This window comes from Nannobrachium achirus (assembly GCF_963921795.1).
Source record: "Nannobrachium achirus genome assembly, chromosome: 3".
Lineage (NCBI taxonomy): Eukaryota > Metazoa > Chordata > Actinopteri > Myctophiformes > Myctophidae > Nannobrachium > Nannobrachium achirus.
In genome coordinates this window covers 24395417-24466943 of record NC_137812.1, presented here as the reverse complement: position 1 = coordinate 24466943, position 71527 = coordinate 24395417, and the positions used below count along the sequence as shown (strand labels likewise).

The 71527-nt window shown below is 42.3% G+C and overlaps 6 protein-coding genes across 6 annotated transcripts in view; 1 reads left to right on the top strand and 5 right to left on the bottom strand.

Annotated features, from left to right (window-relative positions):
* LOC308281033 (uncharacterized protein) overlaps positions 1 to 4394 on the bottom strand; it is a 20386-nt gene extending 15992 nt beyond the window's left edge. Inside the window, exons 1-3 of the mRNA XM_080721090.1 lie at positions 4199 to 4394; positions 1998 to 2465; positions 1 to 425 (exon numbers count right to left, since the gene is read on the bottom strand). The exon at positions 1 to 425 is cut by the window's left edge and continues 1776 nt beyond it. Coding sequence (XP_080577216.1) covers positions 1 to 425; positions 1998 to 2465; positions 4199 to 4253 — 948 coding nt within the window. The 5' untranslated portion in view covers positions 4254 to 4394. The remainder of the gene's footprint in view (positions 426 to 1997; positions 2466 to 4198) is intronic.
* A 23020-nt stretch (positions 4395 to 27414) lies between these two features.
* Positions 27415 to 33168, bottom strand: LOC308282118 (perforin-1-like; the record flags this gene model as incomplete). Its single annotated transcript, XM_080722462.1, has 9 exons — positions 27415 to 27630; positions 28715 to 28808; positions 29706 to 30205; positions 30306 to 30386; positions 30534 to 30672; positions 31965 to 32095; positions 32223 to 32268; positions 32499 to 32578; positions 32839 to 33168. 9 exons carry the CDS (start codon positions 33166 to 33168, stop codon positions 27415 to 27417), a joined length of 1617 nt encoding a protein of 538 aa, XP_080578588.1.
* Positions 33169 to 36048: 2880 nt separating this feature from the next.
* Positions 36049 to 43383, bottom strand: LOC308282117 (perforin-1-like; the record flags this gene model as incomplete). Its single annotated transcript, XM_080722461.1, has 9 exons — positions 36049 to 36267; positions 37220 to 37307; positions 38253 to 38413; positions 38840 to 39175; positions 39834 to 39914; positions 40046 to 40184; positions 40467 to 40603; positions 41003 to 41048; positions 43061 to 43383. The coding sequence occupies 9 exons, from the start codon at positions 43381 to 43383 to the stop codon at positions 36049 to 36051; spliced, it is 1530 nt and encodes a 509-aa protein (XP_080578587.1).
* A 2309-nt stretch (positions 43384 to 45692) lies between these two features.
* On the bottom strand, positions 45693 to 56231 carry pin1 (peptidylprolyl cis/trans isomerase, NIMA-interacting 1). The gene is made up of 5 exons (XM_080721152.1): positions 56084 to 56231; positions 53859 to 53938; positions 52005 to 52113; positions 50554 to 50664; positions 45693 to 47955 (listed from the first exon to the last, which is right to left on the bottom strand). The coding sequence occupies exons 1-5, from the start codon at positions 56139 to 56141 to the stop codon at positions 47846 to 47848; spliced, it is 468 nt and encodes a 155-aa protein (XP_080577278.1). The 5' UTR covers positions 56142 to 56231; the 3' UTR covers positions 45693 to 47845.
* A 983-nt stretch (positions 56232 to 57214) lies between these two features.
* Positions 57215 to 61024, top strand: ubl5 (ubiquitin like 5). Its single transcript, XM_080721088.1, has 5 exons — positions 57215 to 57299; positions 57935 to 57999; positions 59399 to 59482; positions 59881 to 59918; positions 60531 to 61024. Exons 2-5 carry the CDS (start codon positions 57944 to 57946, stop codon positions 60572 to 60574), a joined length of 222 nt encoding a protein of 73 aa, XP_080577214.1. The 5' UTR covers positions 57215 to 57299; positions 57935 to 57943; the 3' UTR covers positions 60575 to 61024.
* A 1525-nt stretch (positions 61025 to 62549) lies between these two features.
* The window catches only part of vav1 (vav guanine nucleotide exchange factor 1), a 50337-nt gene continuing 41359 nt past the window's right edge, over positions 62550 to 71527 (bottom strand). The window contains exons 23-30 of the mRNA XM_080721118.1: positions 71230 to 71295; positions 70478 to 70509; positions 67904 to 68014; positions 67544 to 67631; positions 66296 to 66419; positions 65367 to 65441; positions 64470 to 64624; positions 62550 to 63023 (exon numbers count right to left, since the gene is read on the bottom strand). Of these exons, the coding sequence (XP_080577244.1) occupies positions 62976 to 63023; positions 64470 to 64624; positions 65367 to 65441; positions 66296 to 66419; positions 67544 to 67631; positions 67904 to 68014; positions 70478 to 70509; positions 71230 to 71295 (699 nt within the window). The 3' untranslated portion in view covers positions 62550 to 62975. The remainder of the gene's footprint in view (positions 63024 to 64469; positions 64625 to 65366; positions 65442 to 66295; positions 66420 to 67543; positions 67632 to 67903; positions 68015 to 70477; positions 70510 to 71229; positions 71296 to 71527) is intronic.

The window sequence follows — 71527 nt, the reverse complement described above, 5'->3', positions numbered from 1 at the left end:
TGTGCTGCTGTGGCCCTCGGTGACGCGAGCGGCCCCAGACGCATCCGCTCCATTGTCTGGTTCTTCCTGAGGAAGAGGGGGAGTTTCCCTATCAGTCGGCCCAGCCGCGGTGAGCCCTGGCCGGGGAGAGGAGGAGGAGGAGGAGGAGGAGGAGGGCGGCCATGGCCGCGGCCCCAGGCCCTGGCGATCCTGGAGGGAGGGAGCAGAGACGAACTTTGGTGGCACCGAGCTCCGCCCCGGCCCCAGAGAGAGGCGACCTGTGGCCCCCTCTTCTGCCCCACTTCCAGCTTCCTGCCCCTGCTGGGTAGCGGCGGGCGTCCCGCTTGTAAACACGGTGCCTGTCTGAGACGGCGGGGCTGAGGTGGTGGAGAGATGCTGCTCTCGTCTCCACCGGAGCGCCGAGGAATTCCTCACAACTTCCTGGACTGGACAAACGACACAGATAGAGGGAGGGTGAAAGTGGAAAAAACAACATGAGATTTCTCTCTCACACTCCACACACACAAGCGCACAAGCACGTACACACACACAAACACACACACCAAAACAATGTGATAAGAATTTTCCAAGGCCCACTGACAGATTTACAGCTCTCTCACACACGCGGTTGGAACAATAGTTTTGCCATGGTTCTGACCCGGCCCCACCCAACCTAATCAAAGTCCTCCGCACCACTACAGTGGAGCATTGCTGTCATTCATTCCGCCTTCTACTCTAAACAACAAAACCCCATGTTGGCCACAACTTTTCGTATTGCATCCAAGAAGATCACATAACATACTGTGGGTCACAAGTAATTACAAGAACCCCTCTTGAGGGATCCAGCCCTCACTTAGGTCACTAACTTCACTCCCAAAACATACTTAAGAGTCCAGGAATCCTCGTGACCCGGGCTGTCAAACAAGGTTAATGAGCAGTTAAGGTTATTGGCTCAATGACTCCTGACTGGATAATTGGGTAACGTTATTGACAGGAGAAGACTAACAAGATAGATTCTGAATCTCGTACCACCCAAATTTAGAACAAACATGGGAAAATCGACTCAACTGCAAATGTGGAATGGCCTGACACCACGCATTAAAGGATGTGTATCACACTAGCCTCTTTCAAGACTATCAGGAGACCACAAGGGGAGGTGAAGGTGAATTCCCATCGAAAGGAGGCGTCGTGCCGACATTTTTCCTTTTCTCATTAGTACACTTGTTGATGACATGAATTGAATACACGGGACGACATTAGAAACAAGTCTCTGGGACTTTTTTTGTGTTATCCTTTCAGCCTGAAGGCCCATTCCCTCTGGGCCAGCTACAGATAAAAAAATATCTGTCTCCATTGTGGATGAGACTGGACCACCATCCACTTGAATGGAGCCAGATATTTGTTATCTGGCCCAGTGGCAATCAGGCCTAGAATTATTGAATGCTTTAACCAGTGAAAAATAGCAGATATACAAGCTCACAGCGCGGCACCGAGTGCCGCGCTGCAAGCTTGTAGATCTGCTATTTTTGAAAAAGTCACAAAGATTTTTGCAAATCTTTGAATATATGTATTTTCAAAGCGAACGTTTGTAACTCAAATTTTGCTTCTGGGTGGTCCCTGGAACTAAATATTTTGAGATGCGGGTCTGTGGCCAAATACATATCATTTTGGGGGTCCTTCACATGAAAAAGGTTTGAGAACCGCTGACATAGTAGTCTCTCGATAACAGACTAACTGAGCTCCAGTTAAGTGAAAAGGAACTTTTCTTTGACGATGGCTGGCCAGATTGCTGACATAGAAACGTGGGTTTTTCAACAAAAAAAACCTTAGAACGATTCAAAAGTCACTTAGAATCGAATCGGGTCAAAATTCAAATTTTCAGGTTTAAAAAAAAATAGCAGATCTACAAGCTTGCTGTGAAAATAATTATACACAATAATGTGTACACGTTCTAAATGGGTTAATGTCTGTTTACTTCTCTCTGACTGATAAAGTAGTCAATCGATCAATTCTCTCACCATAATAGGCCAACTGAACAACAACAATGTGTGAAGTAGAGGGTCCGGCTCCTCCTCCTCTCGTGCCGGTCAGGGCGGCGGTGTCTCTGTCACAGCCAGACAGCACGGCGGCCTGCCCGCTCTTCTCCAGAACCACTTCTTCTTCGCCCCGGTCCCAGACGCAGCGCACCCCGATGCGTGGTGCAGCACCATCACCACCACCACCAACGGCACCGTCCACCCACCATGACACCAACTTCAAATGTACCGTTTGAGTGGCGGGGACGTGGATCACCCAGGTGCAAAGTGTCTCCAGCGGAGGGGTGATGACGTTCTCTGTCTGGTTGTGTGTGGACGTGAACGTGGTGGTGGTGTTTGGCGTTCCTGCTATCCCTGGTAGAGTGAGACTGATGTGTCCACTGGGCCGGGCCGGGTCCAAGGGGACGGTACCACCGCACTGCAGGTCGGATGATGAGGCCAATGTTTTACCTGAGGGTGGGAGAGGGAAAAAAAAGAAAGTTGGGCAGAAACCTCTAATATCTCCATGTTCTACCTTTCTGTTTTTTTCTGTCACACAAAAAGCATCAAAAGTAGCAGATCCACAAGCTCGAAGTGTGGCGTGAAGCGACGCATTTTGAGCTTGTAGATCATTTTGAATTTGAATCCTAAAAAGGAACAGCTTTGGACATATCACATACAGCAGGGGTCTTCAACAGGTTGTCCGGGACCCCTAGGGGGTCCTCAGAGTTACTACAGGGGGTCCTCCAAATCTTTGTGTGATAGAAACTTTTTTTCAAATTTTCTATAGTAACGATTTGAACCCCTAGCAACTAGCGTCCATATTCTGAGAACTTTAGCCAAAAATAGCAGATCTAAAAGCTCACAATGCCTCGCGCTGCGAGGCGTTGTGAGCTTGTAAATCGGCTATTTTCGGAAAAGAGGTTTGGTGTAGAGGGGGAAAAGAGCAGACTAGTAAAAGTGGAAGGTCAAGTTTATTAAGTATTGACGGTTCAAGTGGTTAAATATCTGAAAACACAAATTGACATGAATCCAAAATACACTGATGATTGTGCTGTCAAACAATGAAACTATATGGAATCTATGAAAAGGTTGTGGGGGTCCCTGCTTCATCTCTCTCTCAACTAAGGGGTCCTTGGCCTGAAAACGTTGACAACTCCTGTTGTAGATCTTCTGCTTTTGATCATTTTGAATTTGAGTCCTGAAAAGGAACAGTTTTGGACATATCACATACAGTATGAGGTGGGTCGGATGGGCCAATATTCTACCTGAGGGGGAGAGAAGTAATTTAATGAGATGGTTGGTTTGGGGTAGCCAGCCACTAGCCACCCCCGGCCCATGGCAATTTGAACTTGCGTGGAAGAGGAACCACCCCAACCTCTTCAATATGGCTTTCCCCAGCTAACTGCACACACTCCTGTCTCACCGTTTCACTGTTTTTATTGATACTATTCCATAGTTTTAATTTCTTTCTTATTTCTTGGTTTTTCACTAATAAAGTAAATTTTATTTTGTTGTTCCCCCCCCCCCCCCCCCCCCCCCGCACTATATACATTTGAGATATTATTATATTATTATATTACATTCACTACAGTAACAGTCAGTTCCCCACACATTTAACCACTTTAACCTGGTGGTCCTATTTTGGGAATTTTGGTCATAGGCGGAAATATTCCAAATTATCCTTGGATCAAGACTATCATAGATGTATTTCATCAAGTCTGACTTTTGCTTTCATATAGGCCTACATTTTGCTTTCGTATCAGAGATATGAAAGTAAAAGTCAGACTGGATCAAATACATCTCTGAAGGCCAATTCAAAATGTAAAAAAATATAGGCCTAGGCTATAGGCTATATCAAGCTCAACAGATTATGAGAAATAAAATAACATGAATGTTTGAAATGAGATGATCTCTAGAACAGTGATGATCTCTAGACCAGTGATGATCACTAGACCAGTGGTTCTAAAAGTGGGGTCCAGGGACCCCCTAGGGTTCCTTGGGGGGGGGTCCACTCTGTAACTGAGTATGGAGTCATTTGGTTCCATCTGATTCTCAGATGTATAATGGGGGTCCTTGGAAATGAAAACACCGATCTGACTATAGCCTAGAAACTACTGGGAGAGGAAACACCCACCTTCAACAGCCTATAATTTAAGACATTCTGAGAACATGATCATGTCCAGCGACAACAATCCCCTTACCTTTTGCGATGATAATGATGATAAAGCGTAATAACAGATATACGTGGAGCTGCATTTCTTCCAATCCTCAGACATTTCAGTAACGAGTAATCCTAAATCCACGCAAAATGTTCCGCGTTCCGCGTTGATCCGTGCGAGAATAGAATAATAAGCCCAGAGAAACAACACACGCAGAATGAAAGCTCCGATTTGTCCCGTCCAGCTCCGCAGTGGAGAGAGACAGACAGACAGACAGACAGACGCGTCAGAAAGTTTCCTTCATCATTTCCTTCTAACGGAAATCACAATGTTGTCAGGGACAACACAGCGGCCAGCATGTTAACCCAAATTAGAAGCACGTGTTTCTGTAGTAGTACCAGTCAGCGTGTGTGTGTGTGTGTGTGTGTGTGTGTGTGTGTGTGTGTGTGTGTGTGTGTGTGTGTGTGTGAGTATGTGTGTGTGTGTGTGTGTGTGTGTGTGTGTGTGTGTGTGTGTGTGTGTGTGTGTGTGTGTGTGTGTGTGTGCGTGCGTGCGTGCGTGCGTGTGTGTGTGTGTGTGTGTGTGTGCGTGTGTGTGTGTGGGCATATTCTGCATCTAGCTTGAGGCAAGAGACACAAATTCAGAGTGAACATTTGAACTGAAATCTTTGCTTCTGGGGGGTCCCTGGAGGCTGGAACAAAATATTTTGAAATGGGGGTCCGCGGTTCAAATACATTTTGGGGGTCCTTGACATGACAAAGTTTGAGAACCCTAACCCATAAGCTTTTCAGAAAACTGTTAGGATTTAGAAAGATGTGTAGAATCGGCCTATATCAGTGGTTCTCAAACTTTGTCATCTCAAAATATTTTGTTCCAGGGACCCCCAGGCCAGAAGCAAAGATTTGAGTCGGGTCTTGCCTTAAGCTAGATGCAGAATAGATACACGCGTCTGAGAGAGTGCGTGTGGGCATAGGGAGAGAGAGAGATGGGGTGTCACTATAGACAGGGAGGAGATGCTGACATTGAATTAATAAATTATGCACAGTTCTGGTTGTGTTCTTAAAGTAGTAGCTAGTTCACCCCCATAATTAGCCTATATTTTTCTATTGATGGAGACTTGAGTTCAATAATATTTTTAGACTTGTGTTGCATTCCTATAGATCCTAGACAATAATTTGATTACAATACATTTACAGCCATTGAATCCGGACGGAATCAATGGGGGTAAATTTATAGCCTATAATCAAATCTTTGTCCTAGGAATGCAACAAATACAACAATAAAATTATTGAACTCAAGTCTCCATGAGTAGGCTAATCATTAGAAAAAGAGTCATTTTGGGGGTTTATGGAGTTTCACATTTCTTTATTCCACTATTCGTGACAACATAATTTGTTTTGACTATGTTTTTGTTCCACTTTAATTTGCTTTGGCATTGCATAACCTTATCATGCCAATGAGAGAGAGAAAGAGAGAGAGAGAGAAATATAGGCTATTTCAAATAGCCTAGACAGAACAAGAGAGAGGGAGAGAGCTATATTATTATTTACTCCCTAACTGGCTGCACTTGTAAAACGAGATGAACGGATCCAGTTGTCACGACGGGGGTCTGTATTTACACACTTCATAAAGACGGGACATCATTACCTGTGGAAACAGGACAACATCAAAGGGCGAGCCACTTCATTAGTGCCTTCATCATATTTAAACCCCTCACTGTCTGACTGTGCAGGAAGCATAGGGTTCATGGCGCCTAAGCTACACAACTCGGACCTTGTAGGCTACTCAGGGGTCCATAAGTCTTCTCTTCTGGGGTCCCTGGAAACAAAAGCATTTCAGATGGGGCTCCAAGCCAAATATATAATGTTTTTTATTAGACCACAGACCACATGAGTGTCCACTTGCACACTTAACTCTCAGAGTACAACCCCATAAGGGTCCATTTGGTTCCATTTTTACACTCCCAGAGTTACAGCCCAGGGTCCATTTGTTTCCTAGAAATCAATTTAAATGTAATTCAGAGGAGTTTTATTGGCATGAGAAAACATGCCTTTACTTTGCCAAAGCAAGTGTCAAAATATAAGGGGAATAGGCTATATCTACAGTTGGAGGGGTACGGCATTGTAAACAGAGCTATAAAAAGCTGCATTTTTCCACAAAACGGTTGCATACAAAAACACTCCCCATTTAAAATGTGTTTAAAGGTATAGGTCTAGAGGTCACTCATGGTTTCTAGTCCTTGGTGGTTGTATTCCATTCTCTTGTATCACATCAGTTCACAAATCTTGCTGCTGTGTTTGCACATCGTTGTATTTCTACCAGTAGGTATGGGAGTTTTTTGTCGTTGGTCGTTCACCGTGCTCAGATATTCTGCCAATGTGTATTCTCTTTTTAGTGCTAGATAGCGTTCCATTTTGCTTTGGTTTTAGGTAGTCCCTTTCCAGTATGTCAGCTAGCTTTCTCTTTCTTTTTTTCTTTTTCTTTAAAGATTAGTTTTTGGGCTTTTATGCCTTTAATGATAGGACAGTAGACTGACAGGAAATGGGGGGAGAGATGGGGAGAGACACGCGGCAAAAGGTCACCCGGATCGGGAATTGAACCAGCGACGCCGCCAGGCATCCGTGCCTATGTGGCAATGCCTAAGTGGCCTGGACCAGTAGGCCAGCAGGCGCCCCCTCTTTCTTTTCTTATAATCTGGTTTAGTCCAATGGGTTTTCCGTCTGATAGTTGTGCTTGTGTTTCAGGGGCCTGGGCCAGCTGACTGAGGGGGCCTTCCTGTAGGTTTGCTCTATGGTTGAAGGCTATGCATACAGTATATCAATCACTTCACCCCACTTTGTGAGCAACCACTCAACAAAGTAAATTTAGTTTCCATCAAAAATTGAATAGAAATCACACCCAATGTGAAGTGAGCGGTGGTCGTGCTTGCACATCTTCAATTGGTAATTGGTGATGTAATACAGGCTACACACACACGCACATTGCTATGGCAAAACGCTGAGGAAAACACATTGCTATGGCAAAACGCTGAGGAAAAGTGGCTACAGATAGGTCTAGGATGTAATTGGTGATGTAATATGGCGTTTTGTAATATGTAATATGGCTACGCACACACAACGTAATATGGCTACGCACACACACATATTGCTATGGCAAAACGCTGAGGAAAAGTGGCTATTTAGAGAGAAAGAGCAGCTTCAACTCTAGAGAGAAAAGCAAAACATATTAGTATATCATGTTTAAACCAATAATTCGGATTAAATAATTATTGGTTTTAACATTATACTAATGTAGAATACAATACTAGAGCATACATTTGTTTTGTTTTTCTCTCAAGAGTTTAAGCTGCACGTTTGCATTGAACTGGGTTTGGCCAATGCTGGGTTTGGCCAAGTTTGGCCAATGCTTGGACAAACTTTTTTTTTGCCAGACCCAGGGGGTCGGCCTACAAAAGGCTTTGTCGGTGTGTCGGTCGGTCGGTCCCTCTTTTCCTCAGTGTGCCTGTGTTTGCCTCTGACTGCTCATCTGCCCCTCCCTTCCCTTGCTCGGCTGATTGCCTTGAGTGCCGTCACCTGTACAGGACCAGCTGAGTTGAGTTGGCTGACGAGCTGCTGACACTATAAATTCCTCAGCCCAGCTACAAGCTCAGAAACATTTCCAGCTGCTCAGCCTATACAATCCTGTGTGTTCATGTGTTAGTTCTGTCTGTCTATCACCCCCCCCCCTTCCCCATGGATCAACACCTTATCGTGGTGGGGAGGTTTGCGTGCCTTAAGGATCCCACGAGCTATACCAGCTGGAGTCTTGCACTCCTGCCAGCGTCACGCTTGCCGGACAGGTCAAAGGAGAGAGGCCAGACTAAGATTGATCCACCCCCCCCCCCCTTCCTTGCATTCTGATTTTCATTGCGGGTCTGGCAGAACCAGGTGACCTGGTCTAGTTTTTTTACAGACTGTGGGTAGACCATGGTTGTGTTTAGGTTTCTTATGTCATGTTTAGGATGACATTTGTATGATGCCCCCAGGGGGCCAGAGGAAAGACTGCAGGTCCACAATGGGACACACCTGAAATTAGACCTACACCTATAATTAGACCAACCCTCTGTGTGTCTTTGTTTCATTACACCCTAAAGGAGCAAGCCAACACGCGCTGGTGTGTACTTTTAATGTCTCTAGACCAAACAATAAAAGCTGTCTACCTAACCTCCTTGAGGTCCCCACTAAGTACCGTACCTGGGGGTGGAATGCACTCCCCAATACAGAGAAGCCCCCACCCTCCCAATCTGGAACGTCATTCCGCAGTTTTTATTGCTTAGCATTGATGCATTATAATCCGCTTATGACCCTTTATAAGATTTTTCTCAAACAAAAGTTCATGGACACGTTCTTGAATAATGACTGAAATATTATGAGCAGAGCATTTTTGAGTGATCTTGAGAATTCCTCTTACTTAATCCAGCCTTATATTAAACTGATAAATAGATGTGTAACTTATGAGTGAGCAGACACACCCTGTTATGGGCACATTTCCTAATAATGAAAACTAAGGCAATCCGGTACACTTCCCTTTCTTGAGAAGGAGAAGTGCCCTTTTCTGTGAATGTTTTTGACCTCATACTTCCCAGTAGAAACTGCTGACAACTACAGTTTAGATCAATGTTGATTTCTCACTCAGCAGTAAACAAACCAACATAAAGTTTAAGTATATAGAGGGTATCTATACTTTTTTAAGATTTGTTTTTGGGCTTTTATGCCTTTATTGGATATGACAGTAGACTGACAGGAAATGGGGGGGAGAGATGGGGAGCGACACGCTGCAAAGGTCGTCCGGATCGGGAATCGCACTGGCGACGCCGCCAGGCATCCATGCCTATGTGGCAATGCCTAAGTGGTTTGCGCCTGGACCAGTAGGCCAGCGGGCGGCGGGCGCCCCGCTATCTACACATTTCTAAAGTAAAACTGTGAGGAGTTTTTAATTCCTCTAAATGCCAAATTAAACATTGGCCAAATTGTCAAATATTACAGGCAGAAATTGTTCACAACGCCTCTCATATTTTTAACATGATTCTATTTTCACAATAGAACCATGTTATACAAAATGTAATGCAATGTAATACAATAAAGAATTCAAAGTGACACAGACAGACAGGCAGACGGGTACATCATTTAATGTGATAATGGGTGGGTATAACTGTTATGGCGTTACCTGAGGGGCATACGTTCCCAATGGGCATCGTTTAGATTTCATCCCTTGTTAATTTTAACTTCACTCTCGTCTAAATTGTAACTTTTATATTTCTTTGTCTTTTATTAGATCTGCATTCTTGTTTGAAACTAAGCTGCTCTATAAATAAAGATTATACATGAGTATGGCTCGGCTTGGATGCGGTAAGTAGCTACTGGGAGCTGGTGGTACTGTAGGTGTGGCGCTCCACCTCAGTATTCCATCTCCTAGGGATCTAGAGAATTGTAACAGGGATTGACTCCTGCATTCTCGACTGATACCAACAATAAGCCTCTCAGACCCACTTTCTTCTTATTATTATTATCATCATCATCATTTCCAACAGGTATCAGCCTAGTATACTGTATTACAATTAAATAACATGGGCTAAAATGTAATAACATAGCATTTATTGTCAGTAACGCAATAATATCCAGTGATCAGGTCAAGAAGGCAGTAGTAGACATCAAAACAAAATCAAAAACATGAACTAGATCTCTCCTCCTCTCTCTCTCGCTTGCTGGCGGTCGTGGCGGAAATAATGAGCGAATATAGATGAAAAGTTAGCATAATTCATTACATTGGTTAAATCAACAGTAGGAGTATAATATAACATGAAGAGGCAACCCACAATCCATGTTACCCAGTAGCCTTATAGCCTAACGTGCTGCCATGTTGCACAGGTCATTCTGAAGATGGTTTGTACTGCTCACACCTGCTCCCAGTCAGATGGTTGTCACAGGTGAGCTTGATGACGAACTCCAGCCCTCCTGACGTTGTACAGCACTTATGTATGAGGGTTCCCTGTCTCAGGCTCTTCTTGCAAGATCCCAGGAGGTCGTCGTGGTACATGTCATCGTCCCACACCTCCACTCTCACAAACTCGCGTGTGTCCACCTTGAAAACAATCAGTTGAACCTTGTTTAAAAAAGAATGCATATATATATATATATATATATATGTGTATAATAGTTGGAATACAAGAACGCTCAGCCGGGGTCAAATCCGGCGAGTTCGGAGCGGTCGCCAGCAGGTATTCCTAAACGTAACCTCAAACTATGCCTAACCCTAATCTTATCCATAAACCTAACCCCAGAAAAACTAATACAAGAACCAGAGGGGGCAAGCGGTCCGCTTTTTTCAGAGCGGACGGTCATTTATTGACGTCACACGCCTCTAGAAGCTACTTTAGAATGAAAGGATGTCAGCAGATCTAATGGTAGGAAAACAAAAACTATGTTTTCTAGTCTTAATTACATTAACATTGTTACTTAAGATTTTATTTTCTAGTTTAATATAATTTAATTTAATTCAAAATACAGCACTGCAGTAGAGAAACAAAGTTTGCTTTGAACGAATCTCAAACTGTAGCCTACACACAGTAATGGAGCATGTATGAGGACGCACACACATGCACATGCAGTCACCGCTGGAAACCTACATTAGGTGTTAAAGTATCCATATGAATAGGGTACTTGGGCTTGTGAATCTATTTGGGATGCGCTGCACACCACTCACTGGTAAACCCGGTAAACTCTTTATGCAAAAAGCCATTTGATTAGATAGGCTATATGGCACGTTGTCACTCGAATCTATGGGGACGCGGTCAAGCATGCACACACGCAAGCACTGTTCCGTGCCGTTCCTGCGCGTGAATGTGGGAAGATTATTGGCCGTTTGCCATGGTGGTACGTTCGGCCTCTAAAGCACTACTACTGGGTACAGGTGTGTGTTGGGACATGTGTTCCAGTTATTATTATACAAACAGCTGAGATTAAACATGCCATAGAGCCATCATCCATTTACCTTGCCCAGGTCATAGTGAGCATCCCAGCGGGGATTGTCTGACAGAACCACCGGAGTCGTGCGGTACAGAGACTTATACCATAGCTTAACATACCTGGAAAAAACACAGAAAAGGAAATGTTGTCCAACAGTGTCCCCAGATGACAGTGAAGTGACAATTAAGGACTTTTAAGACTTTTTAAAGTAATCATCAACAAACTATACAATAGCTATACTATAGCAAATATTGGCCAAATTGTCAAATTGTAAAGAGGCAAACTGCAACTCCTACAATTCAAAGTGCTTGTCAGAGGACCCCAGTTCAAATATTGTTTTCGGAGTCTCTGCCTGAAAAGGTTAAGAACCATTCTAACTGTCCTCTGGCAACTGAATTTCCCCAACGGAAAATAATAAAAAAAGGTCTGTCTGTATAAGTGTACAGTATGTACAGAATTTACAGAATGGATGCATATATGTATGCATGTAGGTATGCATGCATCCATCCTTGCATCCATTATCCTCTTCTCACTCATGCTCTCGGCTGGTACTCACGCATCGGTCGGAGACAACTTGTCTCCGTTCAGCCTGTAGGCTCTGACGATGGTCACCTCCAGTGTCCCCCGCCAGGCCTTCAGAGGACAACAGTTAGAGGCCAGGTTGGGGTCCTCTTGGTCGCAGGACGGCGGCGAGCTGTACAGAGGCCCGATGGCGCTCTCCTTCAGATACTGCTGCACGGTGGCCTTCAGCCCTGCCCGCTGCGGCGGGTCCCCTGCCAGCAGGTGCATGGACTTCAGGGAGTACTTGATGACGTCGGGGTGGTCCTTGAGGGTCGTCAGCCACCTGTCGTAGCCCGCGGAGTCGTTTTGCGTGAGGGACAGCTGACCCGTCCAGCCGTGGCCTCCCGTCAGCTCCGTGAAGTTCTGGTAGTAGCCGCCGCTGTAGTTCGTGGAGACGCCCTGGTTGTTGAAGATCTTGGAACAGCTGCTCTTACTTTTGGGATTCATGGACTCCCCAAAGCCGTCGGTGAGACCCTGCCCCAAGCAGGACTCCACCTGGAGGAGATATAGAGGCATTGTTATGTTCTTTTTGTGTGTGTGTAGACTACTAGAAGCATGTGAACTGTAGGTTTACGGTATACCTGGGAACTGGAGAATCCATTGAGGGTAGACAAGCAGGTACGTATGGCACTAACTCTCCTGTAGCGTCCCCCAAGGTAAACCTAAGATAAAGCGCAAAGCATAATGACACAATATTAAGCCAAAAGTCGTTCACATTTTAGAGAGAGATAGAGATATGAGATATGAGATATGAGATAGAGAGAGACATGTGTTAACCTGGCGGATGTAGTGAGTCCCATATGTATCTATGAGACGTCTGTACTGGGTCTGGCTTGAAGAGTTGAACACGCTGGGAAGCTCTGACAGATCCTTCTGAAACTCAGCACTGAGCCGGGGTTTGTTTGACAAACGGTAACTAGACAGAACAAAACAACCACAAGGACGTCAGGACTTGTATGATTTGACTTGGATTGATCTCAAGTTACTCAAAACTACACACATACTGTATGAGCTTGATACAGTATAATTATGTCCAGATATTGCTACTCTCTGGTATTTCAAGTAATTAATAGAGTCAGAACCTGCTTTGTTGCCATTCATTCATGCACCAATTTCACCACAACAACATGTCAGGATTATATGGCTGGCCAAGTTTCTACCAGAGTTTGAACACCGATTTATGCATTTCATTTATTATACATGTATGTTGAGTTGAATCAATGACAATAAAATCTATTTATAAAAACAGCTCTGACCTGTACTGGATGCAGCTGAGCCTGTGAATGCTGAAGGTGAATCGATCCTCTCTGCTCCTGGCTAGGGCAAAATGAGCCACTTTTGAATGTGACCCACCCACCTCCAAGTCTAAAACCTTCTCCATGTCTAGGCCCAGCTGGCAAAATAAGCATATCGATGTTGTTGGGTGTAAACCTTGTATGTCCAAAACGGTTCGTTTTGTATTTATCATTTTTCATTTTCTCGTATAACGAAACAGGGCTTTACGTTACGAAAAAACATACACATTTTGAAACTTGGAGATACAAGGTTTCTACCCAACAGTGACGATATACTAAACAAAATGTGACACAATAATAACATCATGGGATGATATAAAGAATAGGGTGATACTGTAGGTAAGGACATTTGGAGGCACATTGGGGACATGTAGGCCTACTGTAGCTTACCTTCCAGTCCTCACTCTCATGAGCGGTGTAAGCTTGAACCACCGAGCTGGGGAGACAACAGAGAAAAATGACTGCTGGAATCTTTTCATTCAAAACTACCATTGCATGGTAAATTCACTTCAGGCGATTTGACATGATGATACAGCATAACGCAGTACTGTATACAACAGCACAAGTAACATGCCTACTGTACAATAAGACAAATGGTTGGATGATAATTATGAACTTGTGATACCATCTTACCTGACTGAGTTGTGGCTACTGCCGTGGAGATTAAAAGGACAGTGTTTAAAGGAACGCCACTCTACTATAGATAATGGCACCTAGGAGAAGAGAAGAGAAACATTTATGTTGCATATCGTCTCTGTTGGGTGGAAACCTCTTATGTCCAAAACTGTTCCCTTTCAAGATTCAAATTCAAAAATAGCAAAAGTGGCAGATCTATAAGCTCATTACGAGATTGCACATCTGCTACTTTTGCTACACAAAAAGTTAGAACATGGAGAGAAGATATACAATCACCTTCTGCAGTTTGCCACGTTGCAGGGGATTGCAGTAGAGAGTGCAGGTGGCATTCGCGTTGAGGTACGTCTTTACGTCGATCACGTAGGCACCCTTACGTCGCAGGGTGGTCACATCGAAGCCCTCCCCGGCCAGAAGGTAGCCCGGCACAAAGGCGGCCAACTTACACTCAGGATGTCTGCCCAGCAGGCGACAAGTCTGAGGCCGGCAGCCGACGTGAGACAGGAGGGCTAGGAGGAGACTCAGGTGGAGGAGGGTGGAGGTTATGGTGGAGGTCATGATGACTGGAGCTGCAAAAGGAAGATAAAGAGATTTTCATTTTAGCAGATAACCAGAGACTACTAGTTTTGGAATAGTGATGCTTATATTTCCTGTGTCCAGAGTAAATTAATAAATAATATGTGATTCAATGTGTCACTGAATAGAAATAGGAGGAATAGGCCTATGCCCATTCTTCCTATTGTGTTCCAGTGTGGGAAGCAATGTTTTCCTAGCTTACTATAAAAGGATTCTAGACTGGAGTACAATATCTTATTGTACATGTAATACTGAGAGGGGAAAAAAGCAACATAGAAAGAAGCAAAAAATATGCAACACTACACAGAGTCCAAAGTATGTCAATTGACATTGTTTAAAGTCAGACAGACAGACATACTGTGGCAGGTCTTTGTACATAAAAGTATTTTTTGCTCACCTGCTGATGGCGGGACTCGTGCCAACGTTGAGAGAAAGAGCTTAGAAATACCTTTTAGTAGATTTATTGATGACAATAAGGTAATGAAACAAATTGCAGAAAATCAAAACAAAAGAAAATAATTAAAGGAAATGAGAGTAGATTAAAGTATAGTCAAAAGGAAATGGACAGCATCGCTGCAGGGCTGGAGGCAAGTTCAACCAGAGTCTGAGCACCGATCCTAAAGGTTGGCGGAGCTTAAATACAGGATCCCACAAGGATGCATACACATGATAGTGTGATTGAGTGACTGGCATTCTCCAGCCGTGTCTGACTGTCAAAATGTGCCGTTTCCAATGCTCAGCGGCTGAGAATGGAAGGCCTGGACACTCCCGAGGACATATACAGTAGTCACCAGTCACCATGGACAGAATACTGACCGACGCCTGATATGAGACACATTCACCACAATGCGTTTGTTAAACCTTGGAACTTGACGTCCTGCTGTCTGGGCATGCTGCTTTCTCAGAGGCATAGCTACTTAACCTTGCTATCTGGGCCTGCTGCTTGCTTACATGTTGTCTAGAAGCCAAGATAGCACAAATTATGTATTTCATGTAGGCCATTTTGAACGTCCTTAATTGCGGCTTTGCAGGTGTCTGTGCAAATGCCAACACTGATTTTTGGATCCCCCATGCTCTGAAGATTCCAAAGATGTATAGTTTTACAAATCCCAAAAGATTTTGAACGAATAAACGGTTCTTAACATAGTGACGGCTATAAAATCTTACAAAAACATTATTAATTTTTTAACATTACATTTTCCTGTGATTAGGACTCCTACAACACCATCTGAATTTTTTTAATTTTTTTTGGCCAGTAGAAATTAATTCGGGCCTTGCAGGGTTAACATAGTGACTATTTACTGTAAGCTCTGGGAACTCATCCAGAACTTTAAGGCACTGTGTTTCATGTGCCTCTTGACCCTTGAGTCTATGGACATGGCAATGAGCTTATCCTCTTTCATTACTCCAAAATAAAAATAAACTAGAAGCAGAGCTCTTCCAAGCACAGGTCTATAACAGGCCAATGTGAAAAGGGTGGCATTTGTTCCTTGGCCTACTGGGAAACAGTTACTGTTGTGCCAACAGTGCCGGAGATTAGTTGTACACAAACGGAAGGACACGCACGCAAGCGGAAGGACACACGGACGGACAGGGGCGAAATCACGTCTCGGCCATGCCTTTTGGCCTGGCGGAGACAAAAATAAAGTAATGAAAATAAATAAATCAATCTTACTTTCCTTTACTGAATGCATGATCAGGGACCACATGCAATTTGGATTTCAGTACAAACCGCTTTATTAATAATATTAACATAATATTACTAATATTATAAACATTCATTATATTATAAACATGAACACAAGGAACTATGAAAACAATACAAATAACATCCTAGGTGTGTAGCCACCTGACCATGATATAACTTGAAATAACCAACATATGGATACATTTTCCATAAAATGTGTACAAACATAACCAGTGAGTAGAAAAGGCAAGCATTCACAAATAGTGCCAGGCTGCGCTTAGTGTTCATCTCATCTCAATCCTGACAGATGCCAACTTCCAGCAGAGTCGGGACAGCCAAGACAATACAAACCACAGGGTTAGCAAGACAGCCCATCTCACTTTTACTTCCTGAATCTGTGACATAAGTGCTTGCCTCTTTAGCAGACCAGAGGCAGGTCTATCACAAGTCTATTAATTCCAATGGGAGAAGTGAACGTGAACGCAGCTTCAGACCCATTCTTTAGGTCACTAAACTAAATATTGGACCCATTGTTCACAAGTCACACATCATCCCAAAGTTCTGAGAGACACAAACCAGGAGAAAATCAACTTTGTTATCCATCTTTTCCTGTCCCAGCAACACACGTTCACATGATCTAGCAACAGTAACACAAGATCTGACATCAGACGGCACCCACTTAGGAGACCCTTTGTGTTACACTTCCACACCTATAGTGGCAAAGCGTGGGGTAGCCGTGTCTTCCTAAAAGGCCTAGAATTATTGAATGCTTTAGCTATTGAAAAATAGCAGATATACAAGCTCACAGCGCGGCACCGAGTGCCGCGCTGCGAGCTTGTAGATCTGCTGTTTTTGAAAAACCGTGATAAATATACTGTATATATAATTTTTTTTGGCAAGTCTTTGAATATATCTTTTTGAAAGTGAACATTTGTAATTCAAATATTTGCTTCTGGGGGGTCTCTGATACAATATTTTGAGATGGGGGGGTCCCTGGAACAACATATTTTGAGATAACGGTCCGTGGCCAAATACATGTAGTTTTGTGGGTCCTTGGCATGAAATATTTTGAGAACCGCTGACAGAAACATAGTTAAAAAAAAACACCACCTTAGCAGGATTTAGAAGACACTTATAGAATCGGGTCAAAATATTCAAATATTTGCACAAAAGTTCAAGATTTTTCAAAAATAGCAGATCTACAAGCTCACAGCGCAGCACTCGGTGCCGCGCTGTGAGCTTGTATATCTGCAATTTTTTAATACTTAAAGCATAAAATATGTTCAGGCCTAAATGGGTTTAACCATCGTTGCCATGACTTGCTTTCCTAATGACTAGTTCCTCTCCTGATGCCAACCTCCTGTATAGTTGTGCCAGTTCTTGTAGCGGTGGAGTGTGGGACTCTGGCGTGCCCGGAATGTCAAAGTCTGATGACTCCTGAGACGCTGACCGCTCCACCCCCGGCTCCGATGGGACGCTTTGGCTGCAAACCTCCTCCTGCTGGTTCACTCCGTCTTTCACGATGGGCACTCCTTGTTCCGGGATGCTCTCCTCTAGTTGGATGATGAGGGTGTCAGTCATGGACATGTCCTGATCAGATAAGGCCTGATTTGACGGAAAGGTTATAATAATTAGATAAAACTAACAAAATAACGAAAAATAGAATTGGGGAAAAGAGAATACATTTAAATAAAGCTTACACAAACTTATTTTAGTCTTTGTCAAAAAATATTTTAAAATATCCCAATGCTTTGCATTGCAACGCGTATTGTGAACTTGAAGATCTGCTTTTTTCTGACCTATTTGAAACTTGCCTCTGACTAAAAAATACACTAAAACTTATTAAACATTTAAATAACTAAGCCTTTTTTCTTTTTTTTTAAGGAAAATTTTAAAACAAATAGGTCAAAACAAAATATGTTTTTTTAAATTAATGAACATTTTAAAAACTATAATAACCTTGTTGGATGCAGACAGCTCCCCTGGCTCCGATTGGATGCTTTGGCTACTAATCTCTTCCCACTCTGGTTGGATGATGAGGGTGTCAGTCATGGGTGTGTGCTGATCAGATAAGGCCTGATTGGACAAAGAGGTGGAGCGAGAAGAAGTGAGCTCCGCCTCCACCTCGCTGAACAGCTCCTGGGTTTGAGAGCTGCCAGTCATTCTAGAAGGGGAGGGGCCTGTGAGGGAGCAGCAGGATTGTGATTGGCTGTCAGGCAACGTCTCTGAGGTGAAGAAGTCCTCCCACCTGGAAGGAAGGAAGGAAGGGGTTATTCACCTTATAACCCCGGCATCCGTATTGAGGGTAAAAGTTTTGCAGAAAAGAGCAGATCTACAAAAGCTCACAAGGTATCGCAACTAATGTAAACGGAAAAGTCACTAGGACAGAGCCCTGAGGGCCTCGGTCAACCAAGTGTAGTGATGCGCGGAAGCGGGGATTGAACCCGGGACTCCCACTCGCCAGTCCAACGCACAACCAGTCGTGCTAATAGGGCAGAGCTCGATTAGCAGGGCTGTTGTCGCTGGTTCATGGCTGGTACTAACTGTCGGGGCTACACAAGTAAAGGGGTTTAAGTGGTTAAAGACAAGTTCACTGATAGAGGCTTCTGTGTCAACCTTGTGTCCACCACATAAACACACTTTGTTTAAAAAAAAAAAAAAAAAAAAAAGATTATTTTGTTTACATCCAGGGGAATCGGGAAATAGTTGGTGACCCATAGGCTAGTGAACAGCTCCATTCAGCGTAAAAAATCGTTAAACGCGTCCTGTGGCAGGCAATGAGTAAAAAGTTACGCTGAAAATGAAGCTTTAGAAAAAAACGAGAACTAAATGAAACTGTATTGACTAAACTGTCTAAAACTAACACAAATCTTAGAGAAATGTCCTTTATGATATTTCAGTGCAGTTTAAGTCATGTTGTAAAACAGCTCTTTTTTTTTTTTTGCACAATTTCTCTGAGCTTTTTGAATCTCGCCCGACTATCCCATATGATATTAGAGTAAGTACTGTACACACTACAAACTAAACATTTTTGTTTAACTAAAACATTTATTAAACTACCAAATCCTCTTTAAAAACAAATTAAAACTAAACTGAATAAATAAAGAGGTTTGAGGAAGAAGAAAGAAAGAAAGTCCCAAACTATAACAACCTTGGAGGAGGAGCAGTGCTAGGAACCTCCTTCCTGTTCTCCTCTCCTCCTTGCTCCTTCTTCACCTCCCTCTTGCTGGTCTTCTCTTCTCTTTCTACTCCTTCATTACCGTCTCCATTCCTATTAGTTGTTTTTTCATCTTTTGTTCCCTATTCACAGTGGTAGACAAAGTGCAATTAACAAAGTACATTTTCTTTTTTAATATCAAAGCATTCAGGTGTTGAAATGTAGAACATGAAAAATAAAAAGAAATGTAGCGGATTCAAAAGTACAATATTTATATTTAAATCTGCCGTGTAATATTTCTTAATTACACACCCCATGAAGCCTTGATTAAGGATATATTTGTTTTTGTCGTATCCCTAAGGCCTAAGCCAATGTGGGACTCTCTGAGTCTCCGCCGGTCATCAAATTATTGGCTGAGGAATGCGATAAAAATCTACATGAATTCAAGTCTTCATTGTGGTGTATAAATGATAGAAAATAAGACATTTCTGGAGAACTGTTCGCCTACATTTTTCATTTCTAATTGTTCCTCCACCTCTAACAGCCGCTTCTCCTCCTCCTCGTCATCTTCATCTTCATCATTGGACTCCATGTAGTTTCCAACAGTGGATTGCATGCCAGGTGTACCGGTCTGATGCAATGAGTCCTCAACAGGTGGCGCAATTCTCAAGGGTTCCTGCCCTTTCACTAGGATCAAGACAATCTGATTAATACACTGGCAATTATACAACATAAAACTTAAAACATTAAGGATGTTATAAGAACAAAGGACAAAGGAAAGCAAGTAATTAAACCCCATCACCATTTTTCACTTCCTGGCCAAGCGCCATCTTCTTCCTCACTGGTGCAACGTCTGGTCCATCTAAAAGGCCTTCACCACTGTCTGAATCTCATTCACACAGAAATCCCATAGTTAAATGTGGAGATTTGAGAACGGAAAAGTCTAGGTAACAATTTCGGATGATTAATTGTTATACAAATAATAGCGATTGATGGTGTTTTGGGCATTGAATACCAAACATCTAAACACAAATTACAAATGGCTGACGTCATAAACAAAAATGTCATAATATAAAAATAAGTAAAATGAAATAGTCCATCTAGAAGATATATAAAAAAATTAAATAGTCCATCAAAATGTTTTGAAAATGTCATCTCAGTAAACTGTAATATCATAGTTATTGCAGTTATTGGGGATGTTCTAACAGTCTGTGGCAGCCAGCATTCTGTTCTACTCTGTCGTTGGCCTGGAGACCGATGGGCTGAAGGTAGTTGCAGAGAGGAGGAGGAGGGACAAACTCGACTCCATCCTGGATAGAGGGTGAGCACGTTTAGCCAGATGGTTACTCTACCTACCAGCTCAGTGGCCTGGTGGTTAGAGTGTCCACCCTGAGACTGGGAGGTCGAGGTTCAATCCCAGGCCGGGTCATACCAAAGAATGGGACCCAGTGCCTCCCTGCTTGGCAATCAGTATCAAGGGTTATATCGGGGTAAGTCCCTGATACATACTAGGGTCACGTCCAGGGGTGTACTTGTACATCAAGCTCTCTCTCTTATAACAAACCTAGCCCAGCCTTACCCTCCCCTGACCCTTCTTTGTATTTACCTACTACTGTATATATTTTTTTGCACTATTTTTTTTAATCTCTTTTTATTTTATCCCGACCATATCTACTGCATAGTACTGTGTTCTATCCGTCTGTCATTCAATCTTATATGACCTACTTCAATGGTTTTGTGTGTAAATAAGCCAAGTGCTTTTCTAGGATCTCTTTTTAGTAGACCTTGTACCAGTGAACTGTACCGTCATGAAACTGTACCTTTTTCTATGCAAACTTATAATAAAGTCTTCAATCAAACAATCAATCAAAACTCTCACGCTACAGAAACAGGAGATAGGCTCCTGGCCTATGGCTCGGCAAGACTTACTTACTCTACTGCCGAAAACTGGAGATTTTACATGCTTGCTATGAAATACCTTCACTACCGTAAACAAGGAAATCATTTTGTTGTTACATTTGGTTCAGTTTATTAATGTATTCATTAATTAGCCATGTAATAACAAGCAGGATAATTGTCAGCATGCTGGTCATTGTTGGAAAAGAACCCCTCGGCGTCGGCCCCAGGCACACATGGCCATAATGAGACAGTATTTATTTAAATGTTTTAATCTTACAGGGTTGGATTTCAGATAAGAGTAATAGATTTTAGGACCAAGTTGTACAAGAGTAAACTGCACGAGCATGTCCGTCCATCTGTCTGTCTCACCATATGCACGCTTTTCCATCCTGGTGCATTTGAGTTCTCCCAGTGGCTTGCTGATCATTCAGACTGGTCCCTGCATGTAGGTTTTAGCCTGAAAGAGAGGGGAGCACACAAAGCTTTTCATTGTTATTATTTTACATAATAAATAATACTATAACAGTGTTGTTCCCTTACTTTGTATCAACAACAAGGGGCTGTAATAGGCCCTTTACACAGACATGTCATAGCAGTAAACATAGTTCATAAAGTTAATAGTGGGTATTGATGATCTAGTTGCCAATGCTTGCTCCTTGGCACATATAATTTAATAAGCTGCAGCTGTCTTTACACCCATCAATATGTATTTTACAAGTAGATAAGACCAGTAAGACTCCCTAATCGGGAGATAAGCGACCGTTGGTCGCTTATCTCCATAAATAGGCCAAAAAGTAGTTTGTGCAAAATCGTCCTGATGGTGGCGCTAGATGGGACAGATGCGTTGTGATTACATGACTACTGGGTGTGTGTGTGTGTGTGTGTGTGTGTGTGTGTGTGTGTGTGTGTGTGTGTGTGTGTGTGTGTGTGTGTGTGTGTGTGTGTGTGTGAGTGAGAGAGAGAGGACAGTGGCAACATTCCTTGCCACTTGGCAGGTCACACATTATGTTTGAGAGAGAGAGAGAGTGTGTGTGTGTGTGTGTGTGTGTGTGTGTGTGTGTGTGTGTGACACAGAGAGAGCAGCCCCGTTGGGGTGGTCATTTGGTCATTTTTGCACATTTGGTAATTTTTTACACCTGGGGGTCCCCCAGGGACCTGGGGGTCCCCGAAACTCCGGGGGTCCTTGGAGGTTGTAGTTTGGCAGGCAAGGAGTGTGTGTGCAAAATCTGGCATGGATCGGGGCAACGGTTGCAGAGATATGAGCAGGGCAAAAGTGTGACGTGTGACGTGTGACAGAGGGAGTGACGGAGGGAGTGACGGAGGGACAGCCGGTGGAGGTTTGGATAGTGTGCAAGTAACTGCGACCTACGGTCGCAATAATTTTGCGAATGTCTGTCTGAGTGAGTGAGTGAGTGAGTGAGTGAGTGAATGAGTGAGTGAGTGAGTGAGTGAGTGAGTGAGTGTCTGTCATAGTGTTTCTCCTCAGTGGCTGGAGCAATTGATCTGGAATCGCATCACCATTAGCATATGAACACACCTGACATAACTGTGAAGCCCGTTTGTCACTTTCACAAATCGTATGCTGTATATTAGCATTTTTATGCTGTATCTATAAAGACCCTGTTACAGATGTTGTCAAAAAATCATGCAGATCGGTACACAGTATCTCTGTAGCCGTTAAATGGAACGGGTATTTCTTACATTGATGCTCCTACATACCAGTAAGACTCCCTAATCGGGAGATAAGCGACCGTTGGTCGCTTATCTCCATAAATAGGCCAAAAAGTAGTTTGTGCAAAATCGTCCTGATGGTGGCGCTAGATGGGACAGATGCGTTGTGATTCCATGACTGTAGAGATACTGTGTACTGGTGTGCATGATTTTAGGGCAAAATCTGTAGGAGCAGGGTGACTGTAGAGATACTGTGTAGTGGTTTGTGTGATTTTAGGGCAAATTCTGTAGGAGCAGTGTCCAAAAATGTGTTTTTTAAAAATCAGCCAGATGGTGGCGCTAGATGGGACAGATGCATTTTGATGACATGACTGTGTAGTTATGAACAATAGCTAATGTATACAATTGAAAGTGAAAGAGATGACCTTTTTAACATTCCAGCATTTACAAAAGCAGTTTCTGTTAGCTAAAGGGTGGGCATCTGTATTTATGGTTGCTAATATGTGGCTATTGTTCTGAGGTTTCAGCAATGATCACCTGACACTCCAGAGTTTCAGCGTGTATAGTTACACTTGTATTAGGCAGGCCTACTTTCAGCAATTTAACTCAAGACAATGAACTCAGTGAAGTTTGTTTTATTGAATGGAGACATGTACAAAAATGGCATGTAAAAAAAAAAAGGAGACTCAATTCTTAATAATGCAACATAGATTTGTTTCTTTAAAAATAGTTGCAAAAAAGAAAACGAAAATGTCTAGCCCAATAAAGAAAATTGAGTCTTCAAATCTTGTGTGTTGTCTTCATTGAGTTTGGGAGAAATGCCAATACTAGCATGCAAGATGCAAGCTCTCCTGCTAAAAGTAGACACACCCACAGGCAGATCTTGATAGTGGACCCAGGTCTGTTTATTTAAGCATGGAGGCTCATCCTTCCTGGACTCCCTGGTGTGAAGGGGTGTGTGTGTGTGTGTGTGTGTGTGTGTGTGTGTGTGTGTGTGTGTGTGTGTGTGTGTGTGTGTGTGTGTGTGTGTGTGTGTGTGAGAGAGAGAGAGAGGACAGTGGCAACATTCCTTGCCACTTGGCAGGTCACACATTATGTTTGAGAGAGAGAGAGAGTGTGTGTGTGTGTGTGTGTGTGTGTGTGTGTGTGTGTGTGTGTGTGTGACACAGAGAGAGCAGCCCCGTTGGGGTGGTCATTTGGTCATTTTTGCACATTTGGTAATTTTTTACACCTGGGGGTCCCCCAGGGACCTGGGGGTCCCCGAAACTCCGGGGGTCCTTGGAGGTTGTAGTTTGGCAGGCAAGGAGTGTGTGTGCAAAATCTGGCATGGATCGGGGCAACGGTTGCAGAGATATGAGCAGGGCAAAAGTGTGACGTGTGACGTGTGACAGAGGGAGTGACGGAGGGAGTGACGGAGGGACAGCCGGTGGAGGTTTGGATAGTGTGCAAGTAACTGCGACCTACGGTCGCAATTAACTTATCCTCTGTGTGTGTGTGTGTGTGTGTGTGTGTGTGTGTGTGTGTGTGTGTGTGTGTCTTATTGATAGTACAGTAGAGTAGACAAAATGTTTTTTTGAAATACTGTTTTATGTTTTGCTGCCCCTGTGGTGTGGGTGTGTTAGTCAGTCACCCATGTGACAGGAATGGCACTTATTGTCACATAAGACCAGAAAAGTGGACCTTCACAGAGACCTACTGTTCCACAATCCACAGGTCATAGACCCTGCAAGCCAAATTACGTCATGACGTCGTCCTCCGGTGACGTTCAGAACTAGGCCACAGCCCATATGGGGATGATCTTGACGTCATTACCAGGACGTCATATGGACTATAGGATTATTGTTATTGTTTGTAATATTTGTTGAAATATGAGCATGTAAGGTTATATTCTGGGACATATCTGACTAGTTATGATATTTATCTGGCCTCGATCGGACCCTCTCTGATTAATCCAGGACGTCCGTTTTCGTGGGCAGGATATATGTTGGTTGAAATCAGGTGATCTTCTAGGCCAGATATGACTAGTCATGGTTTGACTTGATCTGGCCCCAATCGAGATGTCACTGATTGGTCCAGGTCCTGACCCTTCTGGGATGTCCTATGAGTTAATGGGGGAAGGGGATCAACAACACGTGATTCATTGTTTGGTCCGGCGGAAACTCGGATGCGTGTCTCAAATTATATGATTATTATTGTCAGAATCGTGGAAAGTTTCGAATATTTGGTGGTCCAGTTTAATTGTTTTACCATATCGGTGGTTGTTGCAATTACCTGCACTATAATACTTTTGCGCTCCAATGGTGAAAGGAAGCGGTGTTGTTTCACCCGAATAAAAAATAAATAAAAAATGGTGGGCCGTAGGTGTGTCTCAAAGAATTACTTGGACTGTTTTTAATTAGACTATAGGCCTACTTATGTATTCTATTTCCCTTTCAAAGATTATGGTAGCTGTAGGATGTATTTTTGCAAATAAAGTCTATTCCAGGGGTCTTCAACGTTTTCAAGCCAGGGACCCCGCCCTTAGTTGAGAGATGAAGCAGGGACCCCCACAACCTTTTCATGGATTCAATATAGGTTCATTTTTTGACAGCACGATCATCAGTGTATTTTGGATTCATGTCAATTTGTTTTTTCAGATATTTAACCACTTGAACCATTAATACTTGTAGATCTGCTTTTTTGGGCTAATGTTCTCAGAATATGGACGCTAGGGTTCAAGTGGTTAATTATTAATATATAAAAAAGGAGAACAAAATATTCCATAACTCAAAGATTTGGAGGGCTCCCTGTAGTACATACTGTTGAAGACCCTTGGTCTATTCTATTCGAACACTGCAGAGCTCATCCAACACCCTGATGCTAGACATAGGTCAGAGATTCAGGAGTCATTGGTGATGGCTAAACAAACCTCGCGTCACCAGGCTTTCTCTAGGTCTCTCAACCTGCTCTCAAACTTCCTATCGCCAAAATACAAGTCTGGGTTTCCGAGGCTACTCTCAAACCATTGCGTTTGTCATTCATTGACCCAAAGATTGTGATGATTGTGTCATTTGAGTGCAGGTGTGTGAGTGATGGAGACATGGTGCGTCAGGAGGATTGGTGTACCAGTTCTGAATCTGAAGCAGTCCCATCATCATGGTCTGGTTGTTATTTTTAAAAGCAGTAAAAGAAAGCAAAGGGGTTTTACAATTCACATCCCAGGAACTCAACATGAAGCAAATAAATGCGAACATTTCCCAATTACCCGAGAGGCAAAAACAACGAATGGGTTCCCAGTTCCCACACATTGCCCTTTAGCCTAGGCCTATATGGCTCAATAATCAGCGATTTAGCTCAACATTGCATTAGCAATTGACAGCTGTCAAATGTTAGAAAACAAACATATGAAAACCTAAGTACAAAACACTTACTTACAGACCTATAAAGGCTGAATACTTAGCATTTCCTGAACCAACGGACCTTACCACGGCACTTTTTAGCTGCAGAGCTGGCACACCAGCTGAAACCAATTGATAGGCTACTAATTGGCATCTAACGCGAAGACTGAACGATGTAATACATAATAACGTCCAGTAGATGGCGTAGATTTGTTGATTGCTGTTGGGTGTCCTTTGGGGCTATGAATCATAGCCACAAAGCCAAAGGTCACCAGTCGCACCCATCCATAAAACACATCAAATACATTATTACACCCAAAATCCACTGCATTCACACAGGATTAGCGTTTCTATATCCAGTGATTTGCATTTAACTGTCCTTGAGTGTCCCCAAACCAATGGACTTTGTTGCTATAAAATGATTTTTCTTTCCCTTTCTTTTTTTTCTACGCATCAATACCTCCACGGGTCGTACTTGTCTTCCTCCTCGGGTCCACCTTACCGATCATCACCACGAAAGTGTGGGGTGGCTCAAAGTAGCTGACCGAGTACAGCATCTTGCAATGGGCCTGGTGTACAAGATACACTACACCTCCAAGATACCCTGACAAACTACTTCCTAAAGGTCAAGGATGTTCACCATCACAATTAATATTATCATCATCATCATTCCCAACAGGTATCAGCCTAGTATACTGTATTTAAATAAAGTACCATGGGCTAAAATGTAATAACATAGCATTTATTAATTTGTCAGTAAGGTTCTGTCATAATTTATTCAGGTTAAGAAGGCAGCAGTAGTAAACAGCAAAACACATAAAAAAAACATGAAGTACAGTACATCTCTCTCTTTCTTGTTTGCTGGTGGAGATAATGAGCCAATATAGATTAGAATAGATAGATACCTTTATTATCCCAAGAGGGAAAATCAGTCGCATAGAGGCAGCAAAGCATGCAGTTTAAGGTTACAAGGTTACAGAGAAGTATGAAAATAAAATAAAGAAACAAGTACTCTTGTGTATACAGTGAAAAAAGCAAGGCACAAAAAAGAAGAATATATACATAAAGTGTCGAAAAGCAGTCGACGCTCATAAGCACAACGTAAATAGCAAAACTTAAAGCACTACTAATCAATGCAGTGCCAAACAAAAAGTGTCAGAACAGTAACTGTTAGTCAGTGCTACACAAGTATCTCACCGCCATGTCAAACACAAGCAAAATACTCAATATTACCAACCCAACCCAAAAGTGCAGAGCCAAACTAAAAATGTGCACATGCTAGATTAAAAGTTAGCATAATTCATTAGTTAAATCAACAGTAGGAGTATAATATAACATGAAGAGGAAACCCACAATCCATGTTACCCAGTAGACTAACGTGCTGCCGTGTTGCACAAGTCATTCTGGAGATGGTTTGTACTGGTCACACCTCTTCCCTGTCAGATGGTTGTCACAGGTGAGCTTGATGATGAACTCCAGCCCTCCATACGTTGTAGAGCACTTATGTATGTGGGTTCCCTCTCTCAGGTTCTTCACGCACGATCCCAGGAGGTCGTCGCGGAACACGTCCTCGTCCCACACCTCCACTCTCAGGCCGCTCAAGCGCGTGTCCACCTTGAAAACAATCAGTTGAATGTTGATTTTACCAAATAAATGTGTACATATACAGTATGTAATAGTCTGAATACAAGAACGCTCGCCCTGGGTCAAATTGTGCGACTTCGGAACGGTTGCCAACCAGATATTCCTAAACCTAACCTCAGTAAAACGATATGCCTAAACCTAAACGTATTCCTAAACCTAACCTCAGTAAACCGATATGCCTAAACCTAAACGTATTCCTAAACCTAACCTCAGTAAAACTATGTCTCAATCTGGCTAGCCATCGTCAAAGAAAAGGCAAAACAGCACCCTCTCTGCAGCATTAGAGAAGTCTGTTCTTGAGAGATTAATTATGCCTAAACCAGGGGTCTTCAACGTTTTCAGGCCAAGGACCCCTTAGTTGAGAGAGAGATGAAGCAGGGACCCCCACAACCTTATCATAGATTCCATATAGTTTCATTTTTTGACAGCACAATCATCAGTATATTTTTGAATTCATGTCAATTTGTGTTTTCAGATATTTAACCACTTGAACCGTCAATAGTTAATAAACTTGACCTTTCACTCTGTACTTAGTCTGCTCTTTTTTCCCTCTACACCAAACCTCTTTTCCGAAAATAGCCGATCTACAAGCTCACAATGCCTCGCAGCGCGAGGCGGTGTGAGAAAAAAACGTAACGTTTCTATCACACCCCTGTAGGACCCCCTGTAGTAACTCTGAGGATCCCCTAGGGGTCCCGGACCCCCTGTTGAAGACCCCCGCCTAAACGTACCCTCAGTAAAACAATGCCTTTGCCTAAACTTGTGTTCCTATGCCTTAACCTAAACCTATTCCTGAACTTAACCTCAGTAAAACTATGCCTATGCCTAAACTTGTGCTCCTATGCCTTAACCCAGTCTTTGCAGCGTCGCAGGTTCGAGTCCCGATCCTGACGACCTTTGTTGAGTGTGTGTCCCCCTCCCCATCTATCTCCCCGTTTCCTGTCAGCCTACTGTACACCTATCAATAAAAAATGCAGAAAAAGTCCCCAAAAAATGTAAAAAAATATATATAAAAAAAAGAAAAGAACATGCCATAGAGCCATCATCCATTTACCTTGCCCAGGTTAAAGTGAGCATCCCAGTGGGGATTGTTCGACCGAACCACCGGAGTCATGCGGTACATATAGCTGTACCATAGCTTAACATACCTGAAAAAAAGAAAACAGAAAAGGAAATGCTGTCAGAAACTAGTGAGACAAGGCACGTGCACACACAGACACATTTAAGAAAATAGAATTGTTTTTAATTGAAAACTTTTAACTATATATATATATATATAATAAAAAAAAAAAAGAAAAAAAAAAATATATATATATGTCATAGTCTAATAGAGAACCAGCACGTTCAAGACGCGGAGCGTTCGCCGTGCGGTGCCGGGGCGGCGCCGGGGCACCCACAGCAACGTGTTCCAGGCGGAGCCTGGCGGAGCCCCAGACACGAAGCCCAACCGAGTTACGAAGCCCCCCTGTATCCACGAAGCCCCAAGCGGCGCGAAGGCCAGCGGTCCTTGGTCCTGCTCTTCGCCCGAGTGGCCGCGAAGAGCGGGCCAGGGCCGCGCGGCCGGCGGAGCGCCGCGCGAGTTACGAAGCCGTGGTGGACGCAATCGTTATATTAATATTTGCCCAGGCCGTAAGGCCTGGGCAAGCGCACGATAATGGCTAAGCTAGGCTAGGCTAGGCTAGGCTAGGCTAGGCTAGGCTAGGCTAGGCTACGTAAACAACGTCGCAAATATAGTCGCAAACGAGTGACGTCAGCGCCTTCACTAGTAAATGCATAGAGTATGAGTGAATGGCTGTCGTACGCCACCTGGTGGTGATTAGTGTGTGGTGAACTACAAAACGAGCGCTCTTACAATGAACGTCCTGGGTTACCCAAACATCCTGTAACATATATATATATATAAGAAAGAGGCAAAAAATGTACATGCACTTGAAACATCTTTCAAGTGCATGTCTGTCCATGTTCCATGCAGGCATCCATTCTTGCATCCATTACATGCATCCATTAACATCCTCTTCTCACTCATGCTCTCGGCTGGTACTCACGCGTCGGTCCGAGACCACCAGTCTCCGTTCAGGTTGTAGGCTCTGACGATGGTCACCTCCAGTGTCCCCCGCCAGGCCTTCAGAGGACAACAGTTAGAGGCCAGGTTGGGGTCCTTGTTGTCGCAGGACGGCGGCGAGCTGTACACAGGCCTGATGCCGCTCTCCTTCAGATACTGCTGGACGGTGGTCTTCAGCCCTGCCCGCCGCAGCGGTTCCCCTGCCAGCAGGTGCATGGGCTTCAGGGAGTACTTGATGACGTCGGGGTGGTCCTTGAGAGTCGTCAGCCACCTGTGGTAGCCCGCAGAGTCGTTTTGCGTGAGGGACAGCTGACCCGTCCAGTCGTGGCCCCCCGTCAGCTCCGTGAAGTTCTGGTAGTAGCCGCCGCTGTAGTGCGTGGAGACGCCCTGGTTGTTGAAGATCTTGGAACAGCTGCTCTTACTTTTGGGATCCGTGGACTTTCCAAAGCCGTCGGCGAGGCCCTGCCCCAAGCAGGACTCCACCTGGAGGAGATATAGAGACATTGTTATGTTTTTTTAGTTTTTATGTGTTTTTGTGTGTGTGTGTAGACTACTAGAGGCATGTGAGGTACTCTAGGTATACCTGGGAACTGGAGAATCCATTGAGGGTAGACAAGCAGGTACGTATGGCACTAACTCTCCTGTAGCGTCCCCCAAGGTAAACCTGAATTGAAGACACTATATTATGCCAAAAGCGTCCACATTTCTAATTTTGTGTGTGTGTGTGTGAGTGAGTGAGTGAGTGAGTGAGTGAGTGAGTGAGTGAGTGAGTGAGTGAGTGAGACAGAGAGACAGACAGACATGTGTTAACCTCGCGGATGTAGTGAGTCCCATATTTATCTATGAGACGTCTGTACTGGGCCTTGCTTGAAGAGTTGAACACGCTGGGAAGCTCAGACAGAGCCTTCTGAAACTCAGCACTGAGCAGTGGGTTGTTTGACACACGGTAACTAGACAGAACAAAACCACAAGGACGTCAGGACTTGTATGACTCAAATTACTCAAAACTAGACACATGAGCTTGATACAGTATCCAGATAATGACTAGGGTTGGGATGCTTTAGGATTTTAACAAATCGTATGATAATAAGGGGAGGGTATGTTTTAATTTAAAACAGTAAAGTTTGATTGGGCCTTTTGAAACAAAAAGCTTTCAGATTACAGGAAGAAACAAAAATACACAGGGAAGACATATTTGCATATTTAACCACACCAGGTGTAGAGTACTCCATAGACACATACAGAACAGAAAAGTACAAAAACCACCCCTTTCACGATTCCTTTCATTCAGCCCTCCAAATGGACCCTTTACAAGTCTGTAACTCTGAGAGCATACAAATGGAACCAAAACTATCAGAGTTATGGTGGTCCTTGAAATTAAAAAGTTTGAGAACCACCGGTATTGTAATTATAGCAGACGTGAAGTCCACATACTGTACCAGCTTTGAGTGTGATGAAACCGCTTTCCAAATGTGATGGAATCCGGGTTGGGTCCTATAATAATGACCGGCTGGATGTGGCTGAATGTATCCTTAGTGCACTCTCTCTGTGAGCAACAACGACTGTACTATAGTAGGTGAAATAGGACTGTATTGTACAGTATGTACTATAGTAGGTGAAATAGGACTGTACTGTACAGTATGTACTATAGTAGGTGAAATAGGACTGTACTGTACAGTATGTACTATAGTAGGTGAAATAGGCGTGGAAAAGTGCTTCTGGAAGGCATCTGTGTCACTTTCGAATTGAACCACTTCAACCGTTATTTTATGCTTTATGCTACTTTTGGCAAATCTTTTTTAAAGCGAACATTTGTAACTCAAATTTTTGCAAAAATAACGACTACAGTATAATTCTACCACTTTCCTTTCAACAACAAAGAGAAGAAAAATTAGTAAATAGTAAAAATAGTAAAAAGATTCACGGGCACTGGGGCCTTTTGCCCCCAAAAGTTCTCCTCTGCCTACAAAATGATGTCAGACTTAACAGCCCCATAAAATAATGGTTAAAGCGGTTCAAGTCACAGATGCTTTCCAGGTCTAAATGGTTTAATATAGTCAGAACCTGCTTTGTTGCCATTCATTCATGCGCTGTCCCTTTGAGACGAATTTCACCACCACAATATATCAGGACGTGTATGACGGCTGGCCGAGTTTCTACCACAGTTCAAACACTGATTTAGGCATGTTGTGTAGCCAATGTTGAATCAATGACAATAAAGCTATCAATAAACAGCTCTGACCTGTACTTGATGCAGCAGAGCCTGTGAATGCTGAAGGTGAATCGATCCTCTCTGCTCCTCTCCAGGGCAAAATGAGCCACTTTTGAACGTGACCCACCCACCTCCAAGTCTGAATCCAAGTCGAGGTCCAGCTGGCAAAATAAGTAACTATGAACACAATGTGTCACAATAATAATATCATGGGACGATATAAAGAATAGGGTGATACTGTAGGTAAGGACATGTGGAGGCACATTGGGGACATGTACTGTAGTTTACCTTCCAGTCGTCACTTTCATGACCGGTGTAAGCTTGAACCACCGAGCTGTGGAGACAACAGCAGAAAAGAAAGGAGGTGGAGAAAAATGACTGCTGGAATTCTTTCATTCAAAACTTCCTTTGCATGGTAAATTCACTTCAGGCGATTTGACATGATGATACAGCATAACGCAGTACTGTATACAACAGCACAGTAACATGCCTACAGTACAATAAAACAATCAGAGGTACTGAGGTAGGTTACTGTAAATGGTTGGATGATAATTATAAACTTACCTGACTGAGTTGTGGCTACTGCCGTGGAGATTGAAAGGACAGTGTTTAAAGGAACGCCACTCTACTATTGACAATGGCACCTAGGAGAAGAGAAACATTTATGTAGCATATCATCTGTCGGGTGGAGACCTCTTATGTCCAAAACTGTTACTTTTCAAGTTTCAAATTCAAAAATAGCAGATCTACAAGCTCAATATGAGATTGCAGATCTGCTACTTTTGCTACACAAAAAGTTAGAATATAGAGATAAAAGTTTTCTGCCCAACATCGACAATCCAAAAACACTGATCATGGATTTACCGCACACCTGTGGTTATGTATAAACAAGATATACAATCACCTTCTGCAGTTTGCCACCTTGCAGGGGATTGCAGTAGAGAGTACAGGTGGCATTCGGGTTGAGGTACGACTTTACGTCGATCACGTAGGCTCCCTTACGTCGCAGGGTGGTCACATCGAAGCCCTGCCCGGCCAGACGGTAGCCCGGCACAAAGGGGGCAGACATACACTCACCATGTCTCGATTGTCTCCCCTGCTGGGGACAAGTCTTAGACTGGTAGTCTAGTAAACCGATTCCTCCCATCTTCTGTTCAGAATGGCTGCAGACGTGAGACAGGAGGGCTAGGAGGAGATTCAGGTGGAGGAGGGTGGAGGTTACGGTAGAGGTCATGATGACTGGAGCTGCAAAGAGATTTTAACCAGAGTTGAATTGTTTTGGAATAGTGATACTTATATTTCCAGTGTCTAGAGTAAATTAATATACTAGTAAGACGCCACAGGGCGACAAGCGATGTCGCGCCATGTCTTGGCCATCTGGCCAGTGATGTATATCGAACCAGTTACCCATATATGGAGACCTCTGGTACCCATATATTGAGATATGCTGTGAGAGCCCAAACATATAAATGAATATATAATAGGCTATTCAATTCAAACATTGTCATCAGTGTTGCCAACCTAGAGGATTTGTCGCTATATTTAGCTACTTTCCAGACCCCCCTAGAGACTTAATTTGTGAAAAGCTTCTAGAGACAAATCTGGCTACTTTTTCTGCTGATTTGGCGACACATATTATTTACAGGAGCCAGAGATAAAACCCTATTTTTCCTTCCTTTTCCCTCTCTCTGCCTCCATTTGCTGCTTGCCTGCTCCTCAGTGACACACAAACGTGCACGCTGCATCTCTTTCTCTCTACTGGTACTGCAGGCGTGCAAAAAAGATACATAAACTCGAATTATTACCCTAGAAACGCGCACGCGCATCTGTTCACGTGCACGCGCTTTTGTGTGCACGTGCGCGCAGCGCGCGTGCACCCCTCCCCTAGCGACTTCTAGCTACTTCTGGGAGAGCCACTAGCTACATCCGTTACTGGGGAGTTGGCAACACTGATTGTCATACATAGGCCTATTCCTTTTCAGTGTGGGATGTACAGTAAAGCAATGTTTTCCCATCTTACTACAACAGGAGTGTAACGTTATACTCCTGTTGTAGTAAGATGGGAAAACATTGCTTTACATTAATCTTAACTTTAATCTCAACATTTCTAGACTGGAGTACAATATTGTACATGCAATACTGAGAGAAAACAAAGGCTATATAGAAAGCAGAAGAGTAAAACCATGCACAAACACTACACAGAGTCCAAAGTAAGTCAATTAACATAGTTTAGAGTCAGACATACTGTGGCAGGTCTTTGTACATAAAAGTATTTTTTGCTCACCTGCTGATGGCGGGACTCGTGCCAACGTTGAGAGAAAGAGCTAAGAAGAAATACCTCTATGTATATTTATTTGACAGATGACGATAAGGTAATGAAACAAAAAGTGCTGAAAATAAACAGGAAAATAATGAAATGAAATAAGAATAGATTAAAGTATAGTTAAAAGGAAATGGAAATGGCTGGAGGCAACAGGAGTCTGACACTGATCCGAAAGGTTGGCAGAGCTTAAATACAGGATCCCACAAGGATGCGACTGGCATTCTTCAGCCGTGTCTGACTGTCAAAATGCACCGTTTCCAACACTCAGCGGCTTAGAATGGAAGGCCTGGTGCTACACACTCCCGAGGACATAGTCACCGCCATGGCCAGAACACTGACTGACGCCTGATATGAGACACATTCTCGTCCTGTTGTCTGGGCATGCCGCTTGCTCAGAGTCATAGCTACTTAACCTTGCTATCTGGGCCTGCTGCTTGCTTACAGGGGGATGGCTGTTCATTAAAGCAGGGGTCTTCAACGTTGTTCTCCCCATGGACCCCTTTGCTGAGAGGGAGATGAACAGGGACCTCAGGTTGCCTTTGGCAACTGAGAAAAATTCTGCCCGACAGTGACGATATGTGGCTGACTTTGACTCCAGCCTTCAACCTCCCAACAGCGTTCATATACAGTATGAACAAAACTGAAAATGGATACAAATGTGTCCTTCCTGACCGATTGTTTGGGAAGCACCAAAGAGGCAGGTACCTCCTTACACACATTGTGGAGGAATTTCCCTTTGGTTATTTCCTTTCTGGAAATGAGGCTATCAGAGAATTGGGTGAAATGGCTTGGGGAAAAGAATGCTCAACATAATCTACCCAATTCTGTCTGCTGGGGAGATGGATCAGTGTTACCACCAGGAGAATCTGAAGCAGAATATGATTTATTAATCAGGCTTCATCACCACAGCTGTATAGGACTTGACCAGGATTTAATGACTGGGTTAAGCTGATGCTGTGCACAGGAATGCTATGCACACCAAAGGTCCTTGTAGTGGTGCCGGCCCCACAGCGAAAGGAATCCAAATGACTAGTCTTCAGGAGACATAAAGGTGGCCGCCATTGACTGTAAAAAAAAAAAAAAAGAAAAAAAATGGACAAAGTGACGCCATTGGTTCCTACAGACAGCCTCTTTTTCAGAAATTGCAAGTCCGCCATCTTTCTATACCGGTCCAGAAATGCAACTGGAAATGAATCAAATGAAATTGGTTGGAGGGCAGGTCTTCACTCTGTATAATCACTACAAAGCCTAGAAACAACAATATATATACTTAAAACTAGCGATAGAAAACAAATTGTTCATGAAAAGGTTTACAAAGGTAATAAAATCAAGTGTAAAGTTCGCCAAATCCTCATAGACTTACATTGAGCTAAAGGTTTCTTGACACCAGCAGAAGGTGAAATAGAGGGTATGCATAAAGTGAATGGCAAATCGAGTGGCAAAGTGAGTTTAACGTTGTTTAATGCTATCAGATAGGACTTTTCTGTTTGGATGCATCATGGGCTGTCAAGGCCAGAAAGTAGTTTTTTTTGCCACTCAGTAGGCGTTCCCGCATCACTTCCGGGTATGATGATGATATCACGTGCATCTGCTGGTCCATTAATAGGAACAGCATCTCGAGAACCTCAACAGTGGCTTAAACTTGCCCTTTGGGGCAAAACAAAAGAATAAGAATGAGACAATATTTAAAAGTTTATTTATTCATTTATTGGCTTTTTTTTTAAAACAGATAAGATAGAGGAAACCAAGGGCAGGGAGGTGTGTGTGTGTGGAGGTGTGTGCGTGTATCAGTCATTCTGGAGATGGTTTGTACTGGTCACACCTGCTCCCTGTCAGATGGTTGTCACAGGTGAGCTTGATGATGAACTCCAGCCCTCCTGACGTTGTAGAACACGTATGTATGTGGGTTCCCTGTCTCAGGTTTTTCACACACGATCCCAGGAGGTCGTCTTGGTACATGTCATCGTCCCACACCTCAACCTTCACCCCACTGAGTGTGTTGGTGTCCACCTTGAAAACAATCAGTTGAAACAGTTGAATTAAGTTCATAGATTGTCTCTGCAGTCAAACATGCCGTGACCATCATCTAGCCGCTTTCCACGCTTGCCACAGCGTGTGTGTTTAACCTAAATAATCGTATTAAAAGCTTGTGCCACATACACAATTATCCACAGTTGATTCATAAAGATGTATTTTCCAGATGTATATGATATACAGTAATACTTTATTGTCAGTTTGCACTGAAATGTGTCTAGCAACACATCAGCCAAGTATGCAAAACATATATACACACACATTTGACATATCACAAGGATACAAGGATATACATACAAGAGCAATGTCCACGACCTAGCCTATCCCTGGCTAAACTCCTGATTAAGAATTAAAGTCGACTGATGGACAGAGGACCTTTTTAGTCTGACCTTATTGTATGCTAGAACACTGCATCTCCTTCCTGAAGGCAACAATCTATATTCTCTATACAACACATGGTTATTGGTTATTGTTAGAGGTAATATTCCTTGCTGACCTTAGAATGCTGTTATCATACGTAGAATTTTATAGCCTCTGGAGTGGTTGTCCAACTATCTTTGATCAAATGTTCAGTTGTTGCAGCAGTTGTGACTTTAGGGCTGCAGACAAGCATCCATACCAGGTGGTACTACAGTACTGTAGAACACTCATGATAACAGAAGTGAAAAACATAAGAAGAATCTGTCTACTAGCAATAAATGATCTTAAACGGCGAAGGAAGTAGATTCTTTGCTTTCTTTTCTTACACACTGATTCAATCTGATCTTTCCATGACAAAAGATGGTCTATTACTTCTCCTAGTCCTAGGTATGTATACGAACATACCTGGTTGCTCTGTTCACCATGAATAGTAATGGGAGATCTGTCTGTGTAGATTCAGTGCCAGGACACATTTTGAAATTCTCAGTACAGATATGCATTTATTTACCTCGCCCAGGTAATAGCGAGCGTCCCACCGGGGATGGTCAGACAAAATCGTCCTGCGGTAGATGGAGCCGTACCATAGCTTAACATACCTGGAAACACATGGAATGTGAAAGCATCACCAAGTATGCAAAATGCAAATCCATCCATCCATCCATCCATCCATCCATCCATCCATCCATCCATCCATCCATCCATCCATCCATCCTTCCTTCCTTCCTTCCTTCCTTCCTTCCTTCCTTCCTTCCTTCCTTCCTTCCTTCCTTCCTTCCTTCCTTCCTTCCTCCTTTGCACCTCCATCTTTATTTGTTGTCATCTTGTCACTGTTCTAACTGCCGTTGCTGCCTTTGGCAACTGAATTAGCAGATCTACAAGCTCACAATGCCACGCAAAAGCAAGACTATTTTATTTTTTTTGCCTATTTCTTATATTTGGGCAATGTTAGTATACTAGAACTGTCGCGGCGGCTGCGCCGCCGCCCCATTCCTAGGACTTCGCGCCCTCCGGGCGCTCAGGCAGGACTGCTCTATATTTGATCATTGATGCTTGTCTTGTAGCGGGGACTCTGCTGCCGTGCTCTGCACTCACTTGTGGAGGCAGCAGCAGCAGCTGCACGTGCAAACACAGTGGTGTCAAATTTCTCTCTCTCTCGCTTGCCCGCCCCCCCTCCCCTGTTGCCTCCTCTCTCTCGTGCTTAGCGAATGAGCGGACGGCATAGGGTTATGGGCGGTATTCCTTACCGTCCTGACGACTACCTATACGACTACCTATGCGACTACCTATGAGTTGGAGTGGATGTAAAGGGGGCGTGGATGGGCTTGGAAGTGGGATGCGGCAATAAGCCCATTGTAAATATAAGATAATGCTTGCTTTTATAGTATAGTTTGTTGATTACCTTTGATGCAGCAATGGTCATTTTCTATCTTCTTTTAGGTATTAAAGATTGTCACTTCACTGTCATCTGGCACTGGGGACCCGACCCACAGGTTGAGAATCACTGTTCTAACTCACGCTCTCCGCTCTCGGCTGGTACTCACGCGTCAGTCGGAGACCACATGTCTCCGTACAGCCTCCAGGCTCTGACGATGGTCACCTCCAGTGTCCCCCGCCAGGCCTTCAGAGGACAACAGTTAGAGGCCAGGTTGGAGTACCGGTCGTCGCAGGACGGCAGGCTGGACGACTGGGAGAGGCCTCTCTCCTCCAGGTAGGGATGGAACGATATGAAAATGTCATGTTACGATTGTTGCGATTTATGATATTATCGCGATAATCTAAATATTCCCATATAGGCAACATCCATTATCCTGGGGCAGAACATTTGCCAAAAAAAATTGCAGATCTACAAGCTCACAATGCATCGCAACACAACACGTTGTGAGCTTGTAGATCAGCTATTTTTGGGCAAAGAGATTTGGTAGAGAGTGAAATTATTTTTATTTCCAGGTACGTTTTACCAATTATAGAGGGTTTAAGTGGTACTGGATACGCAGCTCGGCAAATAATAAGATGAATTGATCCCAGTGCATGACGGAGGATAATTTCACGATGAATTTGAATCTCCACGATACGATTATTGTGAGGTTTTTGTATCACGATAAAACAATGATTATCGTCCCTTCCCTACCTCCAGGTACTGCTCGATGGCGGCCTTCAGTGCAACGTGCTGATGCGTGTCTCGCGTTAGAAGGTGCATGGGCTTCAGGGAGTACCTGACGACGTCGGGGTGGTCCTTGAGGGTCGCCCGCCACCTGTTGTAGCCCGTGGAGTCGTTCCGCGTGAGGGACAGCTGCCCCGTCCAGCCGCGGCCCCCCGTCAGCTCCGTGAAGTGTTGGTGGAGGCTGCCGCTGTGGTATGCCGCGATGTGCTGGTTGTTGAGGATCTTGGAACAGGTGGCCTCAATGCTGGGAAATGAGCACATTCCAAAGCCCACGTTGAGACCCAGCTTCAAGCAGGACTCCACCTGGACATACAGAAACAATGTTATGCTTATTATGCGTGCGTGCGTGCGTGAAGTAATGTAGGTGAGGTAATGTAAGGATCGTCGTGCGTAGATTGACTACTACAACTGGACAGGACGTGAATATTAATATCAATAATCAATACAAATATTAATTATGAATATTAACATTACATGCTGTTATCTAACCTGATTCTATCACATTGCATAATGCTCACGTCACTGTAAAAATGTGAGTTACAGAATTACAATAAATGTCCATTACTGTGCATACATACTGTAAAATATGAATATTCGTGAAAAATGACAAATTACCTGATTAATAATTCTCATTTATATAAAAAAGGCATATAATAATTCATAGAAACAACCATAAATGGAGGAAAGGATAAAAGGTCAAAATTAGATTCAAAACCCATCAGCATGTGCGTTTATGCAGTGAAAAAGACAGATCTACATAGCAGAACTGGTCAGATGGCTGAAGTGGGAAAATCCTAATAAAAGGGGAGAAAATAAATAAAATCAAACAGAATCATTAAACATAATTCTTCCCTACCCTTCACCACACAATGGTTCCCACGTGACACTGCTCCTGTCCAGTTGTCGTAGTCAATCTACGCACAACAATCCTTACAGTAATGTAGAGGTAGGCCTACTGTACCTGGGATATGGCAAATCCACCCAGGGTGGACAAGCAAGTTCGTATGGCACTAACTCTCCTGTACTGTCCCCCAAGGTAAACCTGAATTGAAGTATAAAGCAAATGACACTATTATGCCAAAAGCATTTCTAATTTCAGATGTGTGTGTGTGTGTGTGTGTGTGTGTGTGTGTGTGTGTGTGTGTGTGTGTATGAGAGAGAGAGAGAGAGCACCTGTCGGATGTAGTGTGTCCCATATGTATCTATGAAACGTCTGTACTGGGCCTTGCTTGAAGAGTTGAACACCCTGGGAAGCTCTGACAGATCCCTCTGAAAGTCAGAGCTGATGGCTGCTCTGTTTGACACACGGTAACTAGACAGAACAGAACAGAAGAAAGGACTTCAGTGACTTGGCGTGGACTCACTCATGTCTTGAAACTACTGTAGATCGATGTCAGGGGTATTCTATAAAAGTATCTAAATGGTGGAGAAATGTTTGTTTTTATACAGCGTCAGAAGCTGCTTTGTTGACAATCGTTTGTATTAAATGTGAGACCTGTTTCAACCACACAACTACATTTATACTGTATATGGGTGTATATCATGGCCAAGGATCTACGAAAGTTCAACATAGATTTATAACAACAACTCTAACCTGTACTGGCTGCAGCTGAGCCTGTGAATGCTGAAGGTGACTCGGTCCTCTCTGCTCCTGTCCACAGCGAATTCTGCCGCTTTTGAACGGGATCCTCCCAACTCCAGCTTCGAAACCGTCGTCCAGTCTAGGCCCCGCTGGCAAAATTATGATATATGATAACTATATCTGCACTCTGTCGAGGTGCCAACTTGCGTCTTGTGTGCCAGCAGAGCATGCCGCCATGAGGTGCGCTCACCACTAGTATCACCAGTGGCGATGCCAGTGACATCACCAGGAAGGCTGGTCCCTCAATGATGATGTTGCCAGAAATGTTGGTCCCTGATTGGGCTACAGGCTTAAACACACCTACAGTACATACACACATACCTACATACGCAGCCAAACGCAGTACTTGCATGCTCTGCTGGCGCAATTAATAATTATAAAGAAATATACAGTATAATAGGCCTACCCTAATAATATAATGGGATACTATTAAGGATAGGGTAGCTATAGGAGAGGACATTTGGAGCTATATTGAGAGGTGTTCCTACCTTCCAGTCATCACTCTCTTGACTGGTGTAAGCTTGAACCACAGAGCTGGGGAGAAAATTGAAGAAAAGGGATAAACAAATAACCCACTGGAATAAATGCAGGCTGAATAGTTTGAGAATCACTGATATAGATGACACCTTGAAGACAACAGAATGCAGTACAGAAGGGGTCTTCAACGTTTTCAGGCCAAGGACCCCTTAGTTGAGAGAGAGATGAAGCAGGGACCCCCACAACCTTTTCAGAGATTCCCATATAGTTTCATTGTTTGACAGCACAATCATCAGCGTATTTTGGATTCATGTCAATTTATTTTTCAGATATTTAACCACTTGAACCACCTTAATAAACTTGACCTTTCACTCTGTACTTAGTCTGCTCTTTTTCCCCTTCTACACCAAACCTCTTTGCCAAAAATAGCAGATCTACAAGCTCACAACGCCGCGTTGTGAGCTTGTAGATCTGCTATTTTTGGCTAAAGTTCTCAGAATATGGACGCTAGGATTCAAGTGGTTCAAGAGGACCCCAGGAAGACTATAGAGGCTCATTCGTGAGTCTAAACAAACAAACAAGTGGTTAATATAAAAAAAAGGAGAAAAAAAGTTTCTATCACACAAAGATTTGGAGGACCGCCTGTAGTAACTCTAAGGACCCCCTGTTGAAGACCCTTGCAGTACAGTAACAGTGAGTGATTTGATAACCAGAGATATGAGGTTCTACAAGGATGGATGATATTTATACTGTATCTTACCTGACTGAGGTGTGGCTACTGCTGTGGAGAGTACATCGGCTCCGGGGACGCCAGTCTACTATGGACAATGGCACTTAAGACAAGACAACCCTTTACGTTGCAGTGTTGATTTTGACAGCTAATTTGTATGTAGTATTAACCCATTTAGAACGGGTACACATTTTGTGTATCATTATTTTATGCTTTAACTATTGAAAAATAGCAGATATACAAGCTCCAGCTTGTAGATCTGTGGTCATGTATGCAGTACTTCAAGGAGGATACGTATCCAAATACGTCCTCGGGTGTAGACACTAGACACTCAGTGAACTCAGTGAACAGTCTATAGAGAAACAGTACTCTCACAATATGAATTTTCTTTAGATTTTGACAAACGGAGACCTTTCGGCTGCTCAGCTTTTGCACTTTTACGGACCGTTTCTATAGACTGTTCACTGAGAGTCTACACTCTATATATCTATACTAGTAAGACACCTCAGGGTGACATGCGACCTCGCCCTAAAGGGCGAGGTCGCGCCAATTCTTGACTATCTGGCCAACCACAGTGTTTCTCTGACGATTCTAGTTGTTATCATTCTGGGGGGAGTTTGTTCATGTTTTTGTGAGGGTATCAACCCTAGGAGAAACGGGGAAACATGCAAACTCCACACAGAAAGGCCCTATCGCCAACCCCATCGAGGGTGTGAGCGATGGGGCCTAAACATGGAAATGTGGAGAACACTATATATGGAGATAGTCCAGTCCATCATGTCATAATGGGACTACCGTCATAGACAGTAGCCATTGTTAGGCCGGAGTCAATGGCTGTCTATGACGGTAGTTCCATATGACATATTGGACTAGAATATCTCCATATATAGTGTTATCCACATCTCCATGTTAGGACTCATATATGGGCATAAAAAGTATGTCATGTGACATCACTTCCTGTACAGACAGTCAGCCATTGACTCCGGATTAACAATGGCTACTGTCTATGACGGTAGTCCCATATGACATATTGGACTAGACTATCTCCATATATAGTGTTATCCACATCTCCATGTTTAGACAGCCAATGACTCCGGCCTAACAATGGCTACTTTCTATGACGGTAGTCCCATATGACATGATGGACTGGACTATCTCCATATATAGTGTTATCCACATTTCGTGTAGCCGCCCTGTACAGGAAGTGATGTCACAACTCGCTGACATCACACTGACATCACAGAGGATACAGAAGGACGGTCACAAGGATACGGAAGGAAGGAAGGAAGGAAGGAAGGACAGACACTCAAGCGACACGATTCTTCAGAGTATATGCGACCTTCGGTCGCAATAAGATAGGATCACCTTCTGCAGTTTGCCACCTTGCAAGGGATTGCAGTAGAGACTACAGTTGCCGTCCGCGTTGAGGTACGTCCTCACGTCGATCACATAGGCACCCTTTCGTCGCAGGGTGGTCACATCAAAGCCCTCCCCGGCCAGGTTGTAGCCCGGCACAAAGGGGGCAGACATACACTGACGGCGCCCTCCCTGGGGGCTACAAGACTGAGGGGCTTTTTGAGAGGAGCAGCAGATGTGGAGGAGGAGGAGGAGGAGGAGACCCAGGTGGTGGAGGGTAGTGGTGGTGGAGAAGGTGGAGGACATGACTGGGTTGCAAAAGGAAGAATTCTTAGCAGATAAGAGACTTGAAATAGTTATACATTTCCAGCATCCATAAATATATTGTTGCTATATCGGGCAGAAACCGGCCATCTCCATCCATATTCTAACTTTTTGTGTTTCTTTTGAAAATGAATGCCCAACTTGATCGAACAACAGTGTCAAACTAAATAATTCAAAGTAGCAGATCTACAAGCTCGAAACGTGGCGCGAAGTGACACATTGTGAGCTTGTAGATCTGCTATTTTACTATTTTTGCATATGAATCCTGAAAAGTAAGTTTGACATAATTATGAAGATTCCACCTGAGAGACGACATATTATACATTAGTACTGTATACTATGCCCTTAACAGTCATAACAATAATACAGATTACACAAGTTGCAACTGCAGCTTGGGTTGGCATGGTTGCAGCTCGGGTTGGCAGAAGTAGAAGTCAAATATATGTAGAAGTCAAAGCTCATGCAAGTTCACAACGGCATTAGAGATAAGAGTCCAAAACAAAGCACCCACATCCCAACAAAAATCTTTCAGGTGCTGAACAATAATACGTACATAGGAGGAAAGGAGGGTAAGTCTGCACACTGAAGTAGCTCCCAGTAGATTTTCTGTTATTAATTTAGAAGGTAGGCATGTTGTTTACAACAGGAAGAGGAACATCACAATCAGTCGCAGCTGTAGTGATTGACCAAAGTCACACCCACCAGATCTACAGGCCCAGGCTGAGTCAAAGAAGGTCTCAGCAAGAACAGTCAGCCCACACCACGGTCCATGCGCCATGACACTTTGGGTGGCCAAACGTGCAACGGAAGCTTGATGAATAACATTGGCGTCTATGAGCTTCAGCTGGGACAGCTCATGAACAAAAAAATATTCTGAACGATTGAGACCTTTGTTGTATAATCGCTCCAGGAATACAAAAGAAGACATATCACAGGTATTTTTACAATCACTTGCTTTTCGATGTGCACATAATGTTATTAAGGCAGCTAAACAGCGGCGGCGGCCGTTTCTGTCTCGGAGCTATCGCGAGATTTGGATTCCAGACAGGGAATGGTGGAGAGTCTCGCGATACTATCTAGTTCAGAAACGTAAATTGTGCTCTTTAGATGCCTCTATAATGTTATACAGTGTACTCACCGAAAAGCAACACAGCACAAAACAATGTGTCACATGTCTTCTTTTATATTCCTGAGCTGAGTGTTTTATGAAGGTCTCTGTCGTTCAGAATTATTTTTTGTTCATGAGCTGTCCCAGCTGAAGCTCATAGACGCAATGTTATTCATAGAGCTTCCGTTGCAAGTTTGGCCACCCAAAGTGTCATGGCGGATGGCCATGGAGCCTAAAATGACGTCGGTGTCCATTCCTTCTTTGATCTTCCTTGGGCTGAGTAAGGAAGTGCCTTGCTGTGAGCCTAAAAAGAAAGAGGCGGTAATGCTGACTGCCAAATAAGGGTTAGTAATTAATCTCCAAATAAAGAGGGAGGGTGAGGTGGTAATACAGCAAACAGTACATCTCACATGTAATTACCATAAAGGCAAAGAGAATAAAAGGTTCTCAGTTAAAAGCCTAGCTTTAAAAAATAAATCCTGGTTTGTGTGCATGAGAACTGGACTGTCTGGTCATGTGATTGTATTATTCAATAAAGACACCAATTCACTGTCTGAATAGCATGCCTGTCCTTAATGGTAAAATTACATTTTGTTTACAGTATCTATCTGAAAGTGTGAAACAGATGCTCAAAATTCGTTAAAGATTAATATCAGTCAGACACTGACTGATATGCTGAAAGATGAAGAAAAGAAGTTTGTAATTGTAATTCTAAATTGGGTCATCTGCCAGGGGTTTCAGGGGTTTATCGCAAAGAATATATATATATATATATATATGTATATGTATGTATGTATGTATGTATATATATATATATATATATATAGCAAAAGCTATAGCAAAAGCAGCAGATCTAGATAGCAACGATATTCATCATCAGACCGGTTGAGTGCATGTTCTCAGTATATGTCGTTTCCTACAATAGGTATTTTAGCTTTAAAAGAACCATGTGAGATGATCATCTTCTGTGTCTGTCCATTATAGATTAGTTAGATCGTCTATTTTCTCTGCACAACATGCTTCCGTAGAAGACAGGCTTTTATGGAATCCAAATGACTGACACCAGCCGTGCAGTGTTTCTCAAACACGGTCATGTCACCCAGGACCTCTAAATGCATGTGCATTTATCGGACACCTGTCTTAAAAGAGTAACCCAGAAATATTCATCAAAACACAAAAAACGTACAAAACAAGAAACTTTTAATGATGGAAGAACAGCAATTCTTACAAGGTGTTTTTTTTTTTTTCTAGTTACAGTCAAAAAGAACAGTCTGTAATATTATATTCTTTGAACATATGGGATTCAAGAGCGGTGGAATACAAAACAATATGTTCATTCATTTACCATCTAAATTGTACATGCACTGGAAGTCCTTCCAGAGGATGTAGAACGACGTTTTCTTTTCCGTCTGTGTGTTACGTACGCCGTTATCAGAATTCTCATTGCACTGTATGCAACCTTCTGCAACTCGCAACCTTCTGCAGTTTTCTGATCTGGTCGCATCATCAATTTCATCAAAGCCTGTGTGCTCCCAAAAACAATTCCCTCAGAAACCAGGGGCGTCATAGTGGTCGGTACCCAGAAACCTCTGAGCTTTTTTTCAAATACATCTTGGTATACTTTGTTTGGTGCATGTTTTATTCTAACTCGTAGCAATTGGCAACATCAATAGCCTGCTCGATTCAGTATTAACCCATTCAGGCCAGGTACACATTTTACATATGTTGATACAGTACGTGTATCAACATATTTTTTTGTAGGCTAATTTCTGATTTGGGCCTAACTATAGGTTAGGCTTAAATTGGTTAATGTGGGGGAATAACATCCATTCTGCCCAACCCAATACGGACTTTAGTTGGTGAATTAGATTAAAATGTATTGTGAAATTGTCGACCTCCGTCATCATATACCACTCATCTAGACGGAGTGTCAAAACATAAAGCAGGATGAAGCATTGGAGTTGGGAAGCTCTAGTTGGGAAACTCCTCCTCACTATGACTCCTACTGACTGTTTTTCGCCACTCAGTAGTTGCATTGCAACGCACTGTGAGCTTGTAGATCTGCTATTTATGTCGGAAGAACCTCCCAGAATAGGGGCGCTGGGGGCTTCAAAGGGATTAACAAAAATGGCATTTTAAGTTTAAACATATTTTGAATATCGCAATTATCTTGGCCACAATAGTCGTGACATGCAATTTTCATATTGTCCCATCCCTATTGGGGATGAATTCCCCCAATATCAGTTTACAGGCCTAGACCGGGATGACATGACAATAGTAGGTTTCAGAACGACACAAGGTTACATTTTGAGAGTTCTGGTGGGATTGTTTTCCAGAAGAATATTACGACAGTGACGGAGAGAGAGGAACTGCTTTTGGCACAGAAATTACACTTTTGTTAAGGGACGCAAGTCAGTCTAAAATGGTCCTTATGAGCGCACATGCACGTAGTAGAGGCAAGAACACAAGCATTCATGTGCTCACGCACGCACGCACACACACACATACTGTACATACATTCTCGCACTCCACACATCATGTAATCCTGCACGGCCATTTCGACAGGGTCACAGGCACTCTCACTTTATAATAGCAATGTCTCAGGTATAAAGAAAAACTAAAACAGAAAAAACAATTAGGAACAATCCTAATATTCTCTGGTGCTCATTGATATTATCAACTGGTCCTTGAATGCATATGATGCAACATAAAAGATGTCATGTAGCCTGCAAGCCTTGTTTGGATAAGGAAACGCTTGTATATCCAAGAGGGGAATAAGATTCTAAATACGCCATATCCCTGGGGACTTAGAACAGTGGTTCCCAACAAGTTTGGTCCCTCCCCCCCTCTTCACATTTGACAAAGGTTGAGACCCACCTAAAGCACTTGTGTTTTTCTTACATGTTAACCATTTAAACCCTATACACTTCATGTATGGTGTGAATCGCGCGCGCAAAAAAAGAGCTGATCTACAAGCTGCCAACGTGTTGCAATGTGACACGTTGTGAGCTTGTAAATCTTGCTGTTTTTGAAACTTTTTAAAATTACTATTTTTGAAAACATAATGACCCCAAAAAGTTATGATTATGTCAAGATGTTATTATATCGGACTACCGGCAAACAGACAATACCTCAGGCACCCCCGCACCCCCACACCGCACCCCTGTGATCTTTAAGGGGGGGTCCGAGCCCCAGGTTGGGAACCACTGATTTAGAAGACGTGTAGGGTAGACTGAGTGTTCGTGTGTGTGTACACACATGTGAAAGAAGGTGTGTGTGTGTGTGTGTGTGTGTGTGTACATGTGTGAAAGAGGGTGTGTGTGTGGACTCCTCTCCTCATCCCGTACGGAGGATGATGTGCACACCAGAGTCAGTAAACACAGGACCGCTCATGTCTCCCACTTTGAGGGCGAAGGAGGCGTCCTCAAACGGCTTCTGCATCTGACCTGCACATGCAAAAAAAAAAAAAGAAAAAACAGGCACATTAAATACAAATTCGTTGTTGTCGGGTAGCAACAACTCTAATTTAATTTGAACTTTTTGTGTCTTTTTTTCTTACTCGTAAATTAATGCACCTACTTGATCACACTAAAGCGTCACACAAAAAGCATTTTTTTTTATTTTAATCCTGAAAGGTAACAGTTTCCATCTGACAGAGACAACTTACAATTTAGGCATTTTAGCAATAATATTGAAGAAAATTGGGTCTCAGAATTAAATGAATTGATAACAAATTAAATTACACAAATAAATGAATACGTTTTATTTATTTTTCATTGTGATTATTGTCGTTCTTATTTTTAACTCATTGACTGCTTTCCCACGAGATTCCCCGAGTTATCCTAAATTATGTCCAGGCCACCAGGCCCGAGTTTCCAGAGTTTTGGGTCTTTTTGAAAAAATATTTTTGGACCTCATGACCTCCAGGCATGATCGCGATATTGCATGTTTGACCCACATACCAACCCCATGTTTGTTTACATATATTATAATGAAAACATAATCGCTGCTATCTCATGAATGCCTGAACGGATTTCCAAGCGGATTGTTTTGTTTGAAAGCTCTGAACAGCGTGCACACACGTATGTGGTGCATGATCTAGGCACGGGCGTGCATGATCCGTGCACTATGAATTACATGGAAGTCTATGGAGAAAATTTAGATTTTTCTTTTAAACACAAATATTCTCTTCTTGTCTTAATGGGTTAATGCAAATTCTCACAGACTGCCACAAGAAACAGGCCAGGTGAAAATGTTCTCTTTCCCTGTTTCTTTTTGTGTGATCTATCTAATCTAATAGATCCTCGTGCACAGTTAATCTGATTTATAAGATGCAGTAAACAGATCAATGACACAATGAGTACTATGGCTCTACACGGAGTGTTGTTGCTCTAGGCTGTCAAATGTAATTAGCATGACCTGTAAACTACATCTACAGCCATAAACACGTTTGTGCAGCTTGGGGGTAATTTGTCTTAATTCCACTAATTCAAATGGGTTGGGAAGGTACATCTCAGTTTACAAAGGGAGTGTTTGTCTTTGCGAGAGAGAAAAAAAAAAGAAAAGCTGTAGGAAGAAAGGGTTGTTCATGAATACATCAGATTCTTCTGATGCACATGAACGCATCATCAGTGATGTAACCTGAGGTTGTCAGATGTTTCGGGTCTTTCAACATCAGACATCCTTGCTCAGGCGACCCAGCCGCGGCTGATCAAACCGCGGCTTGTGTTCAGGAATTTACTGCTGAATTATGTTGTGCATAAGTCATCAGTCTGCAATCCATTTTTTTTTTATCCTTCCGCTTTTTGGAGTGACGAGAATCATTTGTAATTAACTGTTCTGTGGGCCTGTCTAAGAGTGACATCATCGATGGGGAATCCAAGCTAATAAAACTATAGTATTTCCATATCTGAAAAGTTACCATGCTATAATGGAAGCAAACATTCTTGATGATGAAAATCAAATGAAAATCAAAATACCGGTATATATTTTTTCAAAACTTTTTAAAATCTGTAACGATGATGTCACTGGTAGACGGGTTTCTGAACTGCCCACAGCACTCCTATGAGCCACAGACCACGTAGAAAAGTATTGTGATAATTTATCAAAACATTGATAAGAGAGGAGTCTATCTATGCCTGCCTGGTGCCTCAGCCAGTGAGTGCACAGACAGCAGATTGCTGACGACCTTGGTTTGAATCTGACTCCTGTCTTATCTGGCATGTCTCTCCTATCTCTATGCCCTTGGTTTCCTCTCTCTCTCCATCAAGGGTTCCCAAACCGTTCAGGTTGTGACCCCCTGAAATAATCATATTTGAATCCCCCACCCTGACAAGCACTTGGAATCGTAGGAGTTGAGGCATTTGATTTAGTTTAACTCGGCTCCAGATAATATGGCGAAAATAGCAGATCTACAAGCTCACAACAACTCCTAGCAATGCGGGTCATTGTGAGCTTTTAAATCGTCTATATTCTAAATGTTTGCCTCTTTCTTAAGCAATATTAAAACATTTGGACAATGTTTTTCCATTTATTATAATATAGTTTGTTGGTTACGACGTAGTAATGGTCTTAAAAATCATTAAATGCACATTAACCCATTCAGGCCGGGTACACATTTTAGTGTATGGGAGGGGCTTAAAGTACATGTACAGTATGTATCAACATATTTGTTTTTGTAGGCTAATTTCTGATTTGGGCCTAAATGCCCCCCCCCCCCCCCCCCCCCCCCACACACAAAAATCATTTGGACCCCCAGGAAACCAGTGCTCTACTGTAGATCAATCTGAAATAAAGCAGAAGTTGCACTGCATACAACCTACATGATGACCAAGAATGAGTTCCTGCGTGTGTACTTATATAAGCCACTTTCAACCCCATCTTGGGGATGTTATTATAGGGGAAAATTCTAACCTTTCTCCAAAATAGCAAAATGAAGATTAAGGACATGCTGTCTTCTATGGAATCAAAATGATTGAGAACTTTAATCCATGTTCTGTACTGTGTGTGTGTGTGTGTGTGTGTGTGTGTGTGTGTGTGTGTACCTCTGCCAAACAGTCCCAGGTCTCCACCGTTCCTCGCGGAGCTGCAGTCGCTGAACTGAGAAGCCAGAGCCTCAAACTCCTCTTCTCCAGACTTGATCTGCTCTATGTACTCTACGCACGCACACGCACGCGCACGCACACACACACACACACACACACACACACACACACACACACACACACACACACACACACACACACACACACACACACAGTAAAAACAATAAGTGAATGAAATTAAATTAAATACAAAAAAGTGGTTGTTATTGACAGTACTGCATCCACAATAGTTAGAAACTATGACATAAATGTGTAGCCTTAAAGTCAACATCTCTGCTACTTGGTGCAATTTCCCCATGTAAACTAAGAATGGGATAAAGACTATTGGTTTTACTCCTTTTTGCTATTGAAATGCCAAAGGCCAAACAAGATGTGTGAAGGCCCCCTGGTGACACTCTGGTAGAATGCATCATGAATGCATCTGAAGGTAGCACTTGTTAACAACATACAACATTTAATACATCGTGTGGACATAGTTAACAGAAAGAGAAACTAAAATAAAGCAAGCTTATGTGTACATATCTGACATATGTACCAATACTATATTGGTGACCTCGTAGCGGTCGCCACCAGGTATTCCTAAACGTAACCTCACAAGGGTTGACACTAAGGTCTCAGATGCACTTCCCCTTCGGGCAAGTACAGGTCATGTTCTACTTGCCCAAAGGTCATGCCCACTTGGGTAAAGATTTTAATTACTGCTCAATTTAACACTTATTTCTTTACTTTCTGGGCCTGTGCGATAAAAAATGTCACACCTCAATACCTCCAAATCCAAATACCTACATACTGTAGCTATGATTAATTATGTCTATGGTTTCACACAGTAGCCACAGAAAAAACAGCACATTATAGGTAAATAGTGCTCTAATTTTACATTCCACAGACCAGAAGACAGATCACACTGGCCACGTTCAGGTGTTTAGACAGATATCTCGTGTTGTCCTTTGTGTCCCCTCTCAAATGAGCACTTGCCCGGTCGGGCAACCTGAAAGCAAACTTCACCTGCCCTGACGTTTTATCTACCTGCCGGGGGCAGGTGGGCAAGCCTTAGTGTCAATGCCTGCCTCAGTAAAATGATGTCTAAACCTAATATTATTCCTTTATGTAACCTAAGTAAAACTATGTATAAAACCTAACCTTAACCCCAGTAAAACAAATAAAAGAACCGCTGGGGGCAGAGGGGTCGGCAACAAAAATGGGGGTGAGTGTGTTTTGGGGTGACCAGAGCACACGAAGCGGCAGAGATGCTAAAATCTTTGGCATACATATGTGGTCGCTTCTGACGTTCACCAGCTTTATGGACACATTGTGTACACACATAGCAACCTACTCTGAATGGACTCTAGTGCCTGGTCTTACTCTGAATGGACTCTAGTGCATGGTCTTACTCTGAATGGACTCTAGTGCCTGGTCTTTGGTGCGTGTGATGTTCTCTTCTCGCCAGGAGGACGGGCGACGTGATTGGCTGTGTTTCACCAGGAGGTGGGAGCAGCGCACCTGGGTGGGAGACAAAGATGTTTTATTGGTTGATTGATTGATTGAATGAATTAATACTTTATTAGCCGTTCGTAACAACAACAAAAGAAAAGGCACATGAAAGTACAGTTCAATACAAGGTCTGCTCGGAGCATTTTGGCTTGTTTCCAGTGGGGTCCTTTGTTTCCACTGGGGTCCTTTGTACTCAATTCATAGAATACATATACGGTAATATGAGTACATATCATATGAGTCAAATATAAACAAGAAGCATGCACATCCTGCAAAGAATACGTTCAGAGCAAAAAAGGAGGAGGCCCGCACACCGTGCGGGTAGGTATAGTTTTTATTGGCAACGTCAACCTCACGTTATGTCAATCACGCTTGCACACTGCCGCCCATTTCGTATTTATTTTGGGTACCTTGTTCTCTCTATCTCTCTCTCTCTCTACTTGCCCTGAAAAACGCATTTTGCAATGTATGTGTACAATATATGTACTGTATACACTATAAAGTATAATAATCTATGTATGCACATCCTGAATATTAGGCTTGTTCGTTATTTATTTTTCTGAGTTTGGACAAAAATGTGTTTGACAGTATAATTATTCCAAATGTAACTGCAAATCTAAAAATGACACAGATGCATTGCTTTCCCGGTAGAGATGGACCGATTGCAAAATTCTTGGCCGATACCGATCCACCGGTTTTATGATGGTCTGACCTGCCAAAACCGATTTTTCCGATACCGATTTCTTTAGCTAAGAACTAGAAAATAGGGTTGCTCCAATACCCTTTTTTTCAGGCCAAGTAGGCCTACAAGACATACTTAAATTTGAGTACCAATAAGCTAGAAGAACACTAATGCCATATCAATCACAATAGTACAATATCCAAAATCACAGACAATATCCAGTCTAATATGACCGTCTGGACTAGAAAGGAGGAAAGCAGGTGACACATGCTTTTTTCCCCCTTCTTTGACATTGACATTGACATGGACACAGGAATATGGAATATATCCTTACATTGCAAAGGTAATCAGCACCATCTGTATTCTGTAGGCAGCCACTAAGTAGACTGGCTGCTACTTGCTAATGTTTACTTTAGTCACAGGACCAGAGCATCATGCTGTGCTGCGCAGTGCAATAGACACAATCGGCATAAAACCGGTATTTATGTCAGTGACCTGCCGGTCACCGATTTGGCCGGTTTGATATAATACCTGCCGATTTTTGGTATTGGCCGATACCGATGTCCATCCCTATTTCCCGGCTTTAATGGGTTAATCAAAACAAAAAGGACATTATACAGAAATAGGCCCTCTAGCCGAGCATGACAGCACACCTGGCTGTTCTCAAACTATCTATATATAAAGAAACAGCTGTGCTGATCCGACGGAATCTCAGCAGAGTGACTAGGCTAGCAGTTTGCATGGAAGGTTTTGCAGACGTAGTATATTACTCCGGCATAAAAAAAAAGGTAACAGTCAAGTTTTGTTTCTCTATACGTGCGTTGAGTTTGGAAGAGTTGCCTAGCGCACACAGCCATCTCAATTGTTTCTTGACTGACTGAGTTCGTATTTCCAGGATAACATGGACAACACTTGCAGAAAGGTTGTTATTCTAAGAGCGAAATGCCCCACAATATGAAATATATAATTTCTCTAGTCTCTCTAGTCTCTATCCTTTAACATTATAAATTTATGAAGGGCTTCTAAATCATACATGCAATGCATAATGGAGGGAAAAAGCACTGGGCAAAACCTTATCTGGTTCTCCTCCGTCTCCAACCGGACGCTCCCACTGGCTGGCGTTGGTGATGTGATTGAAGTAGTACACCCTGCCTGAAGTGAAAAGGGAGGCACAAGTAGGGCTTATTTAATAAAACGAAACAAAAAAAAACACGCCCAGTGTGAAGTGGACAGGGACTTTTATGAGTTAGTTTCATTACGTTTTTTTTGCAAAAAGTCTTGACAGTCTTTAAAGTCTTGAAAATAGAGGTGCAGTAATACAATAATGCTATAAGGAAAAACAAGAAGCCCTGTGGGCTTATTATCCATTGTGGTCCAGTGTATCAATTCAATTCATATAAAGAGTAAAGGCATAATATACAAGATATAATCAATACTAGCAGAAAGTACATTTACCACAAAACATTGGGGGCTTGTCAAAATTTCTTTTGACAAGCTAGAGGACCAGTCTAGGTCCAGTTCCAGTTCAAAATTACATAAAAGTGCTTTTTTATTGCGGCTTTGAAGACCACAGAGTGATGGATGCACCAGGAAGAACAATCTATTGAGAAACTTATTTTATTTTTGCACAGGCCTTCATTTCACTTCCAAGATCATAAAGCTCTATGTTCCCATAATAATCATTGCCATAGTGTTTTTTTTATTGCCATAGTGTTTTCTCATTAACAGGGATGAAATTAAAATATGTAGTCACATCTGTAATTAAAGTGTTCTGTATGATGAGAGCTTTACATAGCAAACAGGATAAGGAAAGGCACCATCAATGTTTCTCCTCTCCAGTTCTTCAATAAACACAGAATAGAAAGGGAGATTCATAAATAAAAAGAAAATATGAGAGAATCAGGGTCCAGAACTAGGGTGACCAGATGTCCCCCTTTGCGAGGGACAGTCCCACATTTCCATGACTTTTCAGGCGTCCCCCAAATTGAGACTCTGTCCCACATTGTGACTGGCAGGTGTTGATATAGGTGCGCTGATTGTTGCTGAAGCTCTTAATGTGAGCTACATGTGGAACGCCCTTCCTCAAGCCCTAAAGGAGAGCAAATCCCTAGCCTCCTTCAAAATTGGTATGAAAAGTCACCTTCAGACAGCTGCTACCCGTGACTTGTAAATAGACTAAGCCTAAGCCCCCATGCCCCCCCCCCTTTTTTATTATTCTTTTTTCTGCCTTTGTATTTGATGTTATGCTTTTGAAACTGATATTATCCTAGATAAAGTACTATGTTCTATCCGTCTGTCTTTCAATGTTATATGAGATACTTAAAGTGTGGTTCCTGTGGAAATAAGCCTCGGCTTTCTAGGATCTCCTTTTAGTTGACCTTGTACCAGTGATTTGTACTGTCATGAAACTGTACTTTTTTCTATTGCAAACTTCTAATACATTCTTCAATCAATCAATCAATCAATGAGCTCACAGCAAGCTAGACTGGACCATACTGGACTACTGGAATACATTATAGGGCATGTATATAGGGTATTCCATTGTAATGTAGATCTCTTTCATTGTCTCTTTTCCCTGCAAAATATGTTTTTAAGCCTGTTAATAAAATAACATGAGAAATATCCCATATAGGGGGGTAAATAACAAATTAATAGGCAGTATTACTATTAGGCCTATGGTCGAATATGACATCAAAGCATTTATTAGCAAATTAATTAATAATTTGCTATTAACTCACTGCCCGCCCGTCCCACATTGTCCCCCACAAGTGGTACTTCTGTCCCTCAAATGAACAGTTTGGATCTGGTCACCCTATCCAGAACTACAGAAGAAGCCCAGAAAGATAATTTATCAACTAATGTTTTTGAATAGAGTTCCACTTCCAAATGTTGTCATCTCATGCATCAACCCCCAGCACTGAGCAGATGATGACGCCAGGGACTTTTCCCCCAGGTCCCACACAAGGATCATAATGACGTCATGGGCCCTAATGTAGCAGCAATTGGCTTACATGACTTGTTATTATGGATCCAGGATGGGATACAAGTAATACCAAAACAACACAGTGAAAAATCGAAATCCACATCTAGCTGCATCACCATTTTATATCCACCATCACTCATTTAAATTCAACGAAAACAATTTAAATCTATTTCCACTGACTGGTGGTTCATTGTGTTCAAACCACGATGCTAGCTCTGTTAGCTTAGTCAGCTAAATGCAACGCTAGGCTAGCATCCGTAAGCATCCCGCGGTTTTACGTTAGTTTTTTCCCCAATAAAGACAAAAACCTTTACTTGAACTGCGACTCATTCTCTTCTCCCATCCTGACGGCAGCTTCTCGTCGTCCGCCATTCTTTACTTTCTCCGTAAATTAAGAGTAATTTAATATCAGAATGAAATGTGCTTGCTGCTGACTGACTGTGTCTCTACTGCGGTAGTTGTGTTGCAGCCCACAGTGATTATTTACGACACTTCGCTCTAGTACCAGTGTTGCCAGATCTCGAGAGAGAAACAAGCAAGCCAGGTCTATGAAAACGTAAAATAAAAGTCTGGGTTTCCGAGACTAATGAAAACGAGACCCAAAAAGAGCAGAGCTACAAGCTCACATCTTGACTTGTAGGCCTACAACTGCTATTTAAAAAAAAAAAAAAAAAAATATATATATATTGAATTCATGGAGATTATGTTTGTTTTTGTCACAAACCCAAGCCAATAGATTGATGACCCAGACCAGTAGGAGACTATCTTTGTCTCAAGGGCTGAAGTGATTTCATTAGTGTATGTTAGAGAAAAATAACCAAAATCAACAAAGTAACTAAAGTTTTCAAATAATTGTAGTGGAGTATTGAGTAGTAGGCTAGCCTATATTATTTGCCTCTGAAATGTAGTTGCCTCATTCACACTACAGATATAGTTGAACGTTTTGCTTGGTAATTCAATGTAATCTCAATGGAAACCAGCTTTAAAGCGTTCAAAGCTTTGTTTGGAGCATCTCCTGCATCTTTAAAGCTGGTTTCCATTGAGATTACATTGAATTACCAAGCAAAACGTTCAACTATATATCTGTAGTGCGAATGAGGCATAAGTATTGGAAATTGGAGATACTCCAGTAAAGTAAAAGTACCTCAAAATTGTAGCCTACTTGTACTCGAGTAAATGTACAGTACTTTGTTATTTTACACCAGTGCCAATATTTACAAGCAAATTTACAGAAACATATTAAGCACAAAATCACTTATAATAAACAGACATGGCAACACTGGCAGTAGTACGTCAGCTTGCGAACAGCTTTACGTTAGGATTTGTTTTTGGAGTTGCGCCCGCCCTCTGGCCGAGCTCGCGTCCAATGGGAGGCAAGGAACTTGGGTTGTCAATCATGTGTTTCGTGGATTTGATTGGTCCACAATACGCCGTCACGACGGTCACATTTTACGGCAAGCAAGGATTGTGTTCAGAAAAGCAGCAGCAGCAAAAGGATATTAAACGTGGTTCTTATTCAATTCATTCCAGGTAATAATATATTTATATTTACAATAATGTAACGGTTTGTATCAATTATTTATTATGATCATAATAGTGTGTGTGTGTGTGTGTGTGTGTGTGTGTGTGTGTGTGTGTGTGTGTGTGTGTGTGTGTGTGTGTGTGTGTGTGTGTGTGTGTGTGTGTGTGTTCGTGTTCTTAGCCGATAGATAAGCTATTTAGAATGACAATAATCGTTTTTTGATTGATTGGTTGGATGCTTTATTAGTCATAAATGTAAACAGCAATTAAAGCTAAAAGCATATAACACAAAAAGTCCTGTGGACTTGTTTTCATTGTGGTCCTGTGTATTCATTCAATCAACATGGCATACAAAACACAATAATGATGCATGTCACAAACAAACACAAAAACTACATGTACAAAGGAGATGCATGGGAAATTTACATTTACCTCCCCTTTTTATTTTATTTTATTCAGGACAGTTTTGAGATAAACCATTCCACATTTTGGTGGCAGGGCAGTAGAACGAGAACTTTACCCATGTTTGTTCTAAGTTGATACTTGCTTGATGGAGATGCTTAATTCTCAGTCCTCACATTCTGAACAGTGAAAGGTGTTTATAATGTATTAATCTGTATTTTTATTTTATTTTATCTGAACAGCCTGTCAAGATGATTGAGGTGGTCTGCAACGATCGTCTGGGTAAGAAGGTTCGGGTCAAGTGCAAGTATCCTTCAATAAAGGTCACAGGTGTCAGCCAGGTTATGAATCGCATGAAACGACTAATAAATCCTTCTAATGTTTTTTGAAAAACTTGTGTTTCTATGATCAGTGGTTCTTAAACCTTTTCATGTGAAGGACCCCTAGAATTATATGTATTTGACCGCGGACCCCCATCTCACCAGATATTGTTCCTGGGACCCAGAGAGAAAACTATTTGAGTTACACATGTTTGCTTTAAAAAAATATATATATTCAAAGATTTTTCAAAAATAGCAGATCTACAAGCTCATAGTGCCTGGGTCCTGCTTAACCTTCCCTATCAGACTCACCTCACCGCTACTCACCAGTTAAGAGTGGGGTGGCTCAGAGTAGATGACAGAGTACAGCAACTTGCAATGGGCCTGGTGTACAAGATACACTACACCACTATGATACCCAAGTACCTGTCAAACTACTTTATAAACATTAAGGATGTCCATAATTACAACACCAGAGGCAGCGCCACAGATCACTTCCAACCCAGAGTCAAAACCAACAAAGGGTCAAACTCGTTTTTCTGCTATACCACCAAAATGTGGAAAGCCTTACCGAAGGCCATAAAGGAGTGTGGATCACTAGCATCCTTTAAAATTGCCCTGAAAAACCACTTACAGGCAGCAGCCGTTCGCAACTGGTAAAAAAAAAAAAAACGAACCTAGCCCAACCCTACCCTCCCCTGCCCCTTCTTTGTATACTGTTTGTTTAGACTTACTGTTTTCTTTTTTGTTTTTCTTTACATATCTACTGCATAGTACTGTGTTCTATTTGTCTGTCATTCAATGTTATATGAGATACTTTAATGGTTTCCAGTGGAAATAAGCTTAGTCTTTTCATGGATCTCCTTTTAGTAGACCTTGTACCAGTGAACTGTACCGTCATGAAACTGTACCTTTTCCTATGCAAACTTCTAATAAAGTCTTCAATCAATCAATCAAACCTCAATATGAGCTTGTATATATGTTTTAAGTCCTCTCTCTACCATGGAGAGAGGTGGTAACTGCAACAGTTAACACACGTGGCCGCCTGGCCGGCAGTCCTAGAGGGGAAACCCCTAATCTGAGTTCCCAGATCCCCAGAAGAGAAGATCTGTGTCAAAATGATTCAAACATTTTCAAAAATGGATGCACACGCTTGCAGCGTGGCACGATGCTGTATTATCACATTTTGCTCCCAAGGACCCCACTTTGAGAACCAATGCTCTGATTTTATTTATTAAAAAATTTCCTGGACTGCAGTTTTAAGTTCACTGCTCAAGTGTAGGAAAGAATGTGCATTTGTTGTGCACATGCTTACTTACCTACCTGCATGTTGTGTTATGTTTTGTGTGCACAACCACGCTTCTTCCTTAACCACTGTTCAATCAGCTCTGAGGACACTATTGGAGATCTGAAGAAACTCATCGCTGCCCAGACGGGGACGCGGTGGGACAAGATTGTACTGAAGAAATGGTGAGTTGGTTGTAAATTCATGGTAATTTGGATTCCATAGAAGTCAGCATGTCTTCTATGGAAGAATGTTGAGCAGCAAAAGAAAAGAATCAACCCATTTGTGGGTAACGGACAGATTTGTATTGGTCCCTTTGTTTTTTGTTTCCTATAGTACATTTTGTTTATTAACTACGGTATTATTATATTTAAAAAAGCATTTTTTTCCCCCCATGTTTTTAAAAACATGAAGAAATCAAAGAAAAAAGAAAAAAAGTTTAAGAAGTGAAAATAGCCGATCTACAAGCTAACAATGTGGCGTTAAGCCGTGTTGGGAACCACTGATCAGTCACACTGTCAGTCACTTTGTTTCCATCTGCAAGCATGTGACCATGTCCTTCCTCTGTTGTTTTCTCTCTCAGGTACACCATATTCAAGGATCACGTAACACTGGGCGACTGTATCCTTTATGATGACTTATTATGATGTATGAACACCTCTTTCATCATCACTAGTCTATATAGTCATATATAATGAGTATATCTTTTGATGTACTGTTATTTTATTGTCTATGCCCTTTAGGTAGGGGATAACTGCTTGGTTTTACACACTCCCTCATAGTAGCCTTATAAACGTTATCACGTATAATTAAATGTTTACAATATGACCATTTTATACTATTAATGGCTTTACTTTTGCATGACACTGTTGTGCGACAAATGATGTTAATAAAATAAGCTTAACTGGTTAATAGACTCATTAACACAGTGGTTCAGGCCACAACCCCCCAAAATAATCATATTTGATCCTGGGACCCTCCTACCCTGACAAGCAATTCTAGGGGTTGAGGCATTACATTAAGTTTGACTGGTTTTCCACAGATACATTTTGTGGAAAATAGCAGGTCTATGCTCACAACTCTTATAGTTTGTTGATTACCTTTGACTCTAATCACTCACTCACTTCACTGGCATCTGGGGACGGGTCCTGACCCACAGGTTGAGAACCAATGCATTAACATGTGAACAAAATAATACATGAAAGATGTTGTACTTAACGTTGGTCTTTACAGATGAAATCCATGATGGCATGAATCTGGAGCTGTATTACCAATAGAACCAGCAGAGGACCACAAGAACACAATGCTACACATAGACACACACATGCGGATACACCCTTAAGGCCCTTTCCCATTGGGCGCGATAACAATACAAAAATGTCGTTTTCAATTGAAGTGGATGGCAGCGTCCACACCACAATGTTAAAGCCGCCATAATTGATGAACATAATCGTGAACACCGACCTATCGTTATCTTTATCCGGTGGGAATGATCCTTTACACAAGACGAACCAAGTTACCATCATAAAGGAGAAGAAAGGAGGGAGGATATATTGTGCGTAATGCATGTATGTCTATGGAACAGATGACATACAGACACACACAATGTATTGGGTCTTCATAGATCTTAAAAGTGATGGCTATGAAATATTTTATTTAGTTATTGGTGCGCTCGACTGCATACGTTTTGTTTTGATATTGTTTTTTTGGAATTAAAAGAAGATATTTCTATACCTTCAAGTTTTTAGTGTCTTGTCTTTATCTATGTCTTTTAAACGTCTTATCATTTACTCGGGACAGTTACACAATTTTAGAGGCGTGTAACTGTCAAATTAAGACTTAATATTGTCTAGGACAGCATGGATAAAATGTTTTTTTATGACATCGGGTCTGTAGTTGCTGTGTTTTGCTTTGCAGTATTACAAAGCGAAGAAGACTTGTGAACAAAATGGATACAATTCAAATGTACTTTAATTCTTTTTTATACATTGAGCTTTTGCTACAGTAGTAAACACAAGTAGTCATAAACTAGAACAGTTAAAAATGCATAACGGTATAGCATGTGATGTACTACTATTATCGTCTCTGTCGGGTGGAAACCTCATGTCAAAATTGATCAAAGTATCAAAAGTAGCAGATTTACAAGCTCAAAATGTGCCACTTTTGTGCCAAGCTTGCAGATCAGCTATTTTCGATGCTTTTGTATGACGCTGTAGTATGATCTAGTGTGGCATTAATTTACTAAAGAACACAATGTTAAAATATGGAGATAAGAGGTTTCTGCCCGACAGCGACGACATATACTGTAGTTCTTTGACCGGAGTCCCCCACGGCTCTATACTAGGCCCCCTCTATTCTTTTTACACCTTTGCCAACAAGAATAGCTGATCGAGGAAGAATGTTTGAGAAGGTTTGCCTATAATAATGACAAGAACCAAAACAGGGAGGCCAGGTTCAAAGTTTGCATATAAGATAGATATCTATCACCATGATTCTTTTCCAATTACTTTTTTCATTGTTTTACCAGGAAAAAAACAATACAATACAATAATGTAAGGAAAAAAAATACATTAAAAAAACCCGGCGACCTCACAACATTAGACGGACAATATCAGTCCCCAGAACCAATATCGGGTGTTTTCGATTATACATGGTTAAAATGGAGTTTGAATTTACAGTGGATTTGTATAGTTTGAATGTTGAACACTAGAGGGCGGCATGATATCATCCCCTGGAACCCCAAAAGAGTCCCTGTTAAACTCAACAACAGTGAGTCCAGTTTTCTCTGGTTGTGAAAAAATGTGTTTCCTACCAAGTTGCTCTCATTGAGTGAACATTAAAGAGTTGTGGTCAGTTGAACAGACTAGATTTATTCACAGCAGTGGACAGCGCAAAATGTCATCCCAGTGACTCCACCTCCCTCTCAGACTCTTACAGAAACCATTGCAGTGAAGCTGAAGCAGTGGTTCTCAGATCTTTTCATGTCAAGGATCTCCAAATGTATATGTATTTGGCCCCATTGGACCCTCATCTGAAAAGATTTTGTGCCAGGGACCCCCATGAGAGAAGATTTGTGTTTATTATAAAAAAAATTATAAAAATGATTCTTAGCAATTTTGGACCTATGAGGTTTCCACCCGACAAAGACAATGGGCCCTATTTTTGTCCATGCCCTATCCCTAAACATTTTTTTTTTAATATATTTCAAATAGGTGATCTACAAGCTCACAACGTGTCGATGTAGATCGGCTATTTGAAGTATTTAAAAAATATTTTTCAAAATATAAAAAAAGCCAAAGAAGTTTAGCGATTAGGGGTAAGGCATGGACGAAAAAATAGCTCAATAGGCCTGAATGTACCCTTGGTTGTTGTTACACAGATTCGACACATATCGTCGTTGTCGGGTGGAAACCTCATATATCCAAGTTTCAAATGTGTACGTTCTTTCGCAAAGTAAAGCCCTGCTTCATCATACAAGGCCATCGCACAAACGTAGTGAAAACAGCAGATCCACAAGCACACACCGCCTCGCACCGTGCTTATTAGATCGGCTGTTTTCACTAGTTTAAATCATTTTAAAAATGATAAATACAAAACAAACAGTTTTGGACATACAAGGTTTCCACCCGACAACACCGATATATATATATAGATACTGTATATACACATGCATCTCCATCAGTCATAATAGTCCTCCTCCACGTAGTTGGCTGGAAACAGGCCCACCTGGAGAAACACACACACAGACACATGGAAGAGTGTAAGATTATAAGATATCAACATCACTTTCCTTCACCAAAAATATTAACGCCAAGCGTTTGCCCCAGAAGACTAGGGATGCAAAGTTTCAAGTGTTTGTAAGACTTCAAACCATGTGCATTGTGATAGTTACCTACTCCTCCCGCGGGGGAAATTCGGGTATCGCAGCCCAACCCAGCTGCTTTTTTCAGCTTAACCCAGCTGAACCCTATGAGGCAGCCCACAAGGAGCGCAAAGGGGGGGAGCAGTGATAGCTAGAGCGGGGGATCGTACCTGCGACCTCTGGGGTCTCCGGAGTCCTAGGTATGGACACTAACCACTCAGCCATCACTGCTCTACCACTCAGCCATCACACACACACACACACACACATTGTGAGTGTGTGTGTGTGTGTGTGTGTGTGTGTGTGTGTGTGTGTGTGTGTGTGTAGGCCTGTCACAATTATTACATTGTCTAATCGCAAATATTTGAGATAATCGCAATTATTTCTGCATAATCGTCATAATCGTTTGCATGTTGAAAAATGTGCAGACATTTTCAAATATAAAAATATTAGAAATAGCATCAACTATTTCTAATATTTCTATTATGTATAAAATTATTACATTTCAATAATGTCTTATTATAAACATTTATTCACATGTTCAACGCCAAACACACAATTAAAATTAAATGAACCCATTTAGGCCTAGAATTATTGAATGCTTTAACCACTGAAAAATAGCAGATATACAAGCTCACAGCGCGGCACCGAGTGCTTGTAGACTTTTTCAAAAATAGCAGATATACAAGCTCACAGCGCAGCACGCGCTGCGAGCTTGTAGATCTGCTATTTTTGAAAAAGTCGCGAAAATGTGTGCAAATCTTTGAATATATGTATTTTCAAAGCGAACGTTTGTAACTCAAGTTTAGCTTCTGGGTGGTCCCTGGAACTAAATATTTTGAGATGCGGGTCCGTGGCCAAATACATATCATTTTGGGGGTCCTTCACATGAAAAGGTTTGAGAACCACTGACATTCTAGTCTCTCAAGAACAGACTAACTGAGCTCCATTTAAGTGAAAAGGACCTTTTCTTTGACGATGGCTGGCCAGATTGCTGACATAGAAACATAGGGTTTTCAAAAGAATCTTAGAAGGATTCAAAAGACACTTATAGAATCGGGTAAAAATTCTAATTTTCAAGATTTTTCAAAAATAGCAGATCTACAAGCTCGCAGCGCGGCACTCGGTGCCGCGCTGTGAGCTTGTATATCTGCTATTTTTCAATAGTTAAAGCACAACATAATGATACACAATAATGTTTACCCGTTCTAAATGGGTCAAGTTATTTGAGTGACAGTTAATTTTCAACTTAAATGTGTAATCCTGACAGCCCTGTGTGTGCATGTGGGAAGAACAATCCTCCGTCTCACCCGTCCGTACACCTCTCCCTTCCACCACCCGTTGTGAGCCTTCTTGGAGATGATCTTGATGGTGTCTCCCTCGCGCAGCGACAGCTCTGTGCGGTCCCTGGCCGAGAAGTCGTACCTGGCCCTCGCCACGCCAAACGTCTTGGCACTGCTGCCATCTACAGGACGCGGGGCACAAGAAAAGGCTGGTTGATGCTCATTACTTAACCCATTAAGACCTGGAATTATTTTATAAGTTAGCTATTGAATAATAGCAGATATACAAGCTCACAGGGCGGCACTCGGTGCAGCGCTGTGAGCTTGTATATTAAAGAGCTGGAGAGACAGGGAAATCCCTGTTACCGAACAAACACTCCCGAGCATGATTACTACTAGTAAGACACCTCAGGGCAACAGGGCGAGGGCGCGCTACTTTTCTGTTCTCTAATCTCTACCCTCACCATAATGTGTCCTTTGTCCTTTATTATTTATATGGAATTAAACAACATGATTGTATTATGTTGTCAGCAAATCATTTAGATGTCAGCTTACTATAGTCAATAGTAATGCAAACACCAATATTCAATGGAAAACTGTACCGAAATGTAGCAACTTCAACTCGTGTGATTGATTATTTCAGTAACATTAGATATTGAAAATGGAGTCCCTGCCCGGAATCACAACTATCTACTGGTAGTGCTATGGAACCCCCTATTCAGTTACAGTAGGAAGATATTGGGGAATAATTACAAGTAACAAGTGAAATGCACCATTTAAATTATTATGAAAGAACATAACATATTTAATACTATTGTCACGTTTGCATTCAATTCATGTTATAGCCTATTGTAAATCTCACACGTACATTTCTCAATCTTATACAATTTAATGGCTTGCCCTACTGGAGTCTTCTCTGTGTACCTCTCTGTGTTCTGTGTTCCTTTGAGCTAGCACCGGGCTCTCCTGCTGGTGCACTGGCATAGATATTATATCCACCTTTGTATAGGAAACATGGCCAAATATTGTAAAACGTACTGCATTTTACAATGTCTACTGGGCTGGCCACACACGCACGCACGCATGCATGCACACGCACACGCACACACACTCATATAACCCTAACAACAAGCATATAAACAGCTGCAACCACTTACAGTACAACACAACCACACTGACAAACTGACCGTACGGTATAAGTCAAAAGGTTCATATAACCAGTGAAAGGAAGTAATTATAATTTTTGCCTCCACTTGCTGTAATATACATACAGTAGAGTGCATAGAAAATGTATCATTCATCATTGGCACATATTTGCAGCAATCTTTCTGAGTTGAGCAATTGTGTACAGTATATAGTGTGCAATGTATAGCCTAGCAGCCTAGTACAGTATGTAGCCTATTAACCATGTACCAATTGCCATTTAAATAGCAGCAGCACATGATCGGGCTGTATTTTGATTGTCAGCTCTTATGCCTTAACTTAAAGGCCTGTCCATACTGTCTCCGACCACCGAACCTTTTGTCGGAGAGTTCAGAATTTCTGATGTGCAGCTTTCCGAACTCTAATTCTGGGTAATGCTTTTCAGAAGATGCGAGTGACGTCATTTTGTAGTTGAACCGGACCTTTACGACGAAAAGTTTGTTGGTCGGAGACAGTATGGACAGGCCTTTAAGTTAAGGCATAAGAGCTGGTACTTAAGACAATCAAAATAGAGCCCATATGTTTTATCTAGGAATCTCTAGGCCTCTGATGATTGCAGCCAGGCAGGCCAATAAGGAGGCAGGCCCTGTGCTCCCGACGGATAAACCGCCGGTGCTTTAACCTTTTAACAAAAAAAAAAAAGAACGTACGTGGGGAAAGCGGGTTGTTGGGAGCCGCGCTCTGCTCGGGCTGCTTGTAGGGAGTCTGCAGGGTGGTGTCCACCTCTTTGAAGTACTCCTTCAGCGAGTTCCTCTGGTAGAACTGGATCATCTCCTAGAGGACCAGAGGAGCCGGAGGGAAGGTCAGAGGTCAAAGTGACAGAGAGCACAAGATACCAATACCTGTCTTGTCTAACTTCTCCAAAGTGAGCAACACCAACAGCCACAACACCAGAGGGAGCGACCATGATCTGGTACCACCTATATTTAGAACAAACATGGGAAGAGTGCTCCTTCTACTGCTCTGCCACCAAAATGTGGAATGCCCTGACAGGCGTTCAGGAGATCACAAAAGGATTTAATGTAATTTCCCCATCTCTTTTGTACATATAACCTAGTGTTTGTATTTGTTGATGTGCATGTATTATCGTGTACATTTCCTATACTATGGTGATTAATTGAATACAATATGATAGGACCACAATGGTACAAAGTCCCACATAATCAAAATAAATAAATAATCGGTACATTGAAACTATACAAACTATAGGATGCCAGGTAAACAAATGAACCTGACATCTGTCTAATTAACATGCTAATTATATTTTAACATAAGCTTGCAGGGTCAAGGACAAGAGGTAGCTTGGATGAAGCTCGTAGTGTAATATATGCGGAGGATTTTGACTGTGCCGCTGCTTGCATAAACATGAAATGTGAAGATATTTTAATCTGTATTCCAGTCAGTGACAAGGGTACAATCCCTTGTATCTGAGTTGGAGATATGACACTTGGAACATGGAATAAAGCAAAATAAAATCTCATGACTGAACCATTTTGTCAGGCCAAATAAGTGAAACAGCGCGAAAAGAGCCTGTTTCCTAAAACAATGAACACAGTAAAGAAATAATTTTTAGGTATTATTATCCTCATTCTAAACCTGTGCTCCGCATATAGCCAACCAGTTGAATACATTGCAGAGACTGATGCTAAAACCTTTTTGCTTTAAAAACCTGAGACCATTCATGTTCATGGAAGATGCTTTTTAAACATAAAAGTATTCTATTGCTAGTTTGACCACTTCAAATACTATTTCATCTTATATAAACTAACTATAACTAATAGCCGAAAAGGTGTTGTGAGCTTGCAGATCTGCTGTTTTCGGGGCACAGAAGACATGCCGAGGGCACGCTGGATCCAAATCAGCCGTGGCGACCGAGGACTTTGATTCGTGACACTTACAATGATTCCCTTGAAGGCCTTCTTGTCGTTGATGCGGTAGAGTCCCTCGACAGAGGTGATCTTAATGTGTCTGATGTCCATGTTGAACCTGGGGGAGCACAAAGGGGCAGGAGAAGTTAACGTCCGTTTGAATGAGAGGCAGGCAAGCAGTACTGTGTTCCACCTGATACTTGGGTATACGGCGTATTCTGTGAAGAAAATGTTTCATTTTCATTTTTCACTTTTGCTCCAATCTGCACCACTCTTGACACAATGAGCTACTTTTGCTCATTTTGAATTTGAATCGTGAGAAGTAACCGTTCTGGTTTCCACCAGACGGAGACGATTACGTGATTTAAATCTGTTTCGTGATTGGCTCACTTGAGGCTGATGGCGAACTCTCCGCCTTCTTTCTGCCGGACCAGGAAGGTTCCATCGGAGCGCGACATCAGGAGGTTCTTGGCGGCCGTGCGGTCCATGTTCCCAGCAAACCTAGGAGCACAGGGGGCAAGAATGTCTTTATGCAATTCCTACTGTATCTTGTGATATGTTTTTGATAAAATAAGTGTGTTAAATAGCTCTATATTCCGATAGCAATCATCGCTATAGACTGCTTGTTCAGTAGTAGGGGTCTCCAGCTCTTTAATGAACAGAAACTATGTTTTCTTTTTCGGATTATCAATTTTATCCAATCAGGAGAGAGAAGGGGCAGCTGTGGCTCAGGGGTAGAGTCTCCGTCTTAGAACACGGAGGGTTCCCAGTTCGATCCTGGGCTCCACCAGAGTTAGTGTCGAAGAGTCCTTGAGCAAGACTCGGAACCCCTAGTTGCTCCCGGTGAGCAGGTTGGTGCCTTGCATGGTTTCCACCGCCATCGACGTATGAATGTGTGTGTGAATGGGTGAATGTAATGCACAATCTCTGTAACGCGCCTTGGGTAAAGGCGCTATATAAATGCACCATTTACACAACTTATACATCATACAGGATAAACAAGTGAAAATGGAAGTGATGGAGGAAAAAAAAGCTAATGTCGAACAGACACACTAAATGAAAGCTGATAAATGACGTTTGGTATCCTGACTTGAACTCTTATTTTCTGTTCACCAAAGAGCTGCAGAGATGGGGAAACCCCTGTTACTGAACAAACACTATACTTCTTCACTTCACGACGTTTATATACACATTTGCCTTACAAGCCAAGCCCCTCAAAGTTTGTCATCGTCGCCTGTTATCGCTATGGTCTAGCACACAACATGTGCCCATGTCAAATCTGCATTTCCCACTTTTTTAAAGCACTCCACTCTGCAAAATAAAAGTGCACTGACTAGCACACAGTTTTCAACAGGGGGTCCTCAGAGTTACTGCAGGGGGGTCACCAACCTTTGATTACATTAACCCATTTAGGCCTAGAATTATTGACTGCTTAAACTGTTGAAAAATAGCAGATATACAAGCTCACAGCGCGGCACCGAGTGCCGCGCTGCGAGCTTGTAGATCTGCTATTTTTGAAAAAGTCGTGAAAATGTGTGCAAATCTTTGACTACATGTATTTTCAAAGCGAATGTTTGTAACTCAAATGTTGCTTCTGGGTGGTCCCTGGAACTAAATATTTTGAGATGGGGGTCCGTGGCCAAATAAATATCATTTTGGGGGTCCTTCACATGAAAAATTATGAGAACCACTGACATAGTAGTCTCTCGAGAACAGACTAACTGAGCTCCAGTGAAGTGAAAAGGACCTTTTCTTTGACGATGGCTAGTAGCCAGATTGCTGACATAGAAACATAGGTTTTTCAAAAAATCTTAGAAGGATTCAAAAGACACTTATAGAATCGGGTCAAAATTCAAATTTTCACGATTTTTCAAAAATAGCAGATCTACAAGCTCGCAGCGCGGCACTCGGTGCCGCGCTGTGAGCTTGTATATCTGCTATTTTTTTATATTTAAAGCATAAAATATTGCGTCATATTGTGTTCAGGCCTAAATGGGTTAACCCCTTGAACCCTAGCATCCCCACTCTGAGGAGAACACTCGCCGAAAATAGCATATCTACAAAGCTCACAGAGGCGTTGCTATTTTCAGGCAAACTGGTTTTGTGATGTACAGGGAAATAGGAGCAAACTGTGTACAGACTAAGTATTGAGGGTTTAAGTGGTTAAATGAACGTACATGTTAACTGAAAAAGTGCTCCTCGGAGCACAGGTCTCCGTCAGGTGAGGTTGGTAATTGTGGGCCAGCAAGGAATTCGGAATTCGACAATCAGTATGGAATATGAAAAGTCCCCGGACTGAAAAATCTTCAAGACCCCTGGACCAGTGCCTTGTTAGGAGTTGATTCTAATTTGATGCTATGCAGTCAGTCGCCTTTTGGTAATGTCTCATGGGTTAACCCATTTAGGCCTAGAATTATTGAATGCTTTAACCAGGGAAAAATAGCAGATATACAAGCTCACAGCGCGGCACCGACTCTGTAAGCTTGTAGATCTGCTATTTTTAGAAAAAGTCAAGAAAATGTGTGCAAATCTTTGACTATGTATTTTCAAAGCGAACGTTTGTAACTCAAATTTTGCTTCTGGGGGGTCCCAAGAAGTAAATATTTTGAGATGGGGGTCCGCGGCCAAATAAATATAATTTTGGGGGTCCTTCACATGAAAAGGTTTGAGAACCACTGACATAGTAGTCTCTCAAGAACAGACTAACCGAGCTCCAGTTAAGTGAAAAACACCTTTTCTATGACGATGGCTGGCCAGATTGCTGACATAGAAACGTATAGAATCGGGTCAAAATTCTAATGTTCACGATTTTTCAAAAATAGCAGATCTGCAAGCTCGCAGCGCGGCACCGAGCTTGTATATCTGCTGTTTTTCAATAGTTAAAGCATAAAATAATGATACACAGTAATGTGTATCCCAGCATGTTGTTTTTGTGTGAACACGCATAAAGCTGTTGCTACCTACCAGAGGAAGCCAGTCAGCGTGGGCGTTGGTCTCTGGGGAGGAGGAGATCACAGTGAGGTTAGCGGTCAGCAGTGGTGTAAAGTAACTAAGTACATTTACTTAAGTACTGTACTTAGGTACACTTTTGAGTTATTTGTACTTTACTTGAGTAATTTCCAATACTTTTACTTCTGCTCCACTGCAACTCGGATCCAAATATTGTACTTTTACGCCACTACATTTATTTCAAAACTCTAGTTACTAGTTACATTGTAGATTTGTATTATTATTACAAAACATACATTAACCACTTCAGCCGTGTATACTGTATACATTTTGGCCATTTGAAAATAGTCGCTCTAACAAGCTCACAATGCGTCGCGATGCAACGCATTGTGAGCTTGTAGATCTGCTATTTTCAAAACATTTTATATATTTGATAACTTGAACTTGACATTCTGCACAATGAGTACTTTTACTTTTGGTACGTTTAGTACATTTTGATACCAATACTTTTGTACTTTTACTCAAGTAAATGTTGAATACCAGACTTCAACTTGTAAAAGAGTACATCTACATGGCAGTATTGATACTTTTAATTAAGTAAAGAATGTAAGGTTTACAATACTTCTTGCGGAGATGGAAGAAGGATTGTTTTACTTCAGAATACTAAAAGACGTAAGGTAGATATACTTTGTTACAAGTAGAAGACCCGTGGTAAAAATGTTTGCGAACCCCTGGGTTAGAGAGTGAATCAGTGGTGCTGTACTTACAGAGACGAAGGGCTGGACTTTATTGGTTGGAAACACTCCCGTCTGGCCACTGGTCAGATTTCTGCCCTGAGTGACACACACAGTAACCAATCATAAAGAGTCAGCACAGAGAAAGACGAAGAACACTCTTGGAAATAGCAGATCTATTTTCGATTAAACAAAGTATAAGTTTGAAGTGAGCGTTGCATTTCAGCATGTGTGCGTGTCTGTGTGTCTGTGTGTGTGTGTGTGTGTGTGTGTGTGTGTGTGTGTCTGTGTGTGTGTGTGTGTGTGTGTGTGTGTGTGTGTGTGTGTGTCT

What these genes read in the sequence shown, in the direction of transcription:
- pin1 (XM_080721152.1), bottom strand. Translation starts at nt 56,141, where the DNA reads ATGGCGGACGACGAGAAGCTGCCGTCAGGATGGGAGAAGAGAATGAGT. An exon ending in GGCACTAGAGTCCATTCAGA is followed by an intron (nt 50,665 to 52,004) that starts GTAAGACCATGC and finishes GTGCGTGCGTAG; the next exon opens with AGTACATAGAGCAGATCAAG. An exon ending in CCTGGGACTGTTTGGCAGAG is followed by an intron (nt 47,956 to 50,553) that starts GTACACACACAC and finishes TTGCATGTGCAG; the next exon opens with GTCAGATGCAGAAGCCGTTT.
- ubl5 (XM_080721088.1), top strand. Translation starts at nt 57,944, where the DNA reads ATGATTGAGGTGGTCTGCAACGATCGTCTGGGTAAGAAGGTTCGGGTC. An exon ending in AAGGTTCGGGTCAAGTGCAA is followed by an intron (nt 58,000 to 59,398) that starts GTATCCTTCAAT and finishes CTGTTCAATCAG; the next exon opens with CTCTGAGGACACTATTGGAG. An exon ending in AAGATTGTACTGAAGAAATG is followed by an intron (nt 59,483 to 59,880) that starts GTGAGTTGGTTG and finishes TTTCTCTCTCAG; the next exon opens with GTACACCATATTCAAGGATC.